General features: G+C 45.3%; 1 protein-coding gene and 1 long non-coding RNA gene across 3 annotated transcripts; both read left to right on the top strand.

The window, feature by feature from the left end:
• Nucleotides 1-35,227: 35,227 nt before the first annotated feature.
• commd1 (copper metabolism (Murr1) domain containing 1) lies at nt 35,228-46,423 on the top strand (the record flags this gene model as incomplete). 2 transcript variants are annotated; one of them, XM_080521108.1, is made up of 4 exons in its annotated part: nt 35,228-35,398; nt 37,760-38,050; nt 38,162-38,180; nt 45,342-46,423. In XM_080521108.1, the coding sequence occupies 4 exons, from the start codon at nt 35,228-35,230 to the stop codon at nt 45,368-45,370; spliced, it is 510 nt and encodes a 169-aa protein (XP_080377234.1). In that variant the 3' UTR covers nt 45,371-46,423. The 2 variants fall into 2 exon arrangements, with proteins under 2 accessions (XP_080377234.1, XP_080377233.1); XM_080521107.1 differs by lacking the exon at nt 38,162-38,180.
• Nucleotides 46,424-49,100: 2,677 nt separating this feature from the next.
• Nucleotides 49,101-51,428, top strand: LOC308147181. Its single transcript, XR_013937146.1, has 3 exons — nt 49,101-50,458; nt 50,677-50,901; nt 51,143-51,428. It is a non-coding gene; the product is annotated as an uncharacterized lncRNA (long non-coding RNA).
• Nucleotides 51,429-72,089: the final 20,661 nt, after the last annotated feature.

A 72,089-nucleotide genomic window follows, 5' to 3' on the forward strand; every position in this document is an offset into this window, starting at 1 on the left:
TGCGATGTGGTGGACAACTTTGTAAGAGGCTAACAGGCTTTTTTGTTTACTGATGCCGCGCTGACAAAATGACCGGCTTGTTGGCGATACTCATGGAGTTTACCATGAAACAACTCCAGTGGCTTACTGACATAACGGGTGTATGGTCTCCAGGTGTATGGTGTATGGTCTCCAGGTGTATGGTCTCCAGGTGTATGGTCTCCAGGTGCCGTCTTCATTTATTTGGTCTCATGCTCCGCTGCCAGAGTTTTTAGGCATAAAACACAAACGGGTGTTTCCTGGTTTCTGACGTGTTCACGGTAAACCCAAGGGCGACGTAGCATCGTCATATCTCCTGCTCTGACTAGCTTTAGGTTTACTCTCACCTGTTTTCTTTTCCTCCGACGCCTCATCCTTTTTTCTTTTCACTCCTGTCAGAAACTTCTCCACCTCTCCTCCTCCTCCTCCGCCAGCTCTGTACACCAGTGTTCATGTGTAGTACTTCTTCTACTCTACTGGGTTGAACAGGCAGCCTGTTGATGAGTTTGAGCACTGCTGCCACCTAGTGGCTGGAGGCCCTTTTTTTATTGTTCAAGCATGAATAAAGACACTAATACTGAAAGTCGCGCCCGCCTCGCGCCCCCCCTGACACCCCACCACGCCCCCTCAGGGGGGCGCGCCCCACCATTTGAGAAGCACTGCTGTATAGTGACAACGTCACCACCCTGTGTTATAAGTTGGACCGTGCTGTCCCCTTCTGACATGGTTGACCCCACCACCTCAAGGATGGAGTCGTGTTCCACATCCTGTTGGACAATGACGGCACAAATTAGTGGCAACTTTGAAAGAGAAGTCACCAAATTCAGTAGAAAACATGGAAAAGAAAATTACCTTGAAAGTGGTGTAGTTGACGTTGGAAGCCGTAGTCGTTGTTGACGGCCTTAACGTGCGTCACAATGACTACGTCTCCCAGCTTCAGCGGATCGAGGACGGCCTCTCGCCAAAGGGCCACATTGATGATTGTCCCATCCTGTGGAAGGAACATAGCTGAGACATGGACATACAAGACATCTGTCTCGCTCTGTGTGTGTGTGAGTGAGTGAGTGAGTGAGAGAGAGAGAGTTTTTTCTGTCCATCCCGGTTAGCGTGTGTTCAATCGGTAGTGAATTGAAATGGAAGCATGTGTGTGACATACCTTCTTCAGTGACAGTTTGCAGAGAGGGATTCTCCCCTGTTCTCCTCCACCCCTCACCAGTTTGGTGCGTAAGATCTGCAGAAGAGGAGACGTAATGTCAGCCTTGCATTTTCAGGTTCATTGTTAAAGCTGCTTGCTGAAAAAATAAATACCTCTACCACTTCCCCCTCCACGGTCATGAGGCCCGTACGGCCTTGGCAAGCAGGGTGTATCCCTTGAGGAAATACGTCTCCCCCACCTTCATTTTGTTCGCCAGTTGTTCATACATTGTGATTGTAGTACAAGAGCTGCCATCGGTGATGGCAGCTATGGTGTGGGTTCTCGTCACACCGCACAGCAAAAAAGCCAGTGTTAAATCAACTCTGAGTGTTAAATTTAACACCAAGAAAGTGTGTATATGCGTCCACTCTTTTCAGTGTTAATTTAACACTAACACTAGTGTTAATGATTTTACACTCAGCTGTAGTTATTTCAACACTGTAGGGAGTTCAAAATTAACACTGGCCAACACTTGTGAAGTGTCAATAGTACTCTACACTAGTGTCAGTGTATACTTTTACACTCAGTTATAATAATTTCAACACTGTAGGGAGTTTAAAATTAACACCGACTAACACATGTATAGTGTCAGTGTTAGTGTCTTTACACTCAGCTATAGTTATTTCAACACTGCAAGGAGTTCAAAATTAACACTAGCTACTATGTGTAGTGTCAATAGAGCCCCGTCTCCACCGCACAAAAAGTACCAGCCTAGACGGGTTTAAACCGCTCCGGCTCGCGTGTCACGACATGTAAAGCAGTCTAAACCGCTCTAGACCGCTCCAAAGGCGACCGCTTTTCCGCTACCCAGCCGTTGGCTTGCCGGGGACTATGGAACGGGTCTGAGCTTGAGCTGCTGTCTGCTGATTGGTCAGTGATTTACGTCATTCTCGGAAGTCCCGCCTTACAAACGGCAACACACGGGTTTCATTTCACAAGATGGCGAAAGAAAATACGTGGACCGGTGCGGAGGTCCAGCTCTTCCTCTCCATTATAGGAGAGGAGGGAGTCCAGCAGGAGCTTGACGGGGCGGTGCGGAATGAAAATATATTTCGAGTGGTGGTGGAACGGATGGCGGCACATGGCTTCGTCCGCACGCCAGCGCAATGTCGCTGCAAGCTAAAGCAGCTTCGCAGCGACGAGGTGAAGGACTACCGCCAGGTGATGGACCACAACGGGAGGACCGGATCCCAGCGGAAGCACTGGCGGTGGTACGAAGCCATGGATACTATTTATGGGCACCGACCGGCGAGTCAGGAACTCGTGGACACGGCAACGGCGCTGCTGGAGTCGCTGATGGAGGAGAATGGTGAGTTTAATGCTCCAAAATGTGCTGACAACCTCTGCTCACTAGTTAATAAACCCGTGTGACTATGCATTCATCCGCGGCTTTCCTCAGAGCCTTTCTTTTAACAATTGCATTGAAAACAATGCCAAATGCTGTTTGTTTTGGTTAGCTTCAGCCGCTAGCGCGTATTTAGCATGTGGGCTATGCTACATTTCAGGAAGTGGGAGTATGGGAGAGCCAGCGTCCACCTCCTCCGGCATCAGTGACGCCCGAGCCGCCCGCCATCTGTCCCCGACGCCGTCAGCTCCATTCCCCTCGCCGGCCGTTCCATCCCCCTCGCCGGCCGTTCCATCCCCCTCGCCGGCCGTTCCAACCCCTCGCCGGCCGTTCCATCACCCTCGCCGGCCGTTCCATCAGCCTCCCCGTCTGCTCCATCCCCCTCCCCGTCTGCTCCAAATAGTGTACATAGTTGTGATTGTAAATAGTTGTTATTGTGTTGTTAATACAATTTTGACTTTCCATACGTGTTTGTGTTCATTGAATCAATATCAGCACAGATGTAGCAACTTTCCATATCATGCCATCAATACAGATATGGCACTGTGCCAACAGTGAAACTGACATGTCCTTTATTTGTCAGGGTGTAGGCTGAGGTCCCCTTTAAGAGTGGGCGGGCCATAGGTCTGGGCCGTCCAGCACCTCACCTGTGGCCACTTCTTGTAATCACCCTGCCCTATATATGTCCTGTCTGTGTGTTTGTTCAGTGTTGGTTTGTTTGTTAGCGATGTCCCGTCCGTCCGGTCCAGTACTAGTCTTCCATGTCTCGTCTGTCCTGTCCAGTCATTGGAGTCAAGTCTGCTGTGCTCCTCATGTCACGGAGCAACCTGCGATTCATCGGTCTGTGCTGTCCGCAAATAAAAGACTTGTTTGAACCCAGCCTGCCTCCAGAGTCCTGCACTTGGGTCCTGTCCGTGATCCGTGACATTATTTGTGATGCTGAATATATTAAGTAAAGGTAAGTGTATTAATTTAATCAAATCTTGCACTTTGCTCCATAGGATATTGTCCCCCCCCCCCCCCCCATTATGTGAAACACATTTATTATAATTATATTGACTATACATACCAAGTCCATTTGTGCAGAATGAAACGAATGCCCTTATAATGGCTCCTGAGCATGGTGTTAGCCAGTGTCAATGTAAATATTGGAATATTCTGTGTAGTAGCTATAAGCTGAAATATTACAAGCTGTCTTCAGAAAGGATAAACACTTTAAATAAGGAGGGACAACAAGGAGGCAACTGTGGTTGGAACATATATATACAGGAACTATATACAGGAACTATGTACATTGCAGGAGGTCTTTATGCATTTAAATACTGCATTACAGCCTCTCTGACGTCCTGCCATCCTCATCTGCACCCGGAGCCAGTGCCTCTGCAGGTTGGTCTGCTGCAGCTGCTGGTGTGTCCCACTGGTCGCTGTAGTCTCCATGGGACTCACAGGTTGTGCAGAGCACCACACCACCACCATCGACTTCACCAGGCTGATGTCACTGCGTTCCTCTTAAGAAGGCAGCAACAACATGAGCTGAAACACATACAGAGCACATATTTTCATATCATAACAACATATAAGCTGCACACACATGCAAAATGTTTGAACACGCAACTACTCCAATTTGCTTTGTACAATTACAATACAACAAACACAAGGTCGAATGATGTGGAGGACAACACGCGCAATGGACAAAACACGTGAAAATGACGCTGATGCACGGACATGACTACAAAGAAACATGGAACAACAAACATGCACAACTTGTGGACGAGGCACAATGGTCATAACAACCTCATTCTTTAGATTATCAGGTAATGACTGTAAAAACAGGAGCCAACGTGCTATAATCAGGTAATGAAACTAGTCACATGTCATGAATATTTCACTTTTGTGAATTGTAGCGGCAACTCTATGAACTCACTACGTTTATCACGAGGTCATATTACACTTCATAAGCTGTGTCTGGCTCACATTAAAGGTTAAACATGTATTATAGCACCAGTTACATTGTTGGAAAGTCACAGAGAATGTTTGTTTGTCGTGAGGCTGCTTACCCTGTTGCGTCTCCTTCTTCTCCTGTCCACCGTGCGTCGGGAACGCTATCGACCGCAACAATGTCATTCGTCTCCTGTGTGCGCGCAGCACTGCTTCCTCCAGCAAAACGTGTTCTTGCACGTAAAACAACAACCACGCAAGCACAGCAACGACCACCACTTATCCTCCATGTTGCTCCGAGCTTCTCCCAGAATCCTTTGCCGCGCTTCGTTCTTGCGTGATGACGTCACCCCCTGCGTCGTTACGCGGCGCTCAACATCCCGCCCACTTTTTACGCTCCTCTCTGCAGTGGAGACGCGATCCAAAATTTCGGTCGGGGTTGTGCTTCCGAACTGCTCCGAACCGCTCCGCTCCGGCCCGGCACTTGTGTGCAGTGGAGACGGGGCTTAGTACTCTACATTAGTGTCATTTTAATAAAATGTTACACTGATTACCAATGCATTCAGACCAATGGGTGTAAAATTTGACTACCAATAAACCCACCCACCCTTAAACAACACAACCACCCGCCAAACTTATCACAAAAAATACACAAGGCAAACACTTCTTTAGAAAAATAGTCTTATTAAATGGCCACCACACCACATTAACAGTCTGCATGGATTCACATATAATTACAGTATGGAACAAGGTACACTTGGTCATCGGTGTCATATGAAAATTGCCTATCACAAGGTTTGTAATATACCAGTCATTTACACAGATCACTGTGACAACATCATTTTTCTCCTCAATACCAAATGCATTTAAATGATCATCAAAAAAAATATTTGAGACTTTACAAATCAAAAGATAGGCATTGTTGACTTTAACAATTTTACTGTCAATCCTGTTGAACAAAGGCATCTCATTTTCAACTCCAGTAACCACATACATCCCAACTTGATACTCTGTGCCATAGTTTTTGACCCAGGAAGTGGTGGAAACTGACGACACATCAAAAGCTTCATTCAGCACCTCTCCACCCACTATACTGCTGACCAGGACTTCGGAGATCGGACCAAACTGTAATCTTTGGAAATAAAAGTTCTCAAAATGAAATGCTAACTGAGCCTGGTGTTTCTTAACCAGAGTCTTAGCAATATTTTGGAAGTTTTTAACAGATTTCTTGAAGAAATTATGTTTTCCTTCAAATCGCATGCACCAAATGTATATGAGCGGTCCAATTCTTCTAATACAGCTTGGGTAGTGGATCATATGGTGATGTTTCGGAAGGAGATTGTGATAATTAAAGCTAACAATTCTTTCAGACAATGAACTCAGGGATATTGAATCCTTGATCAAATACTGAAACACAAGCTTTAACTCATATTGCACCACTCCTAGCAGGTCATGCATTATGTCTACAGCGTAATTGTTTGACGAATGGAAAAACTGGAGGGAATTGAGAGGACAGTCTTGTTTGACACCAAATGTTGATTTCAAAGCAGGATTTTCCTGGATGACATGAACATGCTCAACATGAAGGTCTTTTGAACGTAGAGTTAAACCTGGATGATCTTCACTGAAAACTATTATTAACTTATATGAACTAATATTCACTTTTATCAGTTAGACATAACCTACAGCAGTACGTCGCACTGAATGATTCAACAAAACCAAATAGTGCATGTAGAGCTAAATTGTCTCCTGTAACCTGAATGACTGAACCCTTCACAGGTGTAGCTGAAAAGGGCAACTGTTTTCCTTCAGTCTCCAAAATCTTGAGATCATCAATAAGTGGCTTCAGAATTGGCTCAAACCCATATTTCTTAAGATCCTCTGAATATTCATTAACACAGAATTGAGCTTTGGTGATAAATTTCTCAAAACAAAATAAACACATCCAAGTTTGTGCCCTCCCTTTTTTGAGCCCAATGGATTGGCAGTTTCAAAATCGTCATAGTAGAGCTGGATCTGAAGAGCAGGTTCTTGTTGAGAAAATAAAATATGATTTTTAAAGTAGGACCCATCATTTATATCTCTGTAAAATCCCTCCTGGTGTGGTTTTACTTCGTGGAAACTGTTACAGAGTTCACTGTTACTAAACATAGATGAGAGTGACCCCCGGATAGGTACATACATGAACTTATACATGCCTGTTATTCTATCTCTTCTTACATCAAAATGGACACCCAGAACATGCTCTACAGGTTCTACTATATTCCATTTCTTTTCAAAATGCCTCATCCTTTTAGATTATGTGTTAAGAGAAGAAAATGGGTTTTCTAGTTGATCAAAACAACTCTCAACTCTCTCCAAAGTTTCTTTAGATGCATCAGAAGACAAACAATTAACAACAGCTTCCTTTGTGTGAGCATGGATGTCATTAACCAGTTCCTCCATTGAGCCAACTAGACACTGCATAGTACTCTCTGGAACACCTGAGGCTTGAACCTGAGCAATAACAGAGCTGCACATGTCCAGTATATTCTTCTTTTCAACTGGAACATGTGTAGTGACCCTCACAGGAGGATCCACATTCACTGGTGTGGAAGGTCCAGCTACAGGCTCAGATTCAAAACTGCTGATGGGATCTGGATCAAGACAGTCTTTATGTGCTCGAGACAGGTGACGTTGGTAACCGGAATATGTACAAAAAACAAATGAACAACCAGGCTCTCCACAGTTCAAGCGCAGAGACCTTCCAGGATACAATCCATGCTTAAACTTCAAATGTCTAAACAACATTGAACAACTGGTGTGGTGTACCTTGCAAATGTAACATGGGTACATTTCTGGTCAAAATGTATCGGTCTTCAAACCTCACAGTGAAGAAGCCTTGCTCTGATTTCTTTTACCCGAGGACCCTCTTTCACTTTGCCAACATTGATGCCATACACGGTGGTTTGGATGAAGATGAAGAAGCTGGATAGCGCGTCATCATACGACACGGCAAAAGCATAATGCGCCTTGAAGAGCTCATCGAAGGCAGCAACTGGGGTCTGCATCCTGCAGGGAATGGCCTTCTGGTCCAGGATGATGTAGAAATCCTGGATGCTGTTGCTTCTTTCTCCGACACCGAGGAGAAAGGGCTGTTTGGGGCCAGTTTCTTTAAGGAAGGTCTTCATGCTTGACCCCACCTGAGAGAGAGAGAGAGTTAATGTTTTTACTCAAGTCATTTTAATTCATGTGCGACTGTATGAATGGATGTATGCAATACACAACTTGATGAATTAATATTTGATAGATGTACACAAGTAATTAATTCAGGGATGGATCTATGAATGTACACAACATTAATTTATTTTGGTGTGATGAATGGATGGATGATTTAAAAAAAAACAATTTAACTGCACCCCCCCAATTACCCTGCCATATTGGCTCCTAAAAACTTTGCATCAGTAATGTACAGTCCTAAGAAAATACCTTCATGAACTTGATCAGGCGTCTAGCAGCCTCCGATGCACTCATCTTGCCGCCCTTCTTGCCTTTAACTGTTGGAGGCAAGAGGTGAAGCAGCAGAAGGATGGCGGCCATCTCAGAGTCCCACTCTTCAGAATGCCACACTGCAGAATTAGAAGTGACACTAGAAAATTTATTTTATTTCCTTATAAGCATTACAGCATCAGTTATAGTAAAGTTTTCTTAATATATTTAGCAGCGAGGTACAGTATGTGATTTGTAGTGAAGGGGCCAAAAACATGAAAGAATACAACAATGTCCTCTTTTGTTGTGTACACTAAAGGCATGTGCAATCTACTGTGTCCACTATTCAATTAACACTTACCACCATCATCAGACTCCTGTTGTGCAGACAGAAGTAGCTCATCCACATGCGGACTCGACGATAGATTCTTGCAGCAATCTGCGATGACTCTTAGTTTGAAAAATGTTGGCCACTTGGAAAGGAATTTACCAGACACCTCCTCACCAAAGATCATTGTGAAGTCTTGGTCGATCTTAAACAGAAAACGTTTGTGTGAGTGTGAATGAGAACACCATTGTAATGGCGCTATGGGTGTCAGTTAATAAACAGTCATGGTAATCACAAAGTCATCAGCAATTCATTTTATGTTTACCAAGCCAGGTGTATCCAAGAATCTGGGAAAGAGATCCAGGACAGTAGAGGCAGTACCCGGGTCTTGAACCACCTTTTGCCTGTGCTGGAATGTTGCCTTCATCTTATTTTTGACAAGGGTCGTATCACTTGAGTGTTTCATCACCGATATGGCTTCCTTGCATTCATCACCGGTCAACTGCTTCTCATCTGAACGGATGCTGCGTGGAGTCTTGGGGCCCTCTTGAAAAGTGGTCTTGGATTTCTTACTGTCTTGAGCAGAGTTTCGCTGAACTGTTTTCAGCCTCCACGCTAGGCAACCTGAACCACTCTGGTGATCATAGAAATGTTCCTGTTGATAAAGAAAAACACATCAACTCACATCAACTGAGAAAAAACTCCAGGTTCCCTTTAACAGGGAAAAAATGGAGAAACCTCAGGGTGAGCAACAGAGGAGGGATCCCTCACCCAGGACTGGCAGACTTGCAATAGATGTTATATACAGACAAAAACAGTTTACAACACAGAATGTATGGGGATGCATTACTGTTTACACTCACATAGCCATTCTTGGAATCTGGGTCCTTCAATTTAGGGAACAGTGTTGTAATCCCAAGTGCGTAGAGGATCCGCACATTCACCGGAGGGACCCTCCTGAAAAAAGATAGATCATTCCTCCAAAAACTGCAAATTTCATTTATGTGCACTTGGGTTATTATAGTTAACTAAAAATAAAACAAGCGGCAAAAAAATAATTTAGTTAATAGAAAATAAAAATGACTTTTTTTTCAAAAATAAGAACTAAATAAAAACTACAATAATAATATAAAAATTAAAAATTAAACTAAAGTGAGTATCAGGTAACATCAGCTGAGTTGTAGTGTGTACAAAAAAGCAAATTGAATAGCTAAATAAAAATGAAAACTAATGAAAAATTTAAAACTATCATAACCTTGATGTGCACATGGGTGTGGGTGAAGACATAATAGTCAGCGACTTTTTTGAATATTTCTTTTCCACCAGGCTATGAATACAGAGCGTCTCTAACATTCTGAAATGACAATAGCATAACATTCACACTGCAGGTACAGTAGGTATTTCAGCCTGTGTCCCGAGCTGATGTAACAGTTGGTTAAGGGGTGCATGATAAACGAGAATTAGCTAACATAACGGAGCTCTGGTTTTTCAGTCCGATACCTACTGAAGCTGCAGTACTAATATTGTGAAATTTTAACGTAAGGTTGACATCGGTCTAATTGGCATCAGGGTCAATATCAGGTGGTTAACTTACTTCTCTTGCGACGTTGCTATCCAAGGGTCCTTCAACCAGCTGTCTTTTCCGAGCTTTGGTAGATTCCAGTATCAGCGTTGAATCAGAACCTGATGATGACCCTTGGGATGCACGTGAGGGTGATGGTGACCAGTCTGATAAAGATGAGCCCTCTGAGAACTCCACCTCAGCATTGATACCTAAGAAAACACACAGCCTTGCATTGTAAATGTGTCACGGCTGGGAGCCGGCGCGGGGAGCCTGAACCCAGAAGCAGACCTCAAAGCAGAGAATTGTTTGCAAACGTCAAAGTTTTATTGTGCAGAGAGGGAAAGGGGAGCTGGAACGGAGACGGGACCCGGGGAATCTCGGGGGGCCTCTTGGAACCGGGACGGGACCCGGGGAATCTCTGGGGGGCCTCTTGGAACCGGGACGGGACCCGGGGAATCTCTGGGGGGCCTCTTGGAACCGGGACGGGACCCGGGGAATCTCTGGGGGGCTTCTTGGAACCGGGACGGGACCCGGGGGGACTTCTTGGAACCGGGACGGGACCCGGGGGGACTTCTTGGAACCGGGACGGGACCCGGGGGGACTTCTTGGAACCGGGACGGGACCCGGGGGGACTTCTTGGAACCGGGACGGGACCCGGGGGGACTTCTTGGAACCGGGACGGGACCCGGGGGGACTTCTTGGAACCGGGACGGGACCCAGGGGGACTTCTTGGATCTCTGGCGTCGGAACGGGAACCGAGTGAGTGTCCTCCCCGGGGAGGACAACACTGACTCACCTGCGGCAGCAGCCAACAGGAGACTACCCACACGGACTGAAGACCAAGACAATCCTCTGGCACCGGACCCACCTCACTGCAGGGCTTAAGAATGCAAGGCAATCACTCCGCTGATTGCCTGCAGGAGTGTCAGAGAGGATCCGGTGCTGGAGCGAGGTGTGTGACTCCTAACAAAATGACACAATTGACCATGAGAGGAAACAAGTTACAGCTCAATTTACCTTTTGTAGAAAACAAAAATTAAAAATATAAGTCCGCAATCCCTTACCATCACATTCTTCGGCCTTGAATGACACCCCAGATGATTTCAAGAGCTCATCAAATATGTCCGAATCCACTTCCACGTTAGAGGAATCCTTCAGGCTCAAGGAAGCAGAACCTGGCAAATTGAATTTTGCCAGCACTAAAACATAAGATACTGTAGATAAGCAAGATTTGGGAGGGACAAACATGCATTAATGAACAGAGCTGATGAACTATAAATACACCGGAGTTAGCAGGAAAGCTCATTTTCATCTGTAGTCTCTAGGAAAAACATTGGAAAACCCTAAATGCACAAATAAACATGACAGTCAAATTAGCCTAACAGTTACCTGCTTGCAAAAACTGGGAGTAATTGTACTCTTCCTCACCCTGACCCATTTGCTGACTCCTTTACACTCTACAGCAGTGGTTCTCAATTATTTTCTGTCATGCCCCCCCTAGAGGACAGAATTTTTTTCAGACCCCCCCCCCCCGAATTGTGCTACCATTGCGAACCTGATAATATTTATTTATTTATCTGTATAAACCACTGTATGTGTTGCTGGAACCAGCATTCTGCACACAATCGCCTGATTGTCAAAATAAATTAATAAAATGAGCTGAGAACACCTTAAAGCAATCTCCAAGTTTAGTTTATGAATTGTGATTCTCAAAACAGAAAAAGTGCAAATGATTCACTGGGATGTGCATTTTTAAAAACTTAACACAGTCACATTCAAAACTTTAAATAGTAAACATTGGTCACTTGTCAGCTTCATCAGTTTATTCCTTTTCAAAACGGTATATGACTTTTTGATTTCTTTTGTGCAGGTGTCGTCTTCATTTATTTGGTTTCATGCTCCGCTGCCAGAGTTTTTAGGCATAAAACACAAACGGGTGTTTCCTGGTTCCCGACGTGTTCACGGTAAACCCAAGGGCGATGTAGCATCGTCATATCTCCTGCTCTTACTAGCTTTATGTTTACTGTCACCTGTTTTCTTTTCCTCTGATGCCTCATCCTTTTTTCTTTTCACTCCTGTCAGAAACTTCTCCACCTCTCCTCCTCCTCCTCCGCCAGCTCTGTACACTGGTGTTCAGTTTAGTACTTCTTCTTCTCTACTGGGTTGAACAGGCAGCCTGTTGATTAGTTTGAGCACTGCTGCCACCTAGTGGCTGGAGGCCCTTTTTTATTGTTCAAGCATGAATAAAGACACTAACACTGAAAGTCGCGCCGCCTCACGCCCCCCCTGACACCCCACCATGCCCCCCCAGGGGGACGCGCCCCACCATTTGAGAAGCACTGCTCTACAGGAACCAGCATGTTGCTTCAAAGACAAGAATGGCATAACTTATTATTCGTAATTTCTTACATTTACACCCAGTGTTTCCCGCCTGGTGTGGGGGGGTGGGTAATTTGAACACTGTAAAATTACCGGACTACCACGCACATGGCAGCCAACATGACACTGACGGTGATGAAGGAAGGTGAAATGCTGTTAAAAAAACACCAACACTATATTACTACACAATTACATTTAACCCAACACTACCAAACACAATGTAGGCCTATTTACAATGTGCCATGTTGGCCAGGGCTAGCGAGCTAAGCTAGCATTAGCTAGCTAGCCAACTTCGCTAGACCTCAAACTGGAGATGTAACAAGCTAGCTAGCTAGCAGCCAAAATCAACCACAAAAAATGCTAATATCAATCCAAAAGAGGCAATTTTATCGACCGAAACTTTTTTTTTTTTTTTTTTTGTGGTTTTGACTCTTTAATAAAATCAGTGTTCGACACCTGATTGGTTACCGAGTTTTTTTTTGTGTGTTTTTTTAATTTTTAAATACTTTACAGTCATTCCAATTTGCTGTTATAGAGAAAATAGAAAAGCCCAACATATCCACATGAGCAAGCAGGTGTGTTTGCGACTGTGGAAAGGAAAAACTCCCTCAACAAGGAGAAACCTTTGCAGAAACCAGAGTCAGAGGTGGAGGAATTCTGCGGACCGGTTGGGGTGAAAGGATAGAGGAGAGGAGAGGAGAGGAGAGGAGAGGAGAGGAGAGGAGAGACAGAGAAAGGCTTGGTGAAACAAAATAAATACAAAAGATACAAAATACAAAATACATACAATACCCTTGTTAGTGCCACATACATTTTTTTTTTTTTTTTTTTTGATAATACATTAACCACAGTGATCTAAATATTTTCCAACTGCCATGAGATTAAGACCAGCCTGAGCAACAACAGAGCAAAAACCAAAATAATGACAACAATTATAACAAAAGCAAAAACAAAAAGGACATAGAACAAAAATAAATAAATAAAACAAACAAACAAACACAACAACAACAAAAGCAAACAACAACTTGGTTTTGATAATTAACAGAACAATCTCGTCAATGAGGAGTGGAAGTGTGTGTGTGTGTGTGTGTGTGTGTGTGTGTGTGTGTGTGTGGTTTGTCCTCTGGATGTGAATGGAACTGTTGGGGGGGGGGGCCCGCAGCACCACCCCGGAGCCCAAGGCCACCAGGGCCGGACGCCGCCACTCCGGCACCCAGCGACCCACCGGATCCAGGAAGGCCCCGACAAACCCCCCCGGAGAGCCACGCCCCAACCCGGAAGGCACCAGACGGAGCGCGCAGAGAGGACCCCCCCCCAGGCCAGAGGGGCCCACAAGAGAAGGATAAAGGGCGCAGAGCCCCGGGCCCCGACCGAGCCGCCAAGCCGGGACCGGCCAGTGCAGCGCCCCCAGGCCACGCGGGCAGGGAGCCCACCCGTCCCCGACAGCTGAGCCCACCGCACCCCCAGGGGCCATCCCCCCACCACCCCCCCAACTCCGGCGGGACAGAGAAGGCCCCAGCCGCCGAGCCCCAGACCAGCCCCCCCCCCCAGACCAGGAAGAGCGAAGGCCCAGCCAGGCCCGGCCGGAGAACAGCCACCCCCGTAAAACCGAGCGTAAACCCCCCCCCCCACACTCACATACTCTCATACACATACACACACCCATACTTATATATAAATTACACACCCCCACACGCACATACACCTACGCTCACATTCACCGTCCCCCCACACACACAAACACACGTAGACACTTACACACACCTACCCATACAGACCAATCCACACTTGTATCCCCCCCCCACACACACACACACACACATACACACACACACACACACACACCCCCGGCCCCTGTCCCAAAAAAAACCCCCCCCGGGGGTCATCTCCAGTCAGCTGTCCATCCAAACCCGGAGCCCCTACTGCCCTCCATCTCCCCCTGATCCAGGGGTGAGCCAGACCCGGAGCCCGGCAGCAGGGCCCACCCCCGCCCCAGCGAGGGGAGGGAGGCGGAGGGAGGACCCACCCCCGGCGCCGTAGCGGGCACCCCCACCAGGACCGGGAGGGCACCCAGCCCCAGGCAACCCGGCCGGGGCCCGACGCCCAGCACCCCCACCCCACCCCAGCAGAACCACCCCCCACCCAGAGCCGACCCCCCCCACACCCACCCCCCGGCACCCCCCAGCCCGGGCCGCCACCCCCCAGGATAGATGCCAGCACCCCCCCAGATCGCAGGGCCGCCAACCACCCAAGCCACAACGCCCCAGCCACAGATGGCCCCAAGAGCCCCGAGGCGGAACTACCCCCCCCCCCACAGGGCTACATGGTGTATTTAATTATTGGGGACCATGTCAACTCAAATTGAGCCGACTGATTTTTCCTACAAGCAGAAATTCTCTCTAATGTGATGTGGTCTAGGAGTAAGTTTTTAAATAACTTTACATTCAGATTATGTTTTGATTTCCAGTTCATGAGGATCGCCTTCTTTGCGACGTTTAGGGAGACCAGGAATATGAAGGACTCCTTTTTCTCTCTTTTAATTTCTGTAAGATCACCCAACAGGCAAAGTGCAGGTGAAACTGGAATGGGGGGGTCCAGGCATAATGATAAGTCTTCACAGAACTTTTGCCAGAATGTTTGGACTGGTGTACACTGCCAGAGTGTGTGTAGGTAGTTATCAGGTAGATTAGCTGTGCAGTTTGAACATATGTTAGATGAAATGAGACCCATCTTGAACATCCTTTGTCCTGTAATGAACTCTGTGTAGGACCTTGTATTGTATAAGCTGTATATTGGTGTTTTTGCTCATTTTGAATATATTTCTACAGATTTGTGACCAAAGCGTTGGTTCTATGTTAATGTTTAGATCTTCTTCCCATTTGGAGGTGGGAAGAGATATTGTGGTATTGGAACATGACAGGACTGAAACGATTTTAGAAAGTGGTTTTGGTGCTGAGATCTTCAGGAGGTTTGTCACTGTCTGAGGTAAGTTTAGGTTCATCTGTTCTCGTTTGAACTTTGTTTGTATTATTGACTTAAGCTGGAGATATTCCAGATAGTTATTTTGACTGATACCATACGTTTCTATTAGATCTTTAAATGGAATAAAAGAGTTATTAGAGAGAAGGTGGTCCAAGTTTCTTATTCCCTTGTTTTTCCAATTTGTGAAGTTTATTGGTTTCTTTTTTTGCAGGATGTCAGGATTGTTCCAGAAGGTGTGAGTTTGCAGGGAATGAGTGACGATCCATTCATTTGAAGAAATTCCCACCAAGCTGTGAGCGATGTGTTTATATTGATGCTTTTAAAGCAGTTATGTTTTTTGATGACAGGACTGAAGAAAGGAAGGTCTCTGATGTGGAGATCTTCACAGAAGGTTTTTTCAATGTCCAGCCATGTATCGACCGAAACTTAACTTACCGTAGAAAGAAGAGATTTGGACGAAGCAAGTATGACTGCAGTCTGAGTGCTGACTCCGTGTGTCCCACCAGTGTGAGTGTGTGTGTGCCAGTCACTGCCAGGGCAAGCGATTCAAATGGTGGGTGTGGCCAATTGAACGAGCCAGAGTGTAAATTCAGAGTGATTCTCAGAACGACGGATATCAACTCCAACACTATCAGGAACGGACTCTTGGGGGAGTTAACTTTGATCAATTCTGAGTAAAATTAATGGTAACCTCTGTTAATTTACACCAACACCAAAAAAACAACACTGGCACATTTGCTGTGTAGAGGTTGAGAAATGTGTGCAGAGAATGTGTAAGGACGAAGTGGAAAAGAAGAAAAGGAATTGGGGATCGAAGAAAATAATTAAGAAGTTGCGAGAAATGCAAGGGTTAACACATTCACTGGGTGTTCATGCGAGTCTGTGTAAGTCATTTTCAGGATGCGTCCAGTGGAGAGAGAGAGAGAATGAAGACCTCCGCTCCACAGCTGCAGAAGCCTGCACATCCGGAAGCTTCAGGCACCCAGACCGCCCTGTCTCTCTATCATTCCCTCAAGGGAGTGGAGACTCCGGCCCCCCCTCCTCCTTATCTTGAGCAGCGGAGTGATTTACACACTCACTCTGCACCCTCTGCAGCTACACAAATGCCCACACTTTATGTTAACAACGGCACATTGGATGTAGATTATGAAGGATCTACAGCACCACTCAGCTACCACAGATCACCAATAACACGTCCACACATTCAGGAAGAAGGTCACAGGGAGTCAGTCAACTTGGGGGCAAGATATGAGAAAGAGATGCAACAGAGCCGCAGAACACGTAGCATTTCACCACCACCACTTTCACAATGCAGCGCAGATGTGAACTGCATCTGGCAGTCCACACAACACCACAACCGATCTAGTAGCAGCTCACCTCAAAGGAGAGTTCAACATGTTTCTCACACACAGAAAACCCTGAAAACACCCTCTGACTGCGGTCAGCCACTAACATTTCAGCCTCTGTTTCAGACTGAAGCAGGACCATCTACGCCAGTGTTTTTCAACCAGTGTGCCGCAGCACACTGGTGTTCCGCGAGATATAGTCAGGTATGCCGTGGGAAAGTATCCAATTTCACATTTTTTTCTAAAAATCATTTGCTCTCACAGTCGCTGTCAGCTGTGAGAGCAGTGTGTTGAAGAGTAATCATGTATAAATACTCTTCGCCAATAGATGGCAGCACATAAATTTGCCAGTGAAATCGAAACTTAACAGGCGTCAGTCTGGTTAATCACCACCACTTGCGCTGCTACCATCTTGTATCAAAGTACTGTGTCAGTGACAGTGATGGAGAAGTTTTTGAAAAGGAAGAATGTGAACCAGGATCTCAGCTCTTCATCCATCAGGCCCAGGTTTCACACTGAGTAAAAATTTTAAAAAATGAAATTGGGAAATACTTTTTTTCTGTATTTATTTGATTTCTGTTGATAAAACTTTGATGAGAATGACTTTATATTGTTAATAGAGGCTACAGAGTTTCACATTTTAACATTTTCGGGTGGTGGTGTGCCTCGAGATTTTTCCAAACAAAAAAGTGTGCCTTGGCTTAAAAAAAGGTTGAAAAACACTGATCTACGCGGTCCATGCATCATAGACAAGGAGCTCGTAACTCACCTCCTGTAAATATGAGCACCGCTGTCGGGGACATGCATAATCTGCAACTTCCTATGGTATGGAATGAGGATCGACATTCTTATGACTACAAACCTTGGAAACCCATGGACCTTAACTGCATCAAGGAGAAACTCCCCCCTCTGACACAGGGTGGGAGCAAGTGGATGCAGGCCGTTGTGTCTGCCACTGGTCATGCTGTAATGGCGTTATCTGATCTGCGCTTTATTAGGAGGAACAATGACTGTGTCAGAAATGAATGTATTTGAACAAGAAGCTGATATCACTGTTGTAACAAATGAGCACCCAATTACCAGTGAAATGGGAAAACGAGTTGGTGATGCATTGCATAAACTTTATCCTGTTTCTCTTGCTCCTATTGCAGAGTGTCAGTATCGCCCCAAGGAAGGAGAAGACGCACTGGCATTTGTTAAAAGGGCACCAGAGCGGATTGGATTGATAGAACGGGAGTTGACCCCAGCTCAACCCCTATTCTTCTTCTCTCTTTCAGATCAGCTGTACTAAGAGGCATACCACCACCTGTACGGGAGGCCATGGAAGCCAATCCTGACATGCATACGGCTGATGACACCAGATGGACAACACATTTCACTCACCACTTTATGAGACACATGAAACAGGCAGAGGAAGAAAAGGGTGAGGTAGAAAAGTTAAAATTACAACTGATACGCATGCACCTGGAAAATGAAAAGAAAACACACTCAGAGCGCAGTGAAGCAGGAAAAAATACAGAGAAGTGCATTCAAGCTCCACAGGTCCCTGCCCTCCAGGCGCCAATGCAAATGATGGCACCGCCACCGATGAGATCACAGCTAAGAAATTGGGGCCTCCTCGACCCAGAGGTCGAGGAAGAGGATTCAGGAGACAATCAGGTAACAGACCACCTCACAATAACTGTCTGATTTGTGGACAACCAGGTCACTGGGCAAGGAGATGTCCAAACGGAGCACAGATGGGATATCCTCCATACATCCCTCAACCGCCATGGCCTGGCACGGGGGGTGAGCCGACTCCTATGCAGCCGACACAGCCAACTCCACCCACTCAGCTCCACGCCGCTCCAAACCCAGAAACTGCTCCAGTCCTCGGGTGGAATCAACAACCTCATTTCTGAAAGGGCCCATGGGAAGCCGGAAAGGGGGCGTTGGCAGACCCTTGTCTCATGGTTAAGGTAAACGGACAGCCAATGCGCTTCATGGTGGACACTGGTGCTTGACTTTCATCAATCAGAGAATTACCAGCGGGCACCAGGCTGACCAAAGACTCTGTACCATTAGTAGGTTTCTCAGGGATCCCACAAAGACTGCCACTAACTGAACTGACTGATGTTGCTGGGTCATCACAAACACACAGACACAACTTCATTTTTTCCACAAAACTGTCCCGTGAATCTCCTGGGGAGAGATCTCTTGTTGAAACTGGCAGTAATGATAAAATGCTCAGCAGTTGGTCTTTCATTGATGTTTCCAGATGGCACTGAACATCGATGTTCTGTTGGTCCTGATCCAACACCTTTCAACGGCGTCGTGACTTCAGTCGATCAACCTGAACTGTATGAGGGGAACTTGCCACAGACCGCTGACCTCTACTGGGCAGAACTGGACCCTGGTGACTCTGGTTTTGAAACAATGATGCAGAAATTTTGTGAATGGCTGTCCTGGATTAGATCTTTGAATCCTTATACAGGTCCCTTAGATCCAAACCATTGCACACTGTTTTATGACAGAGATTCAGATTTAACATATGAAAAACATTTTGAACAAGTAATAAATGAACATGTGTGGCCATTAACTGTAAAAACACTGTATGTAGGAAAGCAAGGAGTGGCTTTAGGAGTAGACCTTACTGAAGAGCAGGTAGAGTGGTACAGACACTCAGGTGAGGCATATCCACACATAACTCTGCAAATTGGTACATCACATCAGGCAAAAGATCTGGGTCCTATGATGCGTCAAGCGAAAAATGCCTCTGACTGGATGGTGACCCCACTTCCCATGGTGAGTTTTTCGCCCTCATGTGAAATGTACAGTATTGAGATGTCATACGTCGTGTCTTCTACTCTCCGTCATCACCTCATTCAGAGGGACCACAGCAGAGAGAGAGATGACCATGAAAGTGCCAAGGAGATGCTGGATGCTCTTCCATCTTCTTTATGGTCCTCAGGCCCTACTGATGTTGGTTTCTGCAAGTCTGCGGAACCGGTATCTTTTTCTGTCTCTGTGTCCAATCCCATCTTTCTACCACAGTACAACACCAGTCCCGAGGGACAGTCGGGGATTGCAGACACGTTGCAGGGTCTTATCCAAGCAGGCGTAGTTATCCCAACCTATTCTACCGGTGAAAAAGAAGGAGGCAGATTTAGAACTACCTCCAGGAGTTCTTCTGGTGCAGTATGTTGATGATTTATTGCTTGCTGCTCCTGATGCCCCCACTTGTTTGGCGGCAACACAGGCTCTTCTCCATGAAAAGGGATTCAAGGTTTCCAGAAAAAAGTTGCAGTGTTGTCGTCCAACAGTGTCGTTTCTTGGCCGTCTGGTATCATCGCGTGGCACAGGTATTGCAACAGCACACAAGATATCCATATTGCATCATTCAAAGCCGAACACAGTCAAAGACATGCTATCTTTTTTAGGATTAGCAAACTACAACCGTTCATTTATTCCTGATTTTGCTGAACATACACACCATCTTTGGTCGATGGTCCGCGAGGTTGGAATGCGCAATCTTGACGGAACCTTAGATTGGACACATGAAGCAGAGGAATCATTTGTCACCTTGAAACAGTCTCTCTCCCAAGCATCTGACATGGCAATTCCTGACTATAGCAAACCATTTTATCTGGATGTTTCTGAACAACCACATTCAATTGCTTCTGTGCTTTTTCATAAACAAGAGGGATAACGTCGTGTAATAATGTACACAAGTGTCATTTTAGATTCAACAGAGGACAAACAACCCCCATGTGCCAGATATGCAGCAGGACTTACAAAAATCCTTAAGAAAACTGCACATATTGTTCTAAATCACACCTTGCATGTCCTTACATCGCACAGTGTAGCAGCATTCATCACAAGCAATGCGTTTACAATGTCGTCACAAAGACAGAACAACATGTCTAAAACTCTTTTTGCTCCACATATAATGTACACGCATGAAGGAGTTAACATGGCAGATGGGCTCACACAAGTAGAACCCGATTGTTGCACAGAAAAAACCGAACAAGACAACAAACTCAGACTAGATTTACACACATCCCCACTGCAGGAAGCAGACATGACTTTGTTTACTGATGGCTGTTGCTACAGACATGAAATTGATGGTTTAAAAGCATCATATGCTGTGGTAATTGAAAGCGAAACAACTGAGCAACATGAAGTGCTAGAAGCAGGAAGACTAGAAGGTCCGCAGTCAGCCCAAAGAGCTGAACTAGTAGCAGTGATCAGAGCATTGTTACTAGCAGAAGGAAAAAATTTAAACATCTATATAGATGAACTATGTACATAGTGTTGTTCATATTGATCTTCCAGCATGGCTCAGAGAAGGATTTAAAACCACAACAGGTCAGCCGATAAAACACCATAATGATGCAATAAACCTACTGCTAGCTATTCACAAACCCTCCACAGTAGCGATACTGAAATGTAAAGGGCATGACAAGACTCAAACAAACATCTCACGAGGAAACAACGCTGCCGACCAGGCTGCAAAGGATTCAGGGGGATATTCACCTCAACTGCAGATGATTGTAAGTACTGACAACCACAAACTGATTAATCAACCATATGACCACATTACCCGCCAGTCAGTAAAAACACAACAGGAGGCAGCAGCACCGGAGGAGAGACAGGGATGGCTGGAGCATGGAGCACGGAGGCAGGATGATGGACCGTGGACCGGACTGGAGAACCAACCAATACCACCTGCAGGTCTGTTAAAAGATCACATAGCTGAAGCACATGGACCAGCACATCTGGAAAACAGAGGTAATGTCTGATTGTCACACTGATGGCACCCGTACATGAAGGAAACAATTCAGACATACATACAGGATTGTGAAGTATGTCAGTTTTTTTTATGTTAAACCATCAATCAAGACATCAGCTGGTAAATTTAGTTTACCAACTCTACCGGGGCAAGAAGTGATCATTGATTTCACAGACATGGGAGATAGATGTAAAGGAAACAGATATCTCTTAGTGATGGTGGATTCATACACCAGATGGGTGGAAGCTTATCCATGTAAAAAAGAGGATGCAACAGCTGTAATCAAAGCATTTGTAAATCATTATATTCCCACACATGGGTTCCCTCGTCGCATCAGGTCAGATAACGGTACACATTTCAAGAACAAAGACCTCCAAGCAGTTGAGAAAGTTATGGGATTAAAACATGATTTTGGAACAGTGAATCACAGGGAAAAGTAGAAGGGATGAACCGAAACCTAAAGACTAAGCTGGGTAAGACATGTCACGACACCAAGATGGACTGGGTAAGTGCACTGCCCATTGCATTAATGGCTGTCAGATCTTCTGTCAATTCCCAGATAGGTTTCACCCCGTTTGAACTGCAGAGAGGACTACAGTTTCTGGGTCCAGGAGCAGGAACCGGCACGGAAGACCCTCCTCCGTTCCTGCAACACAGGACGTATTTTAAAGTTTTGAGATGTCTGGAATCTCGGTTCTCTGCACAGGTTGCCGGGACCAGCAGCAAGGGGGACTCGGCTGAGAGCCCCAACACCAGCCCCTGGAGACTTCTCAAGGTGATAAAGAGGAAGTGGTCCGAGCCCAGGTGGATGGGTCCGTTTAAGGTCGTCGAGAGGACGTCTCACGCTGTTCGGCTGAGTGGCAAAGGAGACACCTGGTACCATCTGTCGCAGTGTACTCCGGCAGGAGAACCACATCGCACTCTACAGGAGACCTCCGACCATCTGAAGCAAGTTGCCCTTGAATCGGCTGATCCAGGAGACGCTCCACACGTGAAAGGGCAGAATAATCCCTGTGTGAGAGTCAGGTTGTGAGGGTAGTCTACCCCCTGTACACCGAAGTAAGAAGAACACAGAGAAGTAGACGACAACAAGAGAAGAGATGAAATAGCGCTCCTCTCCATCACGTGGCGTGCCAAGCCACCACCCCTGGAGAAGAAAGACAATAGACAGCAAGGGAGGAGGTGAAATAGCGCTCCTCTCCGTCATGTGACGTGCCAAGTCACCACTGTTTAAAAGTTTTGTATGCTGCTATTTGAGTATATGATTGTTGCTTTTGCTTACATATGACCTCTATTATACGAAGATTGTCTCATAGTGGAAATGCGTATTGATGCTAATTATTGACCTCTGGAGTCAGAGGTCAAAAGGGGGAATTGAAGGAATATACAAGTTAAACTGTCAGGAGGTAGACTGAGGTCCCCTTTAAGAGTGGGCGGGCCATAGGTCTGGACGTTCCAGCACCGCACCTGTGGCCACTTTCCAATTATCACCCTGCCCTATATATGTGTCCTGTCTGTGTTTAGTCATTGTTGGTTTGTTAGTCTTCCATGTCCCGTCTGTCCTGTCCAGTGATTGAGTTAAGTACTGTCAACATGAAATAAAAGACTTGTTCGAACTCAGCCTGCCTCCAGAGTCCTGCACTTGGGTCCTGTCCGTGATCCGTGACAACACAAACCAACCATCATGGACCCAGCGGACTCTGGTCACCAGCTGCTAGGAGCAGTTGGTCAGCAGGGAGACCGGCTCACTCAACACGACGAGCAGTTGTCTGGTTTAACGGTGGGTCTCCACGACCTGTCACATCGACACACGTCAGTGGAGATTCACCTGAACCAACTCACCGGTCACCTCCAGCAGCTCATCACTCGCCTCTCGGTCCCAGAGGCTCGGGCTGCTGCTGCCGCCGCAGTGCCACCAGCTGCCGCTGCCGCCGCAGTGCCGCCAGCTACTGCTGCCCCCGCCGTGATGCTGCCGTCACCGCTCTCAAGCCCAGCACGCTTCTCGGGGGACTCCGGGGATTCGCGACCCTTCCTGGTCCAGTGTGGTCTCCACTTCGAGATGCAGCCGGGCGCATTTCCAACAGAGAGGTCGAGGGTCGCGTACATCATCTCCCACCTGTCCGGCAGAGCGGAGGCTTGGGCCACCGCTGAATGGAACCGCCAATCCCGGCTGTGTGACACGGTGGACGAGTTCGCAGCCGCGCTGTCGAAGATCTTCGATCGGCGTCCCGGCGGGCGGGAGGCGGCTCGAGCGCTGGTAGCGCTGCGTCAAGGCAGAAGGTCGGTGATCGACTACGCAATTGAGTTCCGCACTCTCTCCGCGGACTGCACCTGGAACGATGCGTCACTGCGGGACACCTTCCTCTACGGGCTGGCCAGCCCGGTTCGCGACCAGCTCTTCCTGAGGGATCTCCCCGACGACTTGGACTCCCTCATTGCCCTGGCGGTCAAGATGGAGAATCGTCTGACGGTCCGTGATCGCCTGAGGCAGACTGACCAGCAGGGAGGAGAACCCAGGAGCGCGCGGGAGGAGCACGCCCCTCTCCGCCCCGCCTCCCAGCAGGAGCAAGTCCCGAGTGCTGCACAACCTCCGGAGGAGCCGATGCAGCTTGGCCGCACCAGCATGTCCACGCAGGAGTGGCATCGGCGCCTGACCAGCGGCCTGTGTCTGTACTGTGGTCAGCACGGGCACAGAGCTGCAGCGTGTCCTCTTAAAGGGACAGGCGCACCTGGGTTAAGGAGGGCCCCGGTGAGTCTTAAGAACTCCTCCACTGCGCCTTTAAGAAGACTCACGCCGGCTAAACTGAGGTATGCCGACACCACCTTGGACATTGATGTTTTCATTGACTCTGGTGCAGATGAGAACTTTATAGACCTTAAGTGGGCTGAGAGACATAATATCCCCACTGAACTGTTATCATTGCCCTTAAAGGCTTTTGCTTTAGATGGACGCAAAATATTTTCCATTGATAAAAAGACTCTTTCTGTTCAGTTATTGTTTGGTCCCTCCCATTTTGAGGAGATTTCATTTCATTTAGGTTTAAGTCCGTCCTACCCAGTGATCCTGGGCCTCCCTTGGTTATGTTTGCACAAGCCCCATATTGACTGGGAGTCGGGGGTTATTTTGAGTTGGGGAGGGGATTGTTCCGAGCATTGTCGGTCAGTGTCGGGAGTTAAGGTAGCAGCTGTGGAGGTTCCTGTGTATCCGGATCTCGAGCGAGTTCCCAGCTGCTACCATGATCTAAAGGAGGTGTTCAATAAGGGGAAAGTAACATATCTGCCACCGCATCGTCCGTATGACTGTGCCATTGACTTATTGCCAGGTACCACTCCCCCCAAGGGTCGCATTTACTCGCTGTCACAACCCGAGAATCAGGCCATGAGGGATTATATTGAGTCTGCCTTAGAGGCTGGGTTAATCAGACCCTCGTCCTCCCCTGCAGGGGCGGGATTTTTCTTTGTAGCCAAGAAGGACAAGACCCTTCAACCGTGCATTGATTATAGGGGCCTCAATGCGATAACCGTTAAGAACCGCTACCCACTACCTCTCATGACTTCGGCCTTTGAACGCCTGCAGGGAGCCAAGCTTTTTACTAAGCTGGACTTGCGCAATGCTTACCACCTGGTCCGGTTTAGGCACGGGGACGAGTGGAAGACAGCGTTTAACACACCTTCTGGCCACTACGAGTATCTGGTGATGCCTTTTGGGTTATGTAATGCTCCTGCAGTTTTCCAAGGTCTAGTCAATGACGTGCTGAGAGATGCATTGAATAAGTTTCTGTTCGTGTACCTCGATGACATTTTGATTTTTTCGTCAGATCTAGCCAGTCATGTCAGTCATGTTCGTTATGTTTTGGAGCGTCTTCTGAGCAACAACTTGTTTGTCAAAGCCGAGAAATGTGTTTTTCATGCTCCCACAGTTTCTTTTCTCGGACACGTCATCTCAGAGGGGAGGGTGGAGATGGACAGAGAGAAGGTCAGGGCTGTAGCTGATTGGCCAACCCCGGGTAACCGCAAACAACTGCTCCGTTTTTTGGGGTTTGCTAACTTCTACCGGCGGTTTATCAGGGGATTCAGTTCCATCGCGGCGCCACTACATACCTTGACTTCCCCCAAGGTCCCGTTTGCTTGGGGTCCCTCAGCTGAGCAGGTGTTTTCCGAGCTCAGGGCCAGGTTCACCTCGTCTCCCGTGCTTGGTGTCGCGGACCCTGGACGGCAGTTTGTGGTGGAGGTGGACGCGTCAGATGTCGGGGTCGGGGCAGTGCTCTCTCAACGCAGCAGTGAGGATGGGAAGCTGCACCCTTGTGCCTTTTTTTCCAGGCGGCTGACCCCGGCTGAGGAGAACTATGACATTGGCAATCGCGAGCTCCTGGCCATCAAGGCTGCGCTGGAGGAGTGGAGACACTATCTGGAGGGCGCAGAGCACCCGTTTGTGGTATGGACCGACCATAGGAACCTTGAATACATCAAGTCAGCCAAGAGACTACATTCTCGACAAGCTCGGTGGGCTCTGTTCTTCACCAGGTTTGACTTTGTGGTTTCTTATCGGCCGGGGTCTAAGAATGTGAAGCCTGATGCCCTTTCCCGGGTTTTTGAGCCGGATCCTGCTCCTCGTTCCCCCACGCCAATTTTACCTCCGACCTGTGTGGTGGGGGCGGTGACGTGGGAGATTGAGGAGCAGGTTCGGCGGGCTCTGGAGGGGGTGACGGTGCCGCCAGGTTGTCCTCCCAATCGCCTGTTTGTGTGTCCCCCGGTACGATCTAGTGTCATTCAATGGGCTCACACTAACCTTCTGTCTTGCCACCCAGGAACTCAGCGCACCATGTTTGTGGTGAAACAGCGCTTCTGGTGGCCAGCAATGAACAGGGAGGTCCGGGAGTATGTCCAGGCTTGCCCTGTCTGTGCGCGTAACAAGACCTCGCGGTCTCGCCCCTCTGGTCTGCTGCAGCCGCTCCCGGTACCCACCCGACCATGGGCAGACCTGTCAATTGACTTTGTAACTGGCCTCCCGGACGCGGAAGGGTTTACCACCATCCTCACCGTAGTGGACCGGTTCTCCAAAATGGCCCACTTCGTGCCCCTAGCAAAACTCCCATCGGCCAAGGAGCTGGCAGAGGTCATGCTCACACAGGTGTTCCGTCTTCACGGGTTCCCGCGGGACATTGTCTCTGACAGGGGGCCTCAGTTCGTGTCTCGGTTTTGGAGAGAGTTTTGCAGGCTGTTGGGTACTACGGTGAGCCTTTCGTCCGGGTACCACCCAGAGTCTAACGGCCAGACAGAGAGGGTGAACCAGGAGCTGGAGTCCATCCTTCGTTGTCTGGTCTCTGACAGCCCAGCTGCTTGGTACAGGCAGTTAGTCTGGGTGGAATACGCGCACAATTCCCTTCCCTGTTCGTCCACTGGGCTGTCTCCTTTTGAGTGTGTGTATGGGTACCAACCTCCCCTGTTCCCTGCCCTGGAGTCGGAGGTGAGTGTCCCGTCAGCTCTGGTGATGGTGCGGCGATGCAAGCGCGCTTGGCTCAAGGCCAGAGACAAGCTCTTGCAGTGTTCTGCTGAGCGCAAGCGGCTTGCAGACCGGTGCCGGGTTCCCGCACCAACGTACGATGTTGGTCAGTGGGTGTGGCTCTCCACCCGGGACCTGCCTATCCGCTCAGATGCGAAGAAGCTGGCGTCAAGGTTTATTGGACCATATCCCATAGTTAAGCTGGTTGGTCCCTCTGCAGTCCGCCTTCGTTTCCCCCGCTCGCTTCGTGTGCACCCCACCTTTCATGTGTCGAAGGTTAAGCCTGCCCGGGAAAGCCCCCTGGTGCCCTCCTCGAGAGCCCCTCCTCCCCCCCGTATTGTAGAGGGTGAGGAGGTTTTTACTGTCAGGCGGCTCCTGGCAGCTCGCCGGCGTGGACGGGGTTGTCAATACCTGGTGGATTGGGAGGGTTATGGCCCTGAGGAACGTGCCTGGGTACCTGCTAGGGACATCTTCGACCCAGACATGATCCGGGATTTTCACAGGCAGCATCCTGAGATGCCTGGGCCGTCTGGAGCCGGTCGTGGAGGGGGGGGTGCTGTCAGGAGGTAGACTGAGGTCCCCTTTAAGAGTGGGCGGGCCATAGGTCTGGGCGTTCCAGCACCGCACCTGTGGCCACTTTCCAGTTATCACCCTGCCCTATATATATGTCCGGTCTGTGTTTAGTCATTGTTGGTTTGTTAGTCTTCCATGTCCCTTCTGTCCTGTCCAGTGATTGAGTTAAGTACTGTCAACATGAAATAAAAGACTTGTTCGAACTCAGCCTGCCTCCAGAGTCCTGCACTTGGGTCCTGTCCGTGATCCGTGACATAAACATTTGATTTATGTGGGACAACTGAGCATATTGTATTCAGTTGTGTTTCTACACAACTGGGATTCCTCCCACTGCTAAAGTTGGGAATAACAAAGCTATAAATTTATTCCAAGTTGGTTGGCGATGTCTCCTCAACGCTCCACGTTGCAAAAACATGGTTGAAGGTAAGATTGGAATAGATATGAGGTCAGAGGTCACTTTGGTCCCATGGAGCATCAAGCTCTGAGAAGAACCAGTTTGAAGCAGTTTTGGAGACAAAGGAATAGCAACTTCACCATAGCAACGCATACATCATGAGGAACTGACCAATGTGAGGTTGAGGTGTCATATGCAAATGTATAAATATGAACCATGCGTTGCAGTGGGGCCCTTCTTCACTGTAGACCCAGCCTATATACTTGGGTCTGCAAGGAAGAACGGTCCGAGCTCGTATAATGTAAACTCTGATATATGGAATTTTGTAGCATTGTATAATCTGATATGCATTTTTGTAATCTCTTGTTTGTGTGATTACTAGATTAATTATTGAAGAAATTAACTCTCTTTCTGCCTCTCCCGGATCAAACGAACACGCAGGCATTCAGGGGAACACAGGTACGAATTCCAACACCCGGTTCTTGTGATATTATTGTTATTCTGTCTATTCACCTCATGTGTCTTGCCGTGTATTCATTCCATGATTTCCAAAATGATCACAGGATCAATCACTAATGTAATGTTGTCTGATGAGTATGTGGTTCTGTTGCACTCCACTCAAGGAGATTATAACCCACACGAGAAAGAAGAATATGATGATGTGTAAATATCAGTACAATTTCCTTCTGAGTGTAACTTGTGAAGGTGCTATAAAAATGATCATGTTATAGAAAATGTTAATGAAGTTGTATTTTGTGAAAATGAGCCGTTGGCATTCACCAATGATAAACAGGAGGGAATGTTGGAACAATATTTTATTATCATTGTTTTATGCTTGTGCAAATTCTGTGCAGACCTTTGAGTGCAGCGGCCTGCAGCCCCTGCACCTCACATGAGATCTTTATCGGTTAACTGTTTCTCCCCCCTTTGAATTAGCTGGGTTTGTATGATCCTGACAGACAGACCACAGGAACCAGTTTGAACCAGTGTGTTTTTACAACTTGTGTAACCGCCCACTGAGTTATCGATAAAGAAGGCAGGCAGAGAGCATCTTGTGAAGACTTCTGAGTGAGCTCTGAGAGGTGAACTCGGTGTCTTCCCTTGCTGCAGCAAGTACCTTGATTGTTTCCTCGATTCCTGTGTCTTCTCTTTTTTACCTATTTCAGGGGTTTAGACCTGACATAGAGCTGGGTGTCATCTGTGTAACAATGAAAGGGAAGACCATGTTTACGGAATATATTGCCTAGGGGGAGGAGGTTAATAATGAAAAGAAGGGGCCCCAGGACTGAGTCCTGGGGCACACCTGTAGTGACGGAGGAGGGGGTTGATTTTTTTTTTTTTTTTTTACTAAAAAAAAAGATTTTTTTTATATACAACACAGTCATTCCTCGGTTCTTTTAACAGAGAAAATAGAAAAGCCCAACGGCGCCGTCCTAGCGGCAGTCTGTTGCAGCAGCTCCTGGTCCTTCTATTTTTATTGCGTTTGTTGGTTGTTTTTTTATTGTTATTTTTGCACTGTCCTGCGCATCTTCGCAAAAGCACAACGGCAAGATGCTCTTCCAACAGATTGGACACTTTTTCTTCTTTTTATTTTCACTCGGGTCTCTTGGGATCACTGGGAGTCATGCCTGCAACACCGCCAGCATTGTTTACACTCGCGACCAGCTGATGGCCCTCAGGCACCCGACCCTCTTGGCCGGAGAGAGACCCGCCGTACCGGAGGAGCTAAAGAGGAGACGGCGAGGCTGCAGAGCGGGGCTTAAACGGAGGATGAAAAAGAGACGGTTTAAGCCGCACATCCCCGCAGTCATCACGGGAAACGTACGCTCTCTGGCAAATAAAGTGGACGAACTGGAAGCGCTCGTCAGGACGCAGAGGGAGTACAGAGAGTCCAGCATTATGTGCTTCACGGAGACGTGGCTGCACGAGCAGACACCGGACTCTAACGTCACCATTCGCAGCTTCCAGACGATCTGAGCGGACAGAGACAGCACAGCGACCGGTAAGAAGAAAGGAGGGGGACTCGCCGTGATCGTAAACAACAGGTGGTGTCACCCGGAGCACGTCACCGTTAAAGAGAGAGTCTGCAGCCGGGACGTCGAGCTCGTCGCCGTCGGACTTCGTCCTTATTATTTGCCGAGGGAGTTTACCTGTGTCATCGTCATCACTGTTTATATTCCTCCATCTGGTAATGCTGAAGCAGCGTGCAATGCCATCCACACTGTGACTGCTAGACTGCAAACCAAACACCCCGGGGCCTTCATCATCATCACAGGTGACTTCAACCATGCTTCTCTCTCATCCACTCTCCCTACCTTCTACCACTTTGTGACATGCACCACCCGCGAACATAAGACTTTGGACCTGCTGTACGCAAATGCTAAGGATGCGTACAGCTCCACTGCCCTGCCACCACTGGGCAGGTCAGACCACAACCTAGTCCTGCTCTCATCATCATACAAGCCTGTGGTTCAGCAGCACCCAGTCACAGTGAGGACGGTGAGGAAATGGTCTCCTGAGGCCATGGAGACACTGTGTGGAGCGCTGGAGGATCTGGGGACAGAGCAGAACTCAAACGGGTACAAAGGGAACTGAAACGCAGCATCAGGGAGAGCAAGGACAACTTCAGATGAAAACTGGAACACAAACTGGAGGAAAACAACACCAGGGACGTCTGGAGTGGGATGAGAGAGATCACCGGCTTCCAGCGGAGAGGTGGGACTGCAGCTGAGGGGGATGAACGACGCGCCAACGAGTTGAACACATTCTTCAATAGGTTCAACTCCAACACCTCCCCGCCCGGAAGCCCCTCTACTGCTCCTACTAGCTACAACCCCCCACCTCCCCCCACCACCCCCTGCCATACACCACCCCCATCACCCCTAACACCTCCCTGCCCCCTGCAGGGCTTTTCACACCTCCCACCAACTGGACATCCTCCCAGCCACCACAGCTCCCCACCACCTCCTGCGGTGGACACCCCCCTGCCCCACCCTCATCACCCTCTGGTCTGCTGCAGCCGCTCCCGGTACCCACTCGACCATGGGCAGACCTGTCAATCGACTTTGTAACTGGCCTCCCGGACGCGGAAGGGTTAACCACTATCCTCACCGTAGTGGACCGGTTCTCCAAGATGGCCCACTTCGTGCCCTTAGTGAAACTCCCATCAGCCAAGGAGCTGGCAGAGGTCATGCTCACGCAGGTGTTCCGCCTTCACGGGTTCCCGCGGGACATTGTCTCTGACAGGGGGCCTCAGTTCGTGTCTCGGTTTTGGAGGAAGTTTTGCAGGCTGTTGGGTACTACGGTGAGCCTTTCGTCCGGGTACCACCCAGAGTCTAATGGCCAAACAGAGAGGGTGAACCAGGAGCTGGAATCCATCCTTCGTTGCCTGGTCTCTGACAGTCCGGCTTCGTGGTACAAGCAGTTGGTCTGGGTAGAATATGCCCACAATTCCCTGCCCTGTTCGTCCACTGGTCTGTCTCCCTTTGAGTGTGTGTACGGTTACCAACCTCCCCTGTTCCCTGCCCTGGAGTCGGAGGTTAGTGTCCCATCAGCTCTGGCGATGGTGCGGCGATGCAAGCGCGCTTGGCTCAGGGCCAGAAGCAAGCTCTTGCAATGCTCTGCAGAGCGCAAGCGGCTTGCAGACCGGTGCCGGGTTCCCGCACCAACTCACGATGTTGGTCAGCGTGTGTGGCTCTCCACCCGGGACCTGCCAATCCGCTCAGACGCAAAGAAGCTGGCGTCAAGGTTTATTGGACCTTATCCAATAATTAAGCTGGTTGGTCCCTCTGCAGTCCGCCTTCGCTTGCCCCGCTCGCTTGGTGTTCACCCTACCTTTCATGTGTCGAAGGTTAAACCTGCCCGGGAAAGCCCCCTGGTTCCCTCCTCAAGAGCCCCTCCTCCCCCCGTATTGTAGAGGGTGAGGAGGTTTTTTCAGTCAGGCGGCTCCTGGCAGCTCGCTGGCGTGGGCGGGGGTTTCAATACCTGGTTGACTGGGAGGGGTATGGCCCTGAGGAACGCGCCTGGGTACCTGCTAGGGACATTTTAGATCCAGATATGATCGAAGACTTCCACAGGCAGCATCCTGAGATGCCTGGGCCGCCTGGAGCCGGTCGTGGAGGGGGGGGGGGGGGGGGGGGGTACTTTCAGGGTGTAGGCTGAGGTCCCCTTTAAGAGTGGGCGGGCCACAGGTCTGGGCGCTCCAGCACCTCACCTGTGGCCATTTCCTGTAATCACCCTGCCCTATATATGTCCTGTCTGTGTGTTTGTTCAGCGTTGGGTTGTTTGTTATCGATGTCTCGTCCGTCCGGTCCAGTGTTAGTTGTCCATGTCTCGTCCGGTCTGTCCAGGGCATTGGAGTCAAGTCTACTCCTCGTGTCAAGGAGCATCCTGCGATTCATCTGTCTGTGCTGTCATGAAATAAAAGACTTGTTTGAACCCAGCCTGCCTCCAGAGTCCTGCACTTGGGTCCTGTCCGTATCCGTGACTATCTATCTATCTATCTATCTATCTATCTATCTATCTATCTATCTATCTATCTATCTATCTATCTATCTATCTATCTATCTATCTATCTATCTATCTATCTATATCCACATGAGCAAGCAGGTATATTTGTTTATATATATCTGTTTAGAACGGTGTTGTGAGAGATGGTGTTGAATGCCACACTCAGGTCGAGAAGGATGAGGATGGTGAGGAGTCTAGAATCAGCTGCCATGAGGAGATTATTGGTGATTTTTGTGAGTGCTGTTTCTGTGCTATGGAGGAGGCGGAAACCGGACTGGAACTGTTCATAGAGGTTAGTGTGCGATAGGTGAGAATGAAGTTGGCTGGCAACTGTTTTTTCGAGAATTTAACTGATGATGGGGAGATTGGAGATGGGGCGGATGTTTTTGAAATCAAAAGTACTGGGTTTTTTCAGGATTGGAGTTATTGCAGCGGTTTTGAAGGATGAGGGAACAGTTCCAGTGATGAGAGAGTGTCACAGATACAGACAGGACCCAAGTGCAGGACTCTGGAAACAGGCTGAGTTCAAACAAGTCTTTTATTTAATGACAGCACAGACCGATGACTCGCAGGTTGCTCCTTGACATGAGGAGCACAGCAGACTTGACTCCAACGCCCTGGACAGACCGGACGAGACATGGACGACTAACACTGGACCGGACGGACAGGACATCAATAACAAACAACCCGACGCTGAACAAACACACAGACAGGACATATATAGGGCAGGGTGATTAGATAGATAGATAGATAAATACTTTATTGATCTCCAAGAGAAATTCACAATTGATTACAGACAAGTGGCCACAGGTGAGGTGCTGGACAGCCCAGACCTATGGCCCACCCACTCTTAAAGGGGACCTCAACCTACACCCTGACAGAGAGGAGTGGATGATGGTAGAAATTAAGGGAATCAAAGAGGGGAGGGAGGCTTTGACCAGGCATGTGGGGAGAGAGTCTATCTGACAAGAGGATGGTTTGGACTGATGGATGAAGTCTAACATTTCAGAGAGAGTGGTAGTTGGAAGGTGGAAAATGAATGAATAAATGGGAATGATTCTGGAGAGGTGAGGAGAGGAGAGTTTTGACTGAGGTGGTGATAAATGTTCTGGATTTTTGAGGTGAAGAATGTCATCAGGGATTCCCAGGATGTGGTGGAGTAGAATTGAGGTGGTAGTGAGTCCGGGGGACAGGTGAGTGCATTGAGGAGAGTGAAGAGAGACTTGGAGTTACTTTTATTTGCACTGATTAAACCGGAGTAATACTGGGATTTGGTTTGCGTAATGGAGTCTTTGTATTGGAGGATATGGTTATTGTACCTGTCTTTGTGAATGCTGAGGTCGGTTTTTTTTATAGAAGTGCTCTAGTTGATGACCTCTGGCTTTCATGAGCCGGAGATCATGTGTGAACCAGGGGGCAGGAGTGGTGAATGAAACAGACATGGATTTTAATGAAGCCAGAGAGTTGAGGAAGGAATGGAGTGTAGTGTTGTAATGCGTAACCAGATCATCAGGGGTAGAAAATGTATTTATGTCAATGTGGTGATCAATACTGGAGTGAGGGTCTTGAGATTGATATTTTTAATGTTACAGAATGATATGTGCCGGGGGAGCTTAGTGGTAGTGATGGTGATATCAGCATTGAATGGGAGTAGAAAGTGATCAGCTTTAGGGAGTTCGTCAGCTTTACAGTTAAAAGGGGTGACACCGGAGCAGCAGATAAACTCAAAAAATGTGACCGTTGGAGTGGGTGGGAGTGTTAATATGTTGCACAAAACCAAAACTATCGTAAAATCTATGGTAAAAGGGTGATTAATATTGTTCATGCGAATGTTAAAATCTCCCAGCACTATTATTTTTGATGAAAGGGAGGATAAATGAGTGAGGAAAGGAGCAAAGGGCGGTAAACAGTTGTAATGATGTTGGGTGTAGGTCCGGATAGTTCACATACTGTGGATCAGGGCCGCCCCTGGCCAAGTGGGGGCCCTAAGCAGGATCTTATTTTGGGGCCCCCCTTCCAACAACAACATAATAATAATAATAATAATAATAATAATAAATTACAATTACGAACGAATCAAAGGAACAGCCTCTACCAACAGTGGAACAATAACTTTACTCTCTCTCTCTCTCTCTCTCTCTACTCTCTACCTGTAAACAACTGCCTGCCGGCCCGTCTGACCGCTGATTGGTCAGATGGTGATGCTTCGCGCTTTCAATCATTGCTGTCTCTTTTTTCTCCCTCTCTCTCCTGCCTCGGGCTGACTTGGTGGCGGTGTTCTACGCGCCTCTCGGCAAAATGCACGCGCATCCTTTCATTCTAGAGAATGATGATACTTTATTGATCCCGAGGGAAATTCAATTCACTTGCGCAAAATGGGGCCCCCGTGGATCGCGGGGCCCTACGCACAGCGCGTGTTCTGCGTGTAGGGGGGGGCGGGCCAGCTGTGGATTCGAATGAAGTGAAGACCGGGGCAGACACAGACGAGGGTTTGATAGTCTCGCAGTGAATCATTGCGAGACCTCCACCCCGGCCGGAGTCACGTGGTTTTGAGATGTAGACATACCCAGGTGGAATGGATTTAATCAGTAACCAAATAATCCCCATGTTCCTAAACTGTCAGTTTGTGTACAAATGATTCAGTCCATGGAGAAGATGGAGTCACAATCTCTCTCTCTCTCTCTCTCTCTCACTCTCTCTCTCTCTCTCTCTCTCTCTCTCTCTCTCTCTCTCTCTCTCTCTAAATTCTTCATTTATTCGTAAGATAATCGAATGAAAAAGTACTTTTTTGTTTTAAAAAAGTCCTTAAGACTCCAACTCCCATAATGCACCGCAGCGTAGTTCCACACGGCGCTTCCGCATCACATGACAAATTAAAAGCACGTGACCTTTGAGGCACGTGACAGTAGCAGCAATGGCGGAGCTGGACAGCATGAAGTCTCTGGGCGCGCTGCTCTTCGGGATTTCTCAGAGGAGTTTCCACAAGTTGCAGGTGACCGAGCAGCTGCTGAAGGAGGAACTTTATCCCGACATGTCGCAGGACGAGTTCACGGCTCTGTACGGGAAAATGAAGGCCATCCTGAAGGTAGTGACATCTTGTGGAACAGCAGAGATGGCAAAAATACCCAGATTCCTTACTTGAGGAGAAATAAAATACTTGTGTAAAAAAACGACTTCAGTAAAAGTAAGAAGTACTGATCTAAATATCTACTCATGTAAAAATAAAACGTACAGGATCTGAAATGTGCTCAAAAGTCCTTTTACAAGCAAAAAGTATTTCAGATGCATTATTGAATAGAATAGAATAGAATTCAACTTTATTGTCATTGCACATGTTGTAGAAGGCAAGGATGTGCAGTTTGCATCCATCCAGAAATGCTTTTAACAAAAATATAATATATTACAATGTACACTATGACTATAATCATATGCATTATAACTATATGAAGCTATAAACATGCTGTAGAACTATAATTATTGTATATAGTATGATTATCTGAACAATATTTACAGTACTGCAGTGAGATATATAGTGCAGGTGTGTGTGTTCAGTCCATGAGTGTTGATGTGGTACAGATGTCAGGAGGCAGAGTTCAGGAGTGTGAGATCCTCAGAGATGTGTACTCCCAGGAACTTGAAACTCTTTACACTCTCTACCGTCCCCTTAATGTGGATGGGTGGATGTGGGTCATCATTCTTCCTGAAGTCTATCACCGTCTTTTATGAGGCCGATTACCGTGGTGTCCTCTGCAAACTTAATGATGGTGTTGGAACCATCGACAGGTCTGCAGTCATGGCTGAGGAGGGAGTCGAGCATGAAGTGACTCCCTCAACAACATTACTGCATGTTTTAGATGTTTCCCTGCTCAAACACACCTGTTATCATGATGAGGCTCTGCAGAAAGCTTGACAAGGAGCCACTAATTGCTGTCAGCTGTATTGATGTGAGGAGACATCTAAAACGTGCAGGACTGCGGCTCTCGAGGACCAGGGTTGGCCACCCCTGGAGTAGAGGTAGGGACTCGTCACACAGCCTTGTGGTACACCAGGGTTTATGGTAATGATAGATGAACAGTGGTTATCCAGCCGGACATTTTGAGGCCGGCTGGTCAGGAAGTCCAGTAACCAGTTGCACATGAGGGAACTGATGCCTAGTTCTGTGAGTTTTGTGATGAGTTTCGAGGGGATGACCGTATTGAATGCTGTACTGAAGTCTATGAACAGCATTCTGACGTAGGTGTTTTTTATTGTCCAGATGTGACAGGACATAGTGCAGCGCTATGCAGACTGCATCCTCTGTGCTCCTGTTTGCTCCTAACCATGCACCTCACCCTGCAGCTCACCCTGCAGCCTCACATTATGTCCTACAGTAAATACACAATCTGAATCCAATGTAAGGCCACTACTATGCATCAGCCCTTAATCCATACCAACATGACAGCTGATCAACAACCACAGCACATCAAGACAGCACTGTGCAGCTTCGCCATCAGATAATTTTCCAGTGTTTCCAACAGGTTTGCACGGAGATGGGAGGGCGAATCTCGCGCACTACTGTCATCATGTCTGTGTGCACAATTGTATGGGAAACACCACTCCACTATCAAAAAAAAGCACCAAATGCCAAAGCAGTACCAATCTAATCCAGAGAAAGTAAAAAAATAATACTGGCACTCACCATCACTTGTAGAGTAAATCCATCCTGCTGGAAAATGCTGCACAAAGCCTTTGTTGGTCTGAGTTAGCGCATCCATTTCTGGTGTCGGTCGTTTTCTTTTTCTGCTCACAATTGGAAAAGGCCCCCGAAGCAGGTCTGCTATCATCCGATCTTGCTGTTAAATTACTCGCCACCATCACTCCAGAGAAGCAGATTATAATGTGCGTCATCACCACCTGCCAATCAGTCAAGCTCATTTCAATGACAACAGCAAGACCAGTGCTCGAAACTTTGCTGGCCCTTAGGCGGTCCATCAATAACACATCAAAATCTGATTGCTGATGATACTGCCACTCAACATTTTAACCCAATAGCAGCGTCCATCTTCCATCAGAGGGTAGCAATGAAGTTACTGCTGGCCCCCAGCAGAGGAAAGGAGTTGTGATGCATTTAGAGGACATAGGAGATTTGAGCTCCACAAAATATAACAAGTCGTCTTTCGGATAAAGTTGCTCAAATGAGTAATTGATTCCCGACACAGATTTCACAGACTTATTTTATCTTTCCGATTTGCATCTTCATTAATCAAGAGCTTAGTTCGATAAAACAAAAGGTATTCCTGAATTTAACATCAACAATGTAATAAGGATTTTCTTCTTTAAAATAAAAAGGCTTCAGTCATAATTATTGGCATGTTGTTGTCTTTATGATATTATTGTGCTGTTGAGAGCGACCAGCAGATTATCCCTGTATACTTATTATCCTGAACCCGACTCTTGTATGTGACAGTCTATGGCCTCAGCGGACATGGACCACGCTCAGCTGGAGGCCTTCCTCACGGCACAGACCAGGAAGCAGGGTGGTGGCGGGCTGAGTGCTGACCAGGCTGCAGCTCTGTCTCGCTTCTGGAAGAGCCAGCGGTCAAGAGTGAGGGAGAGCCTGCTGGCTCAGAGCTGCTGCGAGCCAGGCCTCAGGGGCCTCTCCTGGAGGGTGGGCGTCCAGGCCACGGCCCGCAGTGGAGCAGCCCCTCACAGCGGCCCCGTCACTCTGATGGAGCTAGAACTGGGTGGAGGCGGACAGGTGAGATGAGCGTCCAACCACACAGCTTCCAGATGTTCTTTTTCTTGAAGGAATCAGTTCATCAGTTACAAGTAAATTAAATACATTTCTCCATTGGGTTTTGTTTCTTAGCAACATCCACTAGCAGCAGGTAGGTGGGGTGGGGGCTTCCTGCCAATATATCATTTTACTTATTACAAAACAGTGTAACATCTGTAGTTCTGCAGTTGTGTTTTGTAATGATGTTCTGTTGTTTCCTATGATTTTTAATGTACTTGAACACATCAGACTGAGGTGGCCTGTGATTGGCTGAGAGTGGAGAAAGGGGGCAGGTCAGGTGTGTGTATTATCTTTAATAATAAAGCAGCTTTACAGACAAGATACTCATCCTGCAGGATGCTGCAATAGTAACACACAATGACTTGGATGAGGAACTTTTGCGGTGGGGAGAGGAGAGCGGTGAGGAGAGTGGACGGGTGAGGAGAAAAAGGGGAACAGTGAGGTAAGGGAGCAGAGAGGAGAGCGTCGAGGAGAGCGTTGAGGGGCGAGGAGAGTGGTGAGGACAGCGGTAAGGAGAGAGGAGAGCAGAGGAGAGGAGTGGAGTGGTGAGGTGGAGAGGAGAGCGGTGGGGAGGAGGAGAGCGGCAGTGACGAGAAGTGGAGAGGGGTGGTGAGGAGTGTTGAGGACAGGAGATTTCTGACATCTATCAGAGATTAGCTGAGTTCTTCATTGATGTTTATGAGGCGAGGAAGAGGAGGGCGTTGTCCGTCGGAGAACCTGGAGATCTGAGATCAAGGCCAATGATCTCGTTGGTGATTTTTGAGAAGGCGCCACCTTCAGACTTTCACCAGTGCCCGTATTCATGAAGCATCCTAAGACTATAATAGAAAAATCTTAGGATACATACACACGACGAGAAAAAATTTATTTTTTCTCCTTTAGGGCATGTAGTACACATGCCAGGCCTTTAGGGGCGCTGTGACTTACCAAACACAAAAAATGCAGAAGACAAAGCACATAGAACTTTAGAAGTCGATTCCTGCTGATGGGAAACCTCTATATAATTCTAGTTCTGTAGTTCTATGGCTGCGTCATGTAGCTCCTGAGGTTATTTGATGACATTGTGGACCGCAGTGGGGGGAAATGGGGGGGGGGGAGATTATGTCATCTTTTTTCCACAAATGATTGTTTTTGCCGACTTTGCTGTTCAAACCCCGAGGGGTTGGATGGCACAAGCCTGTGTTTAAAAGTTCCCCACTCTGGGACCTGTGTTTAAAAAACCTCTTTTCACACTTCTAAAGCACCGCTCCTTTAGGTTAACCGTCTTCATGTGTGGACACCCCCTTGGAATTCCTCGAAATTTAAGATTTCTTTTTGAATTTTTCCTTACTAAGAAAAGGAAGCATCTTTTGCCCTAAGACTGCTCCGAAGGTGGAAAACCACTAAAAGTAGTGAGGAGGACCTTTAAGAAGTCGACATAAGGATTTCTTAAACAGACAAGATGATGGAAATAGAACTAGAAAGGAAAGATGTTCTCCGTTTGTTTATTCAGTGGCACCAACCACTGCGTGTACAATTTTTTTAAAGGTGTGAAAAAAATACAGATTTTAAAGGGGTGTTTGTTTTTGTCTCTGCTTGGCTGTAGCAGTGTAGCGGTGAAGACAGGCAGTAATGAATAGAGGGTAAAATTAACCCATCAAATATCTTGGGCTGTATTAAAAATGTGTAATCATGAAAATTATTTAATGTCTATTTAATGAAATTCTGAAAAATTATTTAAACTTGTACACAGCTTAAAAATGATTGAACTTACCTCGTTGACATGCCGATTAATACATTTATTTGATTATTGTTATGTTTTCTGTCCACGCTGGTTATTTTTACCACTTAATGTATTATAATGATATTAATGGTGGGTCATCAATTGCAGCCGTCATCAATTCCTGTGATTTATCAACAATGTCAACATGCCGTAACGGTCAGACTGACACTCATGACGGAGGGTTGGGACAGACCCAGTCATCACCACTACACTGCAGCAGCTCACCTGTAGACAGGTGTCATGTTGTGATCACCTCACAGCATTATTACGTTGCTTCACTGTGGAGAAGTAAGATCATCCCTGATGAGATCGACATTATTCCTGCACGATTGAGCCGGTAGTGGATCATTAAATCATCATTAAACAGTGGCACCGCCAGGATTCAATTTCATAGTATGCACAGATTCCACCCCTGTTAACCCATCATGCAAAGAATATTGTTCTTTGTGTCTGTGAAAAAAATTGTACGCACAGTGGTCGGTGCCATTAACTAAACAAACGGAGAATATCTTTCCTTTCTCTTTATATTTCACCATCTTGTCTGTTTAAGAAACTCTGGCTTCTTAAAAGTCCTCCTCACTACTTTTTAGATTATTTGTGAATTACTTTTATCTCAGTAAGGAAAAATTCTCAGAAAAATCTTAAATTTCAAGGAATTTTAAGATTTTTCTTAAGAGTGATGTCACTACGGGCTATTTTTAACCTTAGGATGCTTTGTTAATATGGGCATGGAGCACAGAGGCTTTTTTTCTGTCTTCCTCTCTAACAACCAATCACAGCTTTCAGCAGAGTTCATCATGCATAGCAATGGGGTCAGCCACACCTCCTCACTAAAGCGATGGTCACAAACGGCTGTACTTGCCAGTACGTGCTGTCTACTTGCAAAAACGTGGCCAAAATTGGGGGATCCGTACGAGGTGAGTACAGCCTCCATACGGATTTGGAGTACGAAGACACACCGTAGCAATTTTCGTGCATGAAAAACTTTCGTTGCATTTGGTGTATGGATTCACCCCTGTACGGGTCATGCCTTCTACAGCCAATGCACACACAACGCATTAACTCTGTGAGTCTTTTACGTTTTAAACTCAGTTTAAAATCTCAGTGGAGAAGTAAAAAAAAAAAAAAAGTATGTTAAAGGTATACAGGAGGATTTTCAGGAATTTTAGGAAAGAACCACCCTCTCCACCGTTTGAAAAAAATGCGCATGCGCAACGCTGTACCTGCTCCCGAGACGGAACGCCTACTAAAACGCGTGCGAGAGACGTGACGAGCCCAGTTCTCCTCGTGCACGCTCTGTTTACAAGTCACAAGTCGGCATCGCTCACATAAGCTCACTTTACAAGAAGATTTGCACCAGAGGGGGTGAAACTGTGTAAAAATGTCCCAGAATAATGCGTCGGGTCGGCCAGCGGCATAATGAGGACCGTGTGGAGTGAGCTGCGCGCAGGGACGAGCACGTACGACGGCCTTACGTCATATATCACCACAATGATTGACAGTTGGGAGGACCAGTTATTTTGATGATCCACCCGGAAGAAGAAAATCCTCTACTATACCTTTAAGTAAATTATAGGTAACATTTCACTGGCCTAGGATGAATGGTAAACATTAACAGCTGTATTTCTGAAAGCAAATAAGCTCTAAAGTTAAAATGCAGCTTCCGAAATGACAGCATGGAGTGATGCGTTCAGGTGCTCGTTAAACTGTCCTATGTTTTCAGGGCTCAGAGCAACGTTACATGCCTTTTCAGAATTATTGATTTGAAGGATTGAATTTCAAAATATCTCTGCAAAGGTGTAAAGACATGATAGAAAGGTCCCATATCATACACAATTGACTTTCTAATGGTTTTCCTACAGTAATACGTGTCTCCATACCTGGAAATGATACTCCAGAAGTGAAGTCTGCCGGCTTGTTTAATTGTTTCTAAAGTGTGTGGTTCAATGACTGAATCGGAAAGCAAACCATTGGTGACGTCACCAAATGTTTTTAGCCAAACCCACTCCAGATAGCCCCTCCCTTTGACTCGCCCACAAGCAGCACCCGATGCTGTTTTTTTCACCGGGTGACAGCTGGAGGTGTTTGCCTTCAGCATAGAAAGATACCTGCAAAGGTATGAGCAAAGCATGCCAGATGCAGTTATTAATTGTATCAATGAGCAGAGGAGTGGATATTTACTGCCTTCAGCTGAGCCTGTGAGGACCCAGTGGATTATTTATATTTTTAATTGCTTAATTGTCGCTCCCAGCACTTCACGGAGGACTTTTTTTTCACGTCCAGAACGATGCTGGATTCACTACAAAACTTCGAATAAAGCAAATGTGGGAGCTGTAAGTAAAATAATCTGATTTGTATGCCTTTATATTACTTTTCGAAGCACCAGGGGGCTAGTTTGCAACAGGTGGTCCAACATTTATTTTTGTTTGTTTATTGTGAGGTATTGTTAATGTCTGCAAAGTTGTGCTGATAGAAACTGTAGATCAAATGTAGGCTTTGCAGAGTCTGAGGTGTGTGTATAGGCTTGATAATTGTGAGGTGACCTTGTTCTATATTTCTATGAATAAATGGCGGTTCACGATATTCTCCTGTCTGCTTCTAATTATGATAATTAGTAGAGGATGGTTAAATTATCTAATCTCAGTGTGGCATGCACATTAGATAAGGTCAGAGTCACTCAGGCTGGTCTGAATAGTACCGTATTTTCACGACCAAAAGGCGCACCATACAAAAAGGCGCAGTCTCAGTTATGTGTGCAATTACTGCATTAAACACACACATGCGGCGCACCTGCTCATAGGGCGCGGGTTTTATATACAATCCATGCCCACACTTCCCCCTTTGACGTTCTCATGGTGTCCGCCTTACAACAACACACACACACACACGCATACAAGTGTGCGTATTTAAAAATAGAGCGGGAGCAAAACTGAGTTTGGTTGTGCTTTATTTAAGTATTGATTACAAAGTACTAACATTTTTTTTTACCTGTAATCGTCATCAATCAAACCCATGGAAGTCCTCATCCTCTGTTTCTGAATTGAACAGCTGCGCTAAATCTCCATCAAACATACCAGGTTCACTTTCTTCACTGTCAGAGTCACTTTCCGTGCGGCTCCTTGGAAATGATGCCGGCTTTTGCGAAGCTTGAACCACAGTGCCAGCAGACACGTTAGCCCAAGCATCTACAATCCATTTGCAAATTGTGGCGTAACTCGCCCGGCGCTGCCTTCCACTCTTAGTGAAACTGTGGTCTCCATCGGTCGTCCATCGCTCCCACGCCGAACGCAGCCTTACTTTGAACGGCCGGTTCACACCGATGTCCAGCGGGTGGAGTTCCTTTGTCAGGCCTCCCGGAATGACAGCAAGCTCAGAGTTCATCTGCTTCACTTGTTGTTTCACATCGGCTGTGAGATGAGCACGCAGAGAGTCACAGATCAACAGCGATGGTGATGCGTGGAAATAACCACCTGTTCTCTTTACATACTCCTCCCTCAGCCACTCTTTCATCATTTCCTCCTCCATCCAGCCCTTTTCATTTGCCTTAGTGATGACTCCTGATGGAAACTTCTCTTTAGGCAAAGTCTTTCTCTTAAAAAATCACCATAGGCGGCAGTTTCTGTCCATTAGCATGGCAGCCAAGCACAACAGTAAAAGAAGAGTTTTGGTGCCCCGTTGTGCGTCTCGCTACCGTGCTGGTCCCCTTCTTCTCCACAGTGTGACTCACCGGGATGTTGAAAGTGACGGCACCTCGTCCATGTTAGTGATGTGGCTGGGCTGGATGTGTTTTCTGCAGTCGGAGGGAAGATGGCCAGCTTTTCATTATAATCCGCTGGAAGTTGCAGCGCTACCGTCGTCCTGGTCCGGATGGAAAAATGGCACCGTTTCATGAAACGAAAGCACCAAGACGGACCTCCTTGGAAATGTTCCATTTTCATTTCTTCTGCTCGCGCTACTGCTTTTAGTCGAATGGTGACCGTCGAAACGCTTCTCCCACTCGCTCTTTGCGCGATGGTCCACTGCTCGTCTTTCCTCCAACTTGGGCCACCTCGCCTTATGTCCGCGGAAACTCAGCTTACCCCTACCCCTTCTTCACCTGTCGGAGCTCGTTTTCCAGCTTCCTCCACTTGCGAACCATCGATTCATTAATCTTAAGTTCTCTGGCGGCTGCTCGATTTCCATGTTCCTCCGCGTAGCTGATGGCCTTCAGTTTAAACTGCTTCATAAGCGTGTCTCTTTGCCATTTTCAGGGTTGTTAGAACAACGATGTTCTGCATAACGCACATACCCGTTCATTTATATACCCGGTACAATCCACGCCCACACTTCCCCCTTTAACGTTCTCATGGTGTTCCCTACTACGTCCGCCTTACAACAACAACACACACAAAGGGCGCACTGCACCATAGGGCGTGCCGCACATTTTGAAGAAAATCTGAGACTTTTATGTGTGCCTTATAGTCGTGAAAATACGGTAATTCTGGTTCTGGTTCATATTGGTTTGGTTGAGCTACCTTTCTTTGTAGTGTAGTGACAGATAGAATGTAAACAATATCACATGTCATGAGGATACATTTAAAAAAAAAATCTAATTCTAGAATTGGATTTTACACATTATACCATTATTTTATATGCTGTTTCTGTAGCTTCATCAAAAGTAATTCCTACAAATTCTTTTATTTCATCAGTCAAAAAATGCATCAAAAAACACATCATGAAGATGAGAATGACACAAGTTGCTCTAGATTGCTCATATTTGTTTGGAATTGTAATGACTGCATTTCTTTTTTTTTTTTTTTTTTTTTTTTAACTTCCCCTGCGATTTTAAACTGTGTGTGTGTGTGTAATAGATACATCACTATTTATCCTAGGTCACTGAAATGTTACAAATAATTAACTGATTATAATAAGTCTTCTATCTGGCACATTCATCACACTTGCACGCACTTACAACATGCAAGTGAGTAAGGACACTGTACATGAACAGTACATATAAGTGTGGCCTCCATAATATAACGTGGTAATTGTATGGAGATCTTATGTTGTAAGGACATAAACCACAACTCACGTACCACTTGTGCAACGTATGATGCACGCAATCGCTCACGGCCAGGCGTGGCGTGCAGCCACGTACTTACACCTTGGGTTGACGTACTCCCTGCTCTTGCCACTCCCTCCCCACGTCTTCAGAAAAACGTGGCAGCCGTGGCCTCCCCAAAAAAACGTACGGACTAAAAACACGCAGGGTGGGTTGTGACCATCGCTTTAGATAAAAGTTGCTGTCAACTCCTTCCTCAGAGTTACTCTTAAATACTTCCTGAGTCACTTTTAAGCTAAGATTCCTTGCTAGGAGTTTTTAGGCTCAGATAGGAGCACCCTGAGATGCTTTGTGACTACGGGCTCAGATCTTCACGACATTTGAGCTCGCAGCTCTGCAGTGAATCCAGAAGTATGAGCTTGTGTTGAAATCAGTGTGTCGTTCACGTGCAGGACTCCAAGTTTCTGTGTCTGGAGTTTGACGAAGCCACAGTCAACCAGGTGCTGACGAAGATGGCCGACATCCAGGAGAGCATCGACAGGATAGTTCACCACACCTGAACTCCTGCAGAAGAACAAGAACAGATTCTCACTGAGAGACTGTCTCACTCAGCAGTGTCACCTAGTGGACGAGCGAAGTGCTCCCCCACGGTCAGCCTGCTGTCTAGGATTAAAGACATTTCGCTGTTCAACACAAGGAACTAAAATACTGTGTTTATGTTGACCTAATGGACAATCTCATGACTGAAATTCTGGTTCATTGATCTGCTTTTCTTTTTTTTTTAATGATTATTAATGTTATTTTAGTTGCTATATATTTGGGCTTCTCTAAACAAAACATGCTTCGTTCCTTTAGAAATCTTTGTTGTAGATTTTTTCTATTTGGAGACTGTCAAAAGAATTACCTAGTAAAAACCTCAGGAGACAAATACACAGGAAATCAGTCTGAGAACGATTGAAAAGTTTAAGAGAAAGTTTATTAGAATATTCTTGCAAGAAGAGACAAAATATCACTGTACAACCTGAGAGGGTGTCCAGGAGATTAAGGCTGCATCTCAATTCTCCCCCTTAGCCCTTCATCTTACCCCTACCCCTTTGAAATGCACGTTTACGAGAGTCTGAGGAGTGTCCCACTTCATTACTGTGCAGAGGCGGAGGGGTGAGGGGAAGGGCTATTCACCCCTCTAAACGAAGTGTTTACAGATGCACACTTTAAACAGAGGGGTAGGAGGACATGGTGCCAAAGGACTCGCATTTCACATATATAACGCTTCTAAAGTTATACAAGCCTGTTGTGTTTTATACTAGTCAGAACGGCAATAGTGCTGCCGTCTGCCGTATGTAGCTTCCGTGTGTATTTGTTTCGTAGAGACCGTGTTTATAACATTTTATTATTACACTGTAGAGTTCCAAAGTCTTCTAATATAGTGTTTTGTAAACAAGGACCCCCGAGCAAACAAGGAAGCTCCTCCGCTTTCACATGGTGAATGAGAAAATATTTCTGAAGTCCAAATACATCGCAAAAACTGAAGTAATCCATGTCTCCATTTAATTCTTTGCCTCGATGTGGAAAGGTGGAAAACGAAACAAAGCAGCCAAGCTACGGCAACATGTTGAATTTGGGACGGCATGACGATGCTCCTGCTGGAAAATCCACAAACATCCGTGACTCAGCTCTGCTGATACAACGGCACCGTATTATGACGTCAAAACTGTGAGACGGAGCGAGAGGGGCGGGGCTGAGCAGAGGGAGAGGGGTGTCCCAAATCTAAGGGCTGAAACTGCCTTTGCCCTCGTTTTGGAGGCGGACGGCTAAGGGGTAGGCGTAGGGATAAAAATAGAATTGGGATTGGCCCTAAGCCTGCCATTGAACAATTTGTTTATCCTGTCAATGTTGTAGTGATATCAGACAAAAGGAAAATTGCCCCACACCCCCATTAACCAACCTACCAACCATGGCGAGTAGTGAAAACACCAACTCTGGTGGATGAAAAGAAAAGAAAAATAAACAAAATGGAAAAAGATACAATTACAAAATTCTAATAAATGTAAATGCTAAAGTTGCATAGTAAACTAGTAGGTAATGTTGGCAATCAAGCCTTTATTGATTGCAATGAATCAACACAAGATAATTACTTTATAATTAGGGTTAGACACAAAAATGATCAGAAATTAACTTTTAGATTATTTAGATCACAAAATTTAAATGAACCCTTTTAACTTGAATAACGAACTCTTAAAAAAGTATGTTTGAATCAACAAGAAAAACTTTAAAATAATTTGTTTTTAAACACTCAAAAAACACTTTAAAAAAAGAATGAATAATTATCATCTTAAAAAAGTATGTTTTTAATCAACAAGAAACACTTAAATCATTTATGTTTTATGCACTCAAAAACACTTAAAAAAATGTTTGAATAACAAAAACTTCAAAAAAAAAGTATGTTTTGAATCGACAAGAAGAACCTTTAAATCATTTCCATTTAAAAACACTTAAATTCCTGTGTACTTCAGAGACATCATCTTCCAGCGCGTTCATTGGGCTTTCACTTCAGGAATTCAAGGGAAAAAGTCACTTTGTGAGTCTTTGGGCTCAAACTCGGGAATCCAAGGGAAGGAAAGTCACTTTGAGTCTTTGGGCAGTTGCGTTTAGTTTTTCGGTGTGATCATCATAGAGAGGCACTTTCTGGTACGGCAAGGTCCTTCCTGGTCAGGGATTTATCGATCAGGCGCAGAGTGACACCACGCCAACATTGAATGAGTCACCAGAATTGCGATCAGCACCCCACATGACATCAGGAATGTGGTCACCAGGCCTCTCCATCGACCAAACCACCAGTCCAACAGCTCTGTGAAAGGAGTCTTTATTCCAGAGTGTTCTGCAAGCTCATCAGCAATAGAGGTTAACCCTTCCAGACCCCAAGTAAAACTTCCATCAGGGGCCATGTTATTAGGGCTGAAAATACAACAGAAAGTTCCAAACATTTTACAAACGCCTCCTTTTTCTGCCAGTAGCATGTCTAGTGCCATTCTATTCTGCCAAGTCATAAGCAATGTAGCATCTAGTTGTTCAGCTAATCCTTTAACAGCGTCCCGTATGTAATTTACGAATCTCTCCATATTATAATAAATGTAGTTAATACAATCTGCATTTTTGTTTATAGTTGGCCACAGAGCAATTGATTTGAAACCAGCAACAATTTCATTATGCGTTTGTATTCATCTGGTACACCCTTAGGAACTGTAGGGATTTCTTACCTCATAAGGATCACTAGGAACCATTTACGTTGTGGTTGACTATAGATGATGATAAATAATTATCGAAGATAGTTAACCAGGAAGAGCTGCTTCCCAGCAGCTCCGCTCACCCAGCTTTGGAGAGAGAGAGGTGGAGGGAGTGTGTGTGAGAGATGTGTGATGGAACTACAAAACAAGATGGCAGATCACAAGAAACTACATTCCAAATTGAGGTTATCAGAGAGCAGGAAGTCTGTTGATAACTGCTCCTAATATCATTATCAGTAGAACTCAATCACTGTAATAGAATCAACACGTCTTCCTATAAATTAAACAGTTCTATCATAGCATCAGGTTTAGCTAATCTCAGTTAAGCCCAGTTGTTGTTCCCACTTCCTTGAAGGAGTTCAGTTGTTGTCCTGCTGGAGGGAAGCTGGTGTCTTCTCCTGTAGTTAGCACCTCCTGCTAACTGTGGTTGCTGGTTCTGCAGGCCGAGGAAAAGAAGATGAAGTTGATGTTTCAGGAGTCCTTCTTTACAGCTCCTGGTTGTTCCTTTTGTCCAGACTGAGGAGCTGGTCGCTCAGGTCTGTGATGGTTTTCCTGCTGGTTGACGAAAACACAAAGAAGTTCTGTGAGGTGTCGTTTCCCCGGTCCCCGGTTGGTTTTCCCTGGTTGATAGATCAGATTCTGGGCGCTGGTCTCTGGCTCAGGGGAAGGTCTGACCCTCGTGGTCGGGTCAGCAGAGGAGTTGAGGAGTGAAGGCCCCTGGTTGCATGGCTCTGGTGTTGGCTGTATGCTCACACTGGGTGAGTGGAGCTGCTGGGAAGCAGCTCTTCCTGGGTGTTCATAAGAGAACACTCGGAGCAAGAGTCTCTGCAAGACTGCTTTGAGGAGTGAAGGTTTGTGCATTCGAAAGTGTCAAATCCTGAGTGCTTCACTCAAATTCAAGTTCAATATAGGCCATGCATACATGTTGAAATGGATATTGTGATTTGGGAAATGTACCTCTTTTTGGTCTATTGGCACCCTGCGAGTTATGTTTAGCACATATAGGTCATTCTGAACAATTTTTTTTAGTATAATTTGAGAATCCATCTTTTGTGAATACTTTATTGATTATTTATAGCATCCCTACTGTTGAGACATGGCAAGGCGCATGGCTCCTTACCGATGCATATCTAAACAGGTTTTTTGGTAAGATTGGTTTTCCTTCTGGTCAGAAGTACAGGCCATCCTTTAATATTGCTCCATTACTAATCTAACCATCCCTTTCTTGTTGTGATGACAGTTTTTGCATGTCTCCTAGGATTTGCACGTCTATTTCTGCTGGTTTTTCTAGACTCGTTAGCAATTTAAATGGTTGTTGGGCAGTCTTTTTTGCAGTCCAATCGGCAAAAGCATTTCCTTTTGAGATTAGGTCATTTTTGTTTGTATGAGCTGCGCACTTACAGAGAGCTCGTTGCTTTGGAAGTTGTATTGCATCAAGAAACTGTAATATTAGGTCTTTGTGGTTGATGTCTTTCTCTGTAGAAGTAATCATACCTCTATTTTTCCATTGTTGTGCAAAAACATATACCGTTGAAAATGCATACTGGCTGTCGGTGTACACAGTAATTGATTTTCCTTTCCCTGTTTTGCATGCTTCTATTAATGCTACTACCTCAGCTGCTTGTGCTGGTAGAGAGTTAAGCCCCGTTTCCACTGCACAAAAAGTGCGGGGATAGACCAGTGTAGTCCGTTACGGTTCGCGTTTCCACCGCAGGAATGCAGAAACAACCGCTCCAAAGGCAGTCGCTTTTCCGCTACCCTTCCGTTGGGGTACCTGGGACCATGGAATGGGTCTGAGTTTGAGGAGTGAGAGGCCACTCACTGAGAGGTCAGTGATTGACATCACTCTCGAGACTTCCGCCTTTGTAGTTGTGAGAAGAAGCAAACGGCTGCACACACAGTGCCTTTTCTGCACAGTTTATTGATTCAAACATGGCAAGGGACAATTCATCGTGGACCGGCACGGAGGTCCAGCTCTTCCTCTCCATTATAGGAGAGGAGGGGGTCCAGCTGGAGCTTGACGGTGCTGTCAGGAATGAGAAGATATTTTGAGGGGTTGTGTAACGAATGGCTGCACACGCCAGCGCAATGCCGCTGTAAACTGAAGAAACTTCGGAGTGACCACCACCGGGTGAAAGACCTGAACTGTAGGAATGGATCCCAGCGGAAGCACTGGCGGTGGTACGAAGGCATGGATGCAATTTATGGCCAGCCGGCAAGTCAAGGACGGGAAGGCGGCTTGGACACGGCAACGGCGCTGCTGGAGTCGCTGATGGAGGAGAATGGTGAGTTTAATTCTCCAAAATGTGCTGACAACTTCTGCTCATTGTCGTAAATAAAACCCGTGTGACAATGCATTCATCCGTGACTTTCCTCAGAGCTTTTATCTTAACAATTGCATTGAAAACACTGCCAAATGGTATTTGATTTGGTTAGCTTCAGTTAGCGTGGTCTTGATGCTAGCCTGTCGTGTTTTAAGCATGTGGTTTATGCTATATTTTAGGAAGTGGGAGTCAGGGAGACATAGCTTCCACCTCCTCTGGCACCAGTGACACCTGAGCCGTGCCACATTTCCTGCTGTCCCCGATACCGTCGGCTCCATCCCCTTCTCCGTCAGCTCCATCCCCCTCGCCATCAGCTCCATGACCACCACCAATGGCGGCACCTCCACCACCAATGGCACCATCACAGGCTGGGCCATCCAACACGCTGCAGCATCCAGGATCAGGTACGAAATAACCGTGGAAATGAATCCAACTTTATTTTTCTATAGCTAAGTAAAAACGTTACTGTTATTAGCATTGGCCTCTTCAGTGGCAACACCGTTGAAGGCAATAAACAAAGGCAAAACAAAAACATGTGGAATAGGATATAAACTAAATACATAACTTGTATGTAGCATCTGCTGACATGAAATGAACTCGAACTGCTGCTGTGAATGCAGCTATGTTATGTTTTTATGTCATCAGAAGTTGTGTCGACATATGTTTTGGCCCTGGAGATGCAAGGCCCGGGCGCTGCAGGTGATGGAGCAAGAGTCCATAGCTATGAGGGAATACCTGACCACTCAAAGGAATAATTTGGGGGACAGGTTCATACAGGGGATTGCCATGCTTGTCCAGGCCCTCAGGCCACAGCATGACCAGTCCAGCGAGCCCACCGACTGAAGCAGCCTTGTTGTACATTTTGTAAATAGTTGTCTTTATGTTTATATGATAGTTGTGGTTTTGTTGTATAAATACAGTTTTGATTTTCCAGACGTGTTTGTGTTCATTTAATCAATATCAGCACAGGACTATCAATTTTCCATGTCATGCTATTAGTCCAGTTTTTGCACTGTGACAACAGTGAAACTGACATGTCCTTTATTTGTGATGCTGAATATAAGTTAAGTAAAGGTTGCAAGTGTATTAATTTAACAAATCTTGCACTTTGCTCTATAAGCAATTGTTTTTCCCTCAATATGTCAAACACATTTATTATTATAATAATTAGATTTACTATAAATACCAAGTCAGAATGTGCAGAATCAAATGAACCCCCTTATAATTGTTACTGAGCATGGTGTTAGCCAGTGTCAATGTAAATATTGCAATTTTCTTTGTGGTAGCTGTAATCTGAAATTTGACAAGCTGTCTTCAGAAAGGATAAACACTTTAGATAAGGAGGGACAACAATGTGGTTTGAACATATATTTACAACACAATTATGTACATTGCAGGAGGTCTTTATGCATTTAAATAGTGCCTTAAAGCCTCTCTGACATCCCTGCCATCCTCATCTTCACTGGGAGCCAGTGTCTCTGCAGGTTGGTCTGCTGAGGGGGATGGTCTGTCCCACTGGTCGCTGTACTCCTCTACATGAGACTCACATGGGTTGTGCAGAGCACAACACACTACCATCATGGACTTCACCAGGCTGATATCCCTGGTTTTCCTCTTCAGAAGGCAGCGCCAACGACCCTTCAGCCTGCCAAAGGCGTTCTCCACCACCACCCGAGCTCGTGAGATCTTGCGGTTGGACACCTGTTGTTCTGCAGTCAGATGGGCACTGTCAGGGAAGGGCTTCAGCAGCCACTTCTGCAGAGGATAGGCAGAATCCCCCAGGATGTAATAGCCAGCATTCACCCCGCCTATGTCTCTGGTGCATGCTGGGAGAAGGCAGTGACGGTCAACCAGCTCTCACAGTGTGGACGGTCTCAGGACCCGAGCATCATGCATGCTTCCCAGCATGCCTGCATACACATTCCAGAACAGTCCCTTTCCATCCACAACACCTTGGAGGATAATGGAATGCCAGCCTTTTCAATTAAAGTGGTTGCAGTGGAAAATGTGTGATCCAGCAATGGCACCAACACACTGCGGGAGCCCCCACCGGTTCTGAAAATAGGCTGCCAGGTGTTGCAGCCTCTCCTGGTCAGGAAAGTTCATATGTGCAGGAACCAACAAGTCACACACTGCATCACAAAATTCCTTCACACAACGACAAACTGCTTTTGCTGACACCAAAGACGGCCAATACTCCGGTATTCAGCGTTAGTTGCAAGCTTCCACAAAGCAATGGCAACTCGCTTCTGCAGGGAGACACACAGGTGGTACTTTGTGTCATGGCGCTCCATCGCTGGACGAACCATGTCACACAGATATTTGAATGTTTCTGCAGACATCCTGAAGTTGTGGACCCACTGTGTGCTGGTGAAACCAGGGACAATCACATCCCACCACTCCTGGCTTCGGTTCACACTCCACACTGCAGGACTTCGGCAGCGACTCCAGAGCGGCGAATCAGGAGCAACAACAACATGAGCTGAAAAACATAAAGAGCACATATTTTGATATCTAAACCACACATAAGCTGCACAAATGTTTGAGTACACAACTACTCCAATTTCTTTTGGACAATTACAAAAAACAAAAACAGGGTCGAGTGGACGAAATGGACGAAAAACATGTGAAAATGACGCTGATGAACGGACATGACTACAATTTACCAGAGAAAAATGGAACAAAAAAACATGCACAACTTGTGGAAGAGCCAAAATGGCTATAACAAACTAAATGTTTAGACTGTCAGGCAAACACTTTAAAAAGAGGAGCCAAAGTGCTACAATCAGGTAATGAAACTAGTCACATGTCATGAAGATTTCACTTTTGTGAATTGTAATGGAAACTTTATAAACTCAGTACGTTTATCACAAGGTCATATTACACTTCATAAGCTGTGTGTGGCTCACATTAAAGGTTAAACATGTTTTATGGCTCCAGTTACATTGTTGGAAAGTCACAGAAAATGCTTTGTTTGACGTTGCAGAACCCTCGTGAAGGTACTTACCCTGTTGCGTCTCCTCCTTCTGCTCCTGTCCACCATGTCTGTAGGGAATGCTATCGACCACAACATCGCCATTCTTCTCCTGTGAGCGCGCAGCACTGCTTCCTCAAGCATTACTTGTTCCTACAGGCAAAACAGGAACCACGCAACCACAAGTAGAACGACCACAGAATCCTCCATTGTGCTCCGAGCTTCTCCAACAACAATCCTTTTCCACGCTTCCTTCTTGCCTGATGACGTCGTCTCCCTGCATCGTTACGCGGCGCTCAACATCCCGCCTACATTTTAACCCTCTCCTCTGCAGTGGAAACGCGACCCAAATTTCGGTCGGGGTCTGCTTCGCAGTACTGTTCCATACCGCTCCGTTCCGTCCCCGCACTTTTGTGCGGTAGGAATGGGGCTTTAGCTTTACAGATTTTGTTTGAAGTTACTACAGCATAGCCTGTTGAGTTTGAACCATCTGTGTTCTTTTTACATGATCCAAACATAACTTAACTGGCACATCCATTGAGGTAGCGGTGTGGAGGTGTACAGCAGCGCCTGGGAGGCCAAATACAGCGTGGAGGTGCCGCAGAAACCAACCAGCAGTGGACACCTGCTGGAGCAGCTGCAGCGCCTCACTTTGGCATCGAGTGGAACCCCGACCCAGCTCTAGTGCCACAATATGAGCAAAAGGGCATCTGAGAGAATTTCAGCACGGTCAACAGGATGGAGGATAATGCTCGACAAATAAACAGTAATATCCAGTCCCCCTATCACTTCAGTTCAGTCCTGTTTTGGTCAAACGTAGTAAAGCTAATGTCCATAAATGTGAATGGATTGGGAAATCCAATTAAAAGAACAAATGCAATGCCCAAGTTAAAAATGGACAGTACACAGAATTTTTTTTTTTTTTGCAAGGGACATATCGAAGAGAACATGAGAAATTAAAACAATATGGCTTTAAAAAAATATGTATAACGCACAAAGCCACAGAAGAGGGATTGCATTTCTTGTAACTAAGAGTTGAGTTTGAACCTTACAAGGAAATAAAGGAAAAGAAGAGAAGATAAGCTGGAGGAAGATATAGTAACTTTAATGAATGTTTATGCACCTCATGACAGTAACATAAATCATTATTTGATGTTATAGCTCTGAAGCAGAGGGAGTCTGTATATGTAGTGGAGATTTTAATGTAGTATTAAACCAATACCTGGATACAACTAGTCAGAGGAAAACTAAGAAAAATATAAAAAATTAATCAACATAGCTTGTGGAGATATTGGATTTACTGATGTCTGGAGATATGCTCACCCCAAGACAGGAAGTATACTCATTACTCGTTTCCACAAAAAACATACTCTATGTTAATTATTTTTTAATGCCAAAAAGTGATTGTTTTAAGGTGAAAGAATGTAGAATAGAGGTTTCTGTTGTTTTTTTTGGTGATATATCTGACTCAGTGCAGTTTACCTTTCAGTTCATCGGAGTGGGGACCCGCATTAAAAACAAAACAGTTTTCGCACTTTTAAAACGCTGCCTCATGTGGATGATCGGCCCAAAATCTTTTGTCCAAACTGAGGAGCTAGTCACTCAGGTCCGTGATGACCAACAAGCAGGAAATGCTTGTTGGTGAAAGCACAAAGAGGTTCTGTGAGGTGTCGCTTCCCCGGTCCCGTCCTGGAGAAACTGGTTGGTTTTCCCTGGTTGATGGGAGATCAGACTCTGGGAGAACAGGAGCAAAAGCCTTCTGTGAGCGGAGCTGCTCGGACACAGCTCCTTCCCGGTGTTCACCGGGGAAGACTCGGGGTAAGACTTGGGGCAAAACTGGCTTGAGGAGTCTCTTCCAAATAGGCCGTAAGGTGAACCACGAAAAGTCTTTCAGAAATTGAATTCCGTTCCGACGTCTGCGAACTACACAATCTTTGGTTCATAAAAAGAAGGAGTTATGTTAAGCTTACAGCTAAAAGTTCGTCGCAAAAAATCCTGCCGATTATTTACGGCGAGGCATTTTATACAGAACTAGCGTCTTCACGGCGTAATAACATTTTAGTCCGCGAGAGGTGCCACGGTTGACACGTGATTGTTCTAGACCAATAGGAAAGCCGAATTTGATCAACACAAGCCAAGATGGCAGCGTCCGGAGTTTCGTCGAGTAGTACGGAAGAAGAGGAAAACTTACCAGAAAGTGGTAAAAAAGCAAATTCTTCGGGACATAAACGGTACTATATGCACATAGCATCAGTGAAACATGAAAAAAGTCAGGATTTCACAATCGCACGCTGGGATACTTACAGGAACAGCCTACGACGGTGACACTGACTCTGACACTGACAATGTGGCAGTCATTGCTGTATGTCTGCAGACAAATTTACCATGCAGCTTATATTTTTTCACAGGGACGGGCAACAGGACACGCATCATTGACATTACCAAGGTGTCATCAGCTCTCGGACCCAGTGTGTGTTCATCCTTGATTGGGATACATACGTTCACTGGGTGTGACTCCACAAGTGCCTTTTATGGTAAAGGCAAAAGAAAGAAATTTTCTGTGGCATGTGTGAAAGCTGAGTACCTTAAGGCTTTTAAAAATCTGGGTTCTGACTTTAACTTGGACCACTCAACTTTAGCACAACTTTGCAAATATGTATGCCACCTGTATGATCAGCCAGCTGCTGAAAATGTCAATGAGGCCAGGTACAAGGCTTTCTGTATGGCATCATCGGCCTTGCCAGAATTATCTATTCCCCCTACAAGCGATGCCCTCCATCAGCACTGCAAAAGGGCAAATTATCAGGCTGCAATCATGAGTTCTTGTGTCAAGCAAAAGGTAGGTGCTCCATCACCCGCTTGACATGGTTGGCATCTGGAAGATGGAAACCTACAAGTCACATGGATGACAAGAAATCCAGCCCCTGACAGTGTTTTGCATGTGATACATTGCAGTTGCAAAGAGAGTGCCTGTGAGACGGGCAGATGTTCATGTGTCTCTGCAGGACTCTGTTGCACAGACTTATGCAGGTGTTGCCACTGCTCAAATAAAAAAGAAATCGAGGTGAGGGAAGATGACAACTGTCCTGACACTGACAGTGAGGACTAGCATGTAGGCAATTGTCTGAGAATTGTAGGCTATTGCATTGATTACATTGGTAACATTAGCATTCGTTTTCGTATGCTGTTATATATATTGTAAATATGTATATATGTTTTCCATGCAGATTATTTTATGCTTAATCATTTTTGTATTTATGAGTGAATAAATGAAGGAATTAATAAATGAATGGTCCTTGTCATTGATCTACAATTATTGCCCTTTATTGATCAAAATGACATGAACATTAAAATTTCACCTTATTGTCTATTTGCCTCATTGTTCTTCTTGGAGGCGGTTATGTATAAAGCACTGTTTAGTATCCATTTGTCCCGCTTTAGAAGACTTTTGGTAGAATTCCTCTATATATATTTTTTTTTAAATTATTATTATTGAATACATATTACAAAACGAACAAGGTATACGTTCCTGTGCAACAGCACATCAAGTACAAAGGGCCAGCACAACAATACAGTAGTATATCGAATACAGCTTGAAAATAACAAAATAATAACACTACTGTAGTAGTAGGAAGAATAAATAAATAAAAATAAGTCAGCAATAGGTACAAAAAGGATGATACATAAAATAAAATAATAGAATTCCTCTATATAGGTGATGTTGAATAAAGCTAGCGACGTCGCCATGTTTCCGGGCTGTGGTCATAATGGAGCTACGCGATTGGTCTAGCACGATCACGTGACAAGTCGTACCACCAAAATCTTATTACGCTCTGAAGAAACTAGTTCGACATGAAATGCCTCGCCGTAAATAATCGGCAGGTCTTTTTGCGACGAACTTTTGGTTGTATACTTAACAGAAGTCGTTCTTTTTTATGAGCTAAAGATTGTGTAGTTCGCAGACGTCGGAGCGAGATGAAACGATAGCAGGGTTCACCTTACGGCCTAAAAGGCTTTTGGTGAAGGTTGGGGGATTCGGAGGTGTGCAATCCTGAGAGCCTCACCCAATCAGTGACTGGCTGAGTGCATGGGGGAAGAGTGTTTTGATCAGAAAGCGGGGGAGGATTTGTATGGGTTTGCCATGGCAAATGTCCCCCTCGCTGGATGTGATGTTCAGTCACATTCCTGGGTCCAAATTCATATGTCATGACTGTGTATCATGACAAGTGAAAATTGTCTTTCCCTATAAATTAACAAACTTTCTGTGGTCTTGTGAGATCCCAACAACAGCTATAATGTACAAATATACCAAACTATGAAAACGGTAACAAAATGAGTCTCTGGGAACGTCTCGTACAAAAACAACACTGTAATTGTGATGATTTACCAATTGGGTTACGTGTACATTGTATTACTATATATTTTATATTGCTGATCTTATTAGTATACATACGTGGCATGTGATACAGATTAGTATATTTTTACATTATGGCTGTAAATCCTGATAAAAGCCACCCACTTTTTGGCACAACACTGGTGCGGTCAAGCGCTCGGGAATGACCTGTTCCTCCACCCTTCACCTCCAACTCTTGAGTGACAGGAAAAAACACAAAGTCCACTGAGGCTTTTTACAGTCCCAGTCTGAAGATCTCATTCGTACATTTAATAAACAGATAAAAGTGAACTTTATCAGTCTGCTGTAGTCTCCACGAAAATGTCTCGTTCACTATCCGACACTCTGACACATGATGGCTGTCACAACCACGGAGGCTATTTTTGCGCCCAGCAGTGTGCTCGACCCATGATGTCACTCTCCTCCATGATGTCACTCTCCTCTGTCCTCCACCTTCACATTGAACACATTGAGCTATTGCAACAACACATCATCAGTGGGGTAAAACTAACCTGTCTCACGACGGTCCAAGTCTTAGCCCAGCTCAAGTTCCCTATTAGTGGGTGAACAATGCAGCGCTTGGTGAATTCTGCTTTACAATGAGAGGAAGAGCCTCCATCAAAGGATCAAAAAGTGACGTTGCTATGAATATTTGTCCTCCACCTCTACAGTCATTGATCTCTCTGTGTCTCACACTATTTCCAGCAGTGGCGACGTGCTGCCTATTGCTTATTTTTCTTGTATTAGTGATTCCACTACTGTGACTCCAAATACAGTGGTCCCTCGTTTATCGCGGGGGTTACGTTATAAAAATAACCTGCAATAAGCGGAATCTGTAAAGTCGTTAACTTTTTTTCTCTCCAAGTATTATATATGTTTTAAGGCTGTAAAACTCCTCACTACACACTTTATACACTTTTCTCAGACAAGAATTTACATTTTCTCACATTTCCCTCTTGTTTAAACTCTCCCAAAGTTCAAACGTTCGTAGATTTTAAAACATACCTCTGCCTTTTGGCTGTGACCGTAGGTGCCTTGGTCGGTGCAGAACATTTTGTTGACATTGTGGGGTTTGTCAAGAACAAAACTTGCAAACACACATCACTTCAGAGTTACACTGCTATCCATCAGACATTAATGTATATTTGGCAAGTCGAAGGCATTCCTGTACATGAGACACGGCACGGAGATTGATTGACAAGGTGCAACAGTCCCTTAGCCAGTCAGGACACAGAATACAATGTGCAGGTTTTCCCTTAGCCGATAAGGATGCAGAACACTGCGTGTTCATACGCTGTTAAAAAAAAAAAAATGTGCACACAAAAAAATTTGTGAAACAGCGAGGCCGCAAAACGTGAACCACATTATAGTGAGGGACAACTCACATTACAACTGTAGTATCATTCCCCCTGCCCTCCACCTCCTCCATGACTATTTCACTTTTCTTCATTTTTTTTCTGTCAGGATTTAGTTTCAAATGCTGGCAATGAACAGGCCGATTGAGATGCAAAAATGTTGACATATAGCACTTTGCATTTATGGTAGAAAGTGAGCGTGTTGAGGGTGGGAGATGAACTGTCAAGCTTCCAGGTGGATTATGATCTATAAAAGAAAAGTGTGCAGAAGTGCATATGCACGGTTGTATTGATCCATTTTTTTTTGTCGCACGCCATTTTTGGGCACATGTACATTTCTAGTAGGAATCGGTTTTCTAAATGAGGCCCCAAGTCTGACAGTACACATCCTCGACAAACAAATATTCTATAGAAGATTAATCTTTGCTTGTACCAGTTTATGCAAATTTATTATTTTTCAAGAGAAATTTTGCATTGGTTGCCTCTCAAACACATGTATTATGATGCTGACAAAAATAGAAGAGGTAGAAAGAGAGAAAGATCAAAGGAGAGAAATTAAGGAAAGTAAATAGTAAGTAAGTAAACCAATAAACTCTTAGAATGAAAAAGATGGGACAGAACTTGTAATGATTTCTATTCATTTCAGGCCACATTTGATAAATTACACTTTTTTTTTTTCTTTTATCTTTTCAAGGTTCCAACTATAATTCTACATCTCAGTGTTATGTTGCTTCACTGTGGTCGAAGTAAGATCATCACTGACCACAAACATTATTCCTATACGATGGAGCCAGTAGTGTGTCATTAAATTGTTTTCATTAAACAGCATGCAATTTTATAGTATGCACTGATACCCCCCTTTCCAGGAGTGCCTGGGGAGCGGGGGCATTATGTGCGCAAAGAAGATCATTCTTCGCAAGCAGGGGGGTGGGGTTGGGGGTGCTGTCATGTGCACAAAGAAGATCATTCTTCGCGAGCATTTTCACACCTTTAACAAAATTATACGCAGTGGTCGGTGTTACTGGTTAAATAAACAGAGAATATCTTTCCTTTCTCTTTCTATTTCCGTCATCTTGTCTGTTTAAGGAACTCTTAGGCTTCTTAAAAGTCCTCCTCACTACTTCTGGTGGTTTTCCACCTTTAGGAGCACTCTTGAGGCTTAGGATGCTTTATGAATTACTTTTATCTTAGTAAGGAAACATTCTCAGAAAAGTCTTAAATATTGAGGAATTGTAAAAAAAATTAAGAGTGACATCACCACATGTTACTTTCAGCCTTAGGATGCTTTGTGAATATGGACAAGGAGCACAGAGCATCTTCCTCTCTCTAACAACCAATCACAGCTTTCAGCAGATTGCATCATACATAGCAACAGGGTCAAACACACCTCCTCATTAATATAAAAGTTGCCATCAACCCCTTGCTGAGAGTTTCTCTTAGACACCTCCTAAGTCACTTTTAAGCTAAGAATTCCTTGCTAAGAGATTTATAGGCATAGATAAGAGTTCCCTGAGACGCTTCGTGTATACAGGCACTGGTTCTTATGGTCAGTTGAGACAAGAAGCAGGTCTCCGCACGGATTCCCACATTGCAATTCTCTGCTGGAGACAGCTTACAAGAGAGAAAAGCACTGTGGTGTAATTTACCTTTGGTTTCAAAGCGTTTTGAGAGGACAGCCCCTCGTCCGGAGCCAGTGGCATCAACTTCAACCACAAACTGGCGACTGGTATCTGATGTGATCAGGATTGGGGCGGAGCTAAAGATAGTCTAGAGTCTGGAGAAGGCGGCCTCGGCCTGAGGAGTCCAGGTAAATGGGGAGAGACTGGAGGTAAGACCATGGAGAGGAGACGCAATAGAACAAAATTTCCAGATAAATCTCTGATAGAAATTGGCAAAACTGAGGAACCGTTATACGTCCTTGCGATTAGTAGAAGTTGGCCAATCACTGACCTTCTCTGGATCCATCATTAACTTTCCTTTGTTGGTGACTTGTCCCAGGAAGGTGACAGTAGACTTATCAAACTCACACTTTTCTGCTTTGACATAAAGCTGGTGTTGGAGGAGGCAGCTGAGGACTTTGCGGACCTGCAGGATGTGGGTCTCCTCATCTGGGGAGAAGATGATGATGTCATCCCAGTATACGAACACACTGATGTTGAAGAAGTCCTGGAGCACATGATTAACAAAACCTTGGAATACAGCGGGAGCGTTATTTATTCCAAAGGACATAATCAAGTACTCATAATGACTGGTGGGAGTATTGAAAGCAGTCTTCCACTCATTCCCTTGTGTAAGCCACACCGGGTGGTAGGCATTTTTTAGATCTAACTTCATGAAAATCCTTTCTCCCTGTAGTTGATCCACTGCAGTAGACATAAATGGGAGAGGGTACCTGTTTCTGATCGTGATTGCGTTTGGTCTACGGTAATCAATGCAGGGTCGGAGGGTCCCATACTTCTTTCCGACGAAGAAGAATCCAGCTGGCGAGGAAGCTGGTCTGATGATCCTGGCTGCCATTGACTCCTCTATATTGTCCTGCATGGCTTGTGTCTGAGAACCTGAAAGAGAGGTAATTCAATTTGATCCAATTGTTAATTCAATTTAACTTTATTTATATAGCACCAAATACAACAGTCATTTATATATAGCATTTGATACTCAGTTTAAACCAGGAGATAATAACGACATGTTCAAGCAATGGGCAGCTAAAGGTATTAGGGCAGTGTGTACAGTCACAGAGAATAATGAACTGCAGTATTTTCAAACACTAAAGGAAAGGCTTTCTCTCCATAATATGGATTTGTTTAAGTACATTCAGTTTAGACATTACTACAAAAAGGAATTGAAGATGAAGAACTCACAAGAAATTAACCCTATGATTAAAATGATGACACATACATGTCGGTCAAACCGTAAATCTCTTAAAGTAATCCCTATGCAGTATGAAAACATTAGAGAATGTGGGGGTATTTCATCACGCTATCTGAAACTAAAATGGGAAAATGAACTGAATGTGAATATCTCAACAGAAGACTGGTATCAAATGTGTGATTCTCAACATATTTCTATAAGTTCTCAGCTGCTCAGATCTTTAATTGGAAGAATTTAATACATTATTTCATTTCACATGAGATCAGCAATGAAGACTTTTCAGAGCACCAGCCATGTTGGAGGCAATGTGGTTGTAAAGAAATAAAAATTTTTTTTACTCATTCTGGAAAGATGTACATTCTGTCATGGTTGCTGTGCTTGGTTATGGCATCCCATTATCATGCAATGTTTTGTACTCTGACCATGTTTTGACAGTGGTCCAAAACACATCTTAAAGACGTCATCTTGATAAATCGATAAGATGTCCTCAGAGGGGCCAAGATGAACGTTTTTTAGACGTCATTCTTGGTAGTTGTATCAACGTCTTGTCTGGACGTCATATGAAAGCCAATGAAAATATGTTTCAAAAACAACAAGTCATCAGTCTATCACAAGACACATACAGGAATAATTTTGCATTATCATTTACAATCACATGCATGTTTTATTAATGTGAGAGGAAACCTGAGAACCCAGAGGAAACCCACACTCAGACATGTCAACTTCACAAACACCTCTAGCTGGATTTTAACCCAAGACCTTCTAACTATGAGACAAGATCACTAACCATAGCACCAATGAGATAACTGACAAGGAGAGTTCACAGTGCTGATAAAACATTTACTCATGTACATAGTTGTATTCACAAGATGAAAAGTTATTATAATACTGAGTTTCTCCATGAAGATTTTAAAAGGTAAATGCCTTGTGGTGCATGAAATTCTGTTAAAAAAAACAAGGTAATTAAAAAACAGTATAGTAGAAAAAATAAAACACACTAAAATCATATATAACTTTAAAGCTGCTTCAATCGTGTGTGTGTGTGTGTGTGTGTGTGTGTGTGTGTGTGTGTGTGTGTGTGCGTGTGTGCGTGTGTGCATGTGTCAGCTGACCTCAAGCACAATTAGCTGCTTGATGACCTTCACCTGCTCAGAGAGGAAAGAGAAACAGGAGTTTAACTGAAGCTGAGAGCGTCACACTGACTTCTTGTTTCACATTAAAGAAAACTTAAATTGCAAAATGCTGCAAAAAAACTCACACTCTAAACGTGTATCACTCAGATCTCTGCTCATCGTTGGGATACTTTGGAAATGCTGTGATGCACAGGTATGACCACTGCTGCTCTGAAACCAGCTTGTTGAAGTTTCCTCACCATTTGTCCGTTGTTTTTCCTTGTAGGTGAAAAAAGAAGCCATCAACCCTCCAGGTGAGTTTCGTTGAACCTCAAGCATTATGATTCAGGATTTCACGCATTAGTAATATTCTTGAATTATAATGAACTTCACCTTTAGAAACTTTAGGCTCATGGTTAAAACCTTTCATGAAAATAAGTGTGTGGATTGAAATTTAGTGTGACGACAGTCTTGGTAAACCTATACACAGTATAGGTTTATATGTGTATGTTAAATATAACTAAAGTTCTGCACTTCAGCACAGTGGGAGAATCGGCAGGGTTGCTGAAGACATTCAGATGGAACTGTTGTTGACATTTACAAACAACAGACCTGTCTTGGTCTTTTTGTTTTTTTAAATGACGGTCATGAGGACAATTCATTAGGACAATTCAAGGAAATCGTGGATATCAATAGAAAAACAGCTTGATAATAAAAGAGTGAACTTTATAACCAGTTCAGAGTGAACTTTTTAACCAACTTGAGAAGTTGAGCATCCATCTTGTGACCACGTCAACGTTGTTGTGTTTTCTGTGTCAGATGGACGGGAAGGAGACAGCAGTGCGTTCTTCGCTCTGCGAAGTTGCCACCAGCTGCTGCATGGGGACAGTGGTGAGTTTTTCTCTCCAGATTACTTGTGCTCCAACCCGCCGTTGTGGTGCAACTGGACCATCCGGACGGATCCGGGCCAGAGGATCCACCTGCACCTGGAGGACCTGACCCCGGATGAGACCTGCCACCTCAAATGGGACCAAATCCATGTGGACGAGCCGGCGGATGACGTGGTGGGTCACAAGGTCCTGCAGAAGTGCTGGCGAGAGGCCAAGTTCACATCCACCTCCAACACGCTGTACGTGGTGTTGCTGATCGGGGGCGGGCCCTCGCCCCCCTACAGGGGCTTCTACGGCCGCTACCAGGCATTCGGCCCGCTGGTGCTCTATAACCCCGCGGAAGGCATTACTGGTTCTAGCCCGGACCCAGAGGCCACTCCTGAACCGTTGAGCACCATGAGTGAATACGACCACATCGGCAGCGAAGATGGAGAGCCTGAACGCTCCAACATGATGTACGATTATTATGACCAGAACTTGGCCCTGACGGCCGAGCTGCCCTGGCAGCTGGAGGAGGCCTCTGAGGCAGAGGGCGAGGTGGGTGACGACACGCAGCTGGGAATCAAACTCTCAACTCAAACATCCTTATTCAGCGTCTCCACACACCTAATGGCACCTATTAGCTCACAGCTGATAGGAAGGTTGTCTAAAAAAAAAGTTTGAATACTATATTTACTATGCTCGAGATGCATCCAACACCATGCAATCAGACTTCGTAAATCTTCATTTTAAAATGGACAAAAGGGAAATTCTTAAAAACAATGTTAGAAATGTTTTTTGTTTTCTCAGATACATTTTAAAACACTTTTCAAACGTTTCCAGATTGATGTAAATGCCACATAATTTATGAAAACAAACATGCAGGAGAATACCTCTACAATCAATGAGACCAACATGAGCTGAAGTTGCTAAAACATTCACTAACAAGTATTCATGCCGTTTTTTTGTTCAGTTTGACATTAATTCAATCATCAGTATCCAGGCTTAATGTGCTTGGTCATTGCTTGGCTCATTTCCTTTTTTCTGCTCCAGTCAAACACGTGTAAATTGTAGCTTCATCCAATAATGTTTTTCTTTTCTTTTAGTTCTGATCAACATTTTCATGGAGATTGTCATCTTTTCTTTTCATCATTCTGAGACAAAGATTAAGCAAAGTACTGTTGCAGTGGAAAAACTGATTTGGCAGAGGGGACAGAACACAACTTCCAACATTTTTAAGAGATATAAATATCTCTTAAAATCTTCACTCAAAATAACCAGAGAACATTCAGACTGATGAAACTGGAGAATCTTGGAACTCTCGGACTTTGAACAATCTGATTGTCAGAGATGGGACCAAGTCCTTGTTTTACAAGTCAGTCGAGTCCCAAATCTCGACAGTCAAGTCAAAGTACTAAACAAGTCATTAAAAGAATTAACCGCTGAGGCACCGGTAGGACATTTTTCACTGATATCCATAGTCTTGTTGTGAGACGGAAGCTTTTCGAGATTATTTTCACAATATTTCTGTCAAACACAACCAAGTGTAAGAAATGCAAAACCACACTCCTACAATCCCAGACATTTGAAGACACTTTCACAACTTGAATTAAATAAAATAAAATGAAGAATTTATACATTAAACCAGAAACACTGTGACAGCCTGGTGACCTATTTTATACAAGATTGCCTAAATGCCCAAACACTCCGATTGGTCAAGCACGGAGAAATCATTGACTGTTATTTCCTGCTATCAATAAGCATATATTAAACTGACTTGGCATACATATGATTATATTGTCTTGTTGCCGTCATTGCCACCGTGCATTGTCTGTAACACCCTGAGTCGAGGTGACTCATAGTTTAGTTTCTTTTCCTCCACTTATAATATGCTTAAATTCAGCGGGTTGTCTGATCTGAGGTTGGACGTGGAATCGAGTGGATCGCCCAGCCAGGCCCTTCGCCCCTGGGTTGGGGGGGGGCTTACGCACCAGTGGGGGTGGACCCGATTGTGGCTCTGCGCCGGCCTTTGTCTGACAAGTTTGGCTGGCGGGTGCCGACGGCAGGAGTGTCAGGGAGCTCAGTGTTTCGTGGGGAGCAACTTCAGATCGTCCTCACAATTCTGCGTTTCGTGGGTTGGTGAGTTTCGTGGGTTGGTGAGATGGCCGGGGCCCCACCAGGGCCCCGGCCATCCACGCAGCCACCCCACCTCGGGGCGCACATGTAACGCGGGCAGCACCGAGAATGGTCATTCCACTGGCAGCCACGCCCAATCCTTGTGGACCCAGTCGTAACTGTGACACCCACCCCCCCGCTCCGGTGTCTCGCCGGAGCAGCTGGGAGAAGCGAGGAGGAGGACGATCGGATGAAGCCGAGGCAGACTGGCTCCACCATTGTGCACTCCCCGCGGTGACCCGTAGTAGTGGGTCCAAGGGGGGCCAGACCCGGCCGATTAATTGCCCCATGTTCCGAGATGGGGTGAGGGTTTGACAACCCTTTGGGCACTCGTTAAATAAGTCTTTAATTCTACAAAGGAAGAAAAAGTATCTCCAATATGAAATGCCATCCATGCAAATGACCTGGTGAAGTAGGCAACGTGAGGATGTCAGCGTGCTCGACCAATCAGAGCATTGTCCGAACAAATGGCAAAATTCCCTGCAATTCCATGACCGGACAAATATACACTTTGAAAACCTAAATTATCCTTGTATTCAACGTTTTGAGTGTACAACGCTGAAGGGGGTGTGTCACACCACACGTGTACCGCACTGTGACTGACAGCAGCTGTCACTGGGATATGATTAAATGAAGCAGTAAGAATGAACATGATTTTTATATCACACTTGTCATTGTGGCATGACTTGATATGACTCGTTGAGTCAAGTCTAAGTCTAGAGTCACTGAGCGAAGAGTCCAAGCAAGTCCGATTGCTTTTGATTTCATCAAGTTGAGTCTAAAAGTCCTAAAATCGGGACTCGAGTCCAAGTCTCGAGTCCAAGTTTCCCATCTCTGTGTACAACTGGTTCTAATGAAGTGGTTGAATGTAAAATAATATTTCTCTTCGGCTGAAGTTGTAGCAACACAGATAAAGCTCAATCATTGGAAGTTTACTTTACTATCCTTCATGTCAAGCAGAATGTGAGAAAGTGTTTTGAAATGCTTTCGTCCTCTATCCTCTCAGGTGGGTGAAAACCTCCATTCATCTTGGGAGAACTACAGCCCTGTCCACCCCTTCACACCCAGTGTGCGATCGTCCAGGATCATTCGATCAGGAGGAGGTGTCAGTTGCAATTGTTCAAGCCAATCTCACTCACCCGTTCATCCTGTGTCTCCACAGCAGCCACAGGACAGTGAACTTTATGAGCTGAAAAGCAGCACTCTCACCCCAACAGCAGCACCGGGGGGCTGGACTCATGCAGAGAACCCCAGCAGAGCTCAGAGTTGGACACATCTGCAGCCCGTCAATGCTTCCGAGCAGGCCGACGGCGTCAAGAACACATCTGACATCAACGAGATTTCCAACCAGCTGCCTCCGCCCACCCAGAGCACAGAACCCACCCACCCTCACCCCAACGTGGTCGAGCCGCTGTCAGACCGTCGAGGGCGCCGTGAGTACAATCACTCCCCACACTTATCTGGGGTCTTCAAACCAGATGGAGAACTGCTCCTCCAGTTCTGGGTTCCAGTCCACGATCAGTGGGTACATTAACTATTCTCTGTTCAGAGGTAGATTTGATCTTTCACATGACTGAAAGAAACCAGAGAGGATGATGAGGGTATTTCAGCAGTAATCTGCTGACCTGAAAGACCTGGAGGTTGATTCAAAGTAGGGATCTCTCAGTGGCTTCATGTTTGAGCAGTTCAGGACTTGATACTGGAGTGATAGTTGGCAGACATTCATTGTACATCACATAATGCCAGATATAAAACATTCATCTTGCAACACAAAGGAACATAGGGGCAGAGGTGGAAAGTAACTAATTACATTTACTCAGCTTCCTGTGTTTGAGTAGTTTTTTGTGTACTTGCATCTATGTCATTTTAAAGCTCAGTACTTCAACTCAAGTATGCTTTTATAAAATTGTCCTGCATTACAGTTTCAACCATACAAAGTGCACATTTTAACAATAAATAATTCAATTAAGAGTACTGTGCTCCAGAAATGTTTGTAGCAAGCAATGTGGAAGCATGATACTTGAAAACAATCTCTCTCAATAACACTAGCTAATGAAGACAGAGGCTTTTATTTTGATGCACCCAAATGGGAACACTAAGACAGGAGGAGATTAAATACACACGACTTCACTCAGGGTTGCAACCTTATAATTAGTAAACTTAACTAAACCACAAATGCATCCCACAATATGTCCCAACAACCCAAACTCCCATGTTGCATTGCAGCAGTTTGGTCTAAAAAACCCTGGTGATGTTATCTGACACTCGAGGTTGGTCTACTTTGGGTCTTTCAGGGAAAGTCACAGCTTGTGGCCGTCAAACATTAGGAGTTCTGGATCTAGTTTCACTGCCATTGCAATGTATTTTGTAGTTATTCCTTTCATTAAGAACAACTTCTTGGTTTATGTCCCATTGTCTTTGATGTGTTCCATCAGGAGAGACCATTTTCCTACTGTCAAAAAAGTTACTTTAACTGAGTAAATTTTATGAGCTACTTTTCAATTGCACTTAAGTATTTTTTTTTTTTAAGTAATTGTACTTTTACTTGAGTAGATTATTTTAGTACTCTTTCAAGCTCTGCATCGGAGTCACAAACCTGCAGCAGAATTGGGCTCCAAAATCCAGTACCCGTATTTATGAAGCGTCTCGCGGAACTCTTATCTTGGCCTCAAAGTTCCTTTGCATGGAATTCTTACCTTAAAAGTGACTCAGGAAGTGTCTGAGTGTCTTAACAAGGAGTTGACAGCAACTTTTATCTTTGTGAGGAGGTGTGGTTTACCCCGTTGCTATGTATGATGCAGTCTGCTGAAAACTGTGATTGGTTGTGAGCAGGGTTGGGTAGTAACGGATTTCTTGAAGTGGCTTTATGTAATTAGGATACAAAATGTAACTGTAATCTGTTATAGTATATAATAAATGTGTAATCTCATTACAGTTATGTTCGATAAAAACTGGGAATACTGAGCAGGATTACAATAGAAAATCAGATAGAATAAACTAGAAATGCAGCTGTCACATGTGCCGTCCACTGGCATTGCGACACTTCCTGACACTTTCAGGCTGGCTGGCACTGACGCGTTGCCATGGATACTGCAGCCAGCTTATCCCGTCACTATGTTTTAAAGTCGGAGAAGTCTCTTAGCCTCTCTGTGCAACGCTAATGATCCCTCCCAGCCGTGAAAGTGCTGTGAACGTCCAGGAACTCAACGTCTCATCTGAAGAAACATTGTGGTAGGATAAAACCTGCTCACTTTCACACACCTGGATCCTGTCAACTAGTTTTATTAGCTCATAACCTGTCAGTAACCTGCCAATACAAGTACTGGTGCTGATGGTAGGATGCCATTGTCAATACGTTTAGACGATCTCATGTTTTAGGTATCAATTGGGGCAACATGTGCCATCATTTATTTATTTTTTTAAGTCTGCTTGTTGACTCAGTAACGTCCAACAGGTTCTCAATCAGTGATTCATGCTGCCAGATAAGTGTCTCTCTCTCTGTCAGTCTCTCTCTCTCTGAGATTTCTTGAATAGAAATTGAAAGCTGTATTTGTATTGTAGTTGATTCTTAAAAAAAAAACAAAAAAAATAAATCTGTTTTAGTCACCGGGTTACTGAGTTTTGATAGTTCAAAACTTAAGTGCAATTTGTATCTGTTGTGTATAAGATGTGTCAATACACTGAGCAGACCACGAATTCTATTCTTTCTCGTCTTTATATTTTTGTTTGCCGGTGAAGTAATCTAAAGGTGTTTTTTGTTTTAGTACTTACAGTACTAAACTGTACTGATTACATTTTTTGACAAGTAACTTGTAATTGTAACAAATTACAGTTTTTATGTAACCTTCCCAACCCTAGTCGTTTCAGAGAGGAAGACTCTGTTCTCCTTGCCCGTATTCACAAAGCATCCAAAGGCTAAAAGTAGCACGTAGTGACATCATTCTTCAGAAAAATCTTAGAATTCTTCAAAATTTAAAACTTAGAATTTTTCCTTACCAAGATAAAAGTAATTCACAAAGCATCCTAAGCCCTAAGAGTGATCCTAAGGTGGAAAACCACTAAAAGTAGTGAGGAGAAATTTTATGATGCCCAAGAGTTCCTTAAACAGAGAAGATGACGTAAATAGGAGAAAGGAAAGATGCTCTCCATTTATTTAATCAGTGGCACCGACCACTGTGCGTACAATTTTTTTAAAGGTGTGAAAAACGTAATATTTTAAAGGGATGTTTGGGTTTTTTTCTCTGCTTGGTGCGCCATATCTGTACAAACCCCCCACCACTCAAGTCGCTCGTGGATAACGAGTGTGGGTGGGGGGTCTGTGCGTACTATGAAATTGAATCCTGACTGCGTGTTTCTGTTTAATGACAACGATTTAACTTCCGGCTCGATCATGCAGGAATAATGTTTGGTCGACCTCTTCAGAGATGATCTTACTTCTCCCACAGTGAAGCAACATAATAACGATGAGATGAAGGCGATCACAACACTATGACACCTGTCTACAGGTGAGCTGCAGTACAGTGTCAGTCTGACTGTTACAGTTCTCTCACAGCCCCACATTGGTGGTAAACCACTGAGACTGATGACTGCTGCGTCCGCATCCTCCATTAATCAACCACACCGCTTCACTAAGATAAAACTTGCTGTCAACTCCTTGCTAAGAGTTTTACTCTTTGACACTTCCTGAGAGGACTCTGAGATGCTTCGTGAATACGGGCAGTAATGTATCGAGAGTAAAATTAACCGATCAAATATCTTGGGCTGTATTAAAAATGTGTAATCATAACAATTATTTTCTCTATTTAAGGAAACTCAAAATTTTGAATAATTTGTACACAGCTAAAAAATTGAGCTTTCCTCGTACACAAGCCGATTATTATATTTATTTGATTACTGTTTCTGTCCACGCGGGTTATTTTTATCTCTTAATGTACTATAATGATATTAATGGAGGTTGCGGATGCAGCAGTCATCAATTACTGTGATTTATCACCAATATGGGGCAGTGAAAGAACCGTAATGGTCAGACTGACACTCTGCTAACAGAGGGTTAGGACGTAGCCCGTCATCACCACTGCTGCAGCTCACCTGTAGACGGGTATCAGTGTTCTGATCACCTTCATCTCAGCATCTTCAACGGGTGTTGTTGTCATGTGCACAAAGAAGCCTTTTCTTCGCGAGAGCGCACACGGGTGGGGATCGTACAGAAATGGCATACCAAGCAGAGACCAAAACAAGCACCCCTTAAAAATAAAAAATGTTTTCACACCTTTAACATAATTGAACGCCCAGTGCACAGCGCCACTGATTAAATAAACACAATATCTTTCCTTTCTCTTTCCATCATGTCTGTTTAAGAAACTCTTACGTAGACTTCTGAAAGTCCTCCTCACTACTTGTGGTTTTCCACCTTAGGAGCACTCTTCGGGCATAAGATACATCCTTATCTTAGTAAAGAAAACAAATCTAAGAAAAATCTTACATTTTGAGGAATTCTAAGGTTTTTCTTAAGAGTGATATCACTCAGAGCTACTTTTAGCCTTGGGATGCTTCATGAATATGGGCACAGGCTTTCGATCTGAACTGGTTTCAGTTTTGTCGACTGCAAAATGAGAAACTAAACCGATAAAATGCCTTGAAGTGACACCAGCAGAGAATTACACAAACCACTAAAGAGGTGCACAGATTTATGAACGAGCATCAATTTCGCGCAGAAAAAAACCTCTGCAAAGCTTTCCAACAGATTAAACCTTAAGAGTCGGGGTGTGATTCAAGTTGAGACCAGACTTCAAGATTCAGGATGGTTCCTCAAAGAGCCTCCATAACTGAAGCTGGTTCCACAT

This window comes from Blennius ocellaris, assembly GCF_963422515.1.
Source record: "Blennius ocellaris genome assembly, chromosome: 3".
Taxonomy (NCBI): Eukaryota; Metazoa; Chordata; class Actinopteri; order Blenniiformes; family Blenniidae; genus Blennius; species Blennius ocellaris.